The sequence below is a fragment of the Ambystoma mexicanum genome, chromosome 6q (genome assembly GCF_040938575.1).
Source record: "Ambystoma mexicanum isolate Mex_15411 chromosome 6q, UKY_AmexF1_1, whole genome shotgun sequence".
Classification (NCBI taxonomy): Eukaryota; Metazoa; Chordata; class Amphibia; order Caudata; family Ambystomatidae; genus Ambystoma; species Ambystoma mexicanum.
This window is the reverse complement of record NC_090937.1, coordinates 851,358,980-851,430,588: the sequence shown is the minus strand read 5'-3', so window position 1 is coordinate 851,430,588 and position 71,609 is coordinate 851,358,980. Positions and strand designations below refer to the sequence as shown.

Here is a 71,609-nt window from a genome sequence, read left to right as displayed (position 1 = left end):
TCCTCCTCCCACCTGCTACACCATTTAAGTAGCAGCAAGAGAGCGGGAGAATAAAACATGGACCAGTGGAGACCACCCAGCAACGCAGGTAAACCATCCTTCCCTCCCCACACTCTCATCAACTTCCCACCAACACCCTCTGCTCACACCTCACCCGAGCAACATAGCACCCCCCTGACAAACACCAACCCACTCTCCACTTAGCATAGCAAGAGCAGCCCTGTCCAAAACCCCAACCTCCAGAGACCCTCCCACCCCCATGGCCCACCCAAAAGTTAAGGCCCACACCAAGACCATGCCAGGCCCCTCCTTGCATCTCCCGCTTTCCAACCCAGATCCTAAACCCAGGCACCTCACTACAGAGCCCAAACCATCCCGCCAGCACCCAACCAGGTCCTAGCGCCATTTCCCCACCATCCCCCAGGGGCCAACTCCAATTCCCCACAAGTCGTCCCTACAACATCCACTGCCCAGTTTTGAATACATGTGGTAGAAAAGGAGGGTGTGGGGGGTGGAGGGGGATGAGACACAGCCTTGTGGGATCCCACAGGTAGAGTCACAAGGTGGACTGAGGCATTGCGCGTGAAAGCTCTCAATTTTCTATTGACGGGGAAGGAGACCACCCAGAGGCAGCTTCTGGTGAGAAGCGGGTTACTGATGCCAGATGGTGGCATAAGGTTTTGTGAACCACGAGTTCAAACCCTGCTGAGAGGTCAAGAAGCAGGAGAGAGTTCTCCTGCATCGTTTTTGGTATCACTAAAATTCTTTAGGTCAAGGAGTGAAGTTACTGTTCCGTGCCAGAGGCAGAATAGTGGAGACAGAGGACAGAGCAGTCACACCTAGATGTGTGCGTAGGCAACTCCATCTGGGATTCTCAGGAGAAATGGGACAGTGGTAATGGGTCGGTAGTTATGTGGATGGCTGGGTCAAGTGATTTTAGCAAGGGGTTGATCCATGATTCTTAGGGTAGAAGGGATGGCGTTTCCAGCGAAGGAGGCATGGACATGTAGTTCCATGCATAACCGCTCATTCCACTAAGGTTGCAGGACATATCGCCTTTGCATTGTGAGGGTTTGAGGCCCTTCAAATTGTTTGTCAGGTCACGCTCAGAGATGGTGCTTGAAATGAAAGATGCGAGTGGGGAGACACTGGGGGTGCATGGTGGCGGGCTGTAGGCGATTGTGTCAGATTTAGCATTTATGTTGCCTGTAAAGGAGTCCTGGATGCTGCTGCACCAGGTGTCATCTTTGATGACAGTAGATGGGGTGCAGTAGGGGAATCTAACTCATGAAGGATGCTTCCATTATCCTGTTATTGTAGGATGCCGCTTTGGCTGTGTGGATAGCTGCTGGTTTATATTTTGTAGACCGGTCTGAGAATAAGGCCTTATTGGTTGTGGTGAGTTCCTTCTGCCAGAGTGTGAAGCTAGGGGGATGAACCAGGAATTTTTGTGGCTTGTTTTTTTTGTTTGCGTGTTTGAGGGGGGCTAATGACTCAAGTGCGTTCATAAGGAATTGTAGTGCTTCACCAAGAAGTTGATATTGTGGCGAGTTGGGAGATTAGTGATTAGCAGCGGTAGAAGGCAGTCACTAGTGAGATTGCAGCAGCTACGTGCCAATGTGGGCAATAAGAGGGGAGGGGGTTGTGTCTGTGGCATAGGGATAGCGGAAATACACAGTGGTGGTCAATCCATTGGAGACTACAGATATGTTGCAAGTATGGTCTAGTAACCAATCAAGTGTGCAGCCTTGGGCATGTGCGCGGTCAGGAATCCTTTGGGTGCAGCCAAAAGTGTAGGTAGATTTGGCCAGGGATGAGACCCAATGGGTAACACCAAGATGGAAGTCTCCTAGGAACAAAAGCTGCATTTTAGGCTCGTGGTTAGCAGCGAGGACTTGTATCATCATCATCACAGTGGCAGGAGGGGGGCATAGAGCAGGTAGACCGATATGGAGCAGTTGGGTGAGCAACTGAGTTTGGCAACTATTGATCGCAGTGTGGGCTTGGTAATACAGTGATGGGTCAAAATGGGACCAGGTCTTTATTTATGAAGGCAACACAGCCTCCTTTGCATTCTGTCCAGTCTTCTCCGAATATATAGCATAACCAATAGGGATAGTGATGGAAAAGTGCCAGGCCCGCAGATGGCGCGAGTCATGTTTCTGTGATGGCCAGGATGTCGGTGGTTTTGAGCGTGTGGATGTAGAGTGCATGGGCGATGACTGGGCCGGCATTAACCAGGGTGCAACCTTGACGCTCTGTTACCAACGTTACTGTCCATTGCACAATGTAATCAAGATGGTCCAACCATAAAGCATGTGTCAAAATAAAGGATTCTTGAAAGGTACAACAATCAACCTAGCCATTAAGCGAGAAAATGTTACTTTCGTAACGGCAATAGACAACTAAAAGCAGCATACCATTCAGTTAAGAAATTAAGGAAAAAAGTCCTGTCATGCGCCAATGCAAATATTAAAATGTATAGGCATACATCCAGTAGAGGCGTTTCATGTTTACTCCTGCAATCCACAGCTCAAAAGACACAACATACCTAGAAAAAAAGAAAAATGTTATACCAATTTACTCCTCAAATAGAAACATACAACTTTTGAAAGGGAATTTTGCAAAACATAGCCAATCAAATAAGTTAAAAAAGCGGGGAGGCAGGGTGATAGGGATCACCAGTCTTGTGGTGGTCTGCTACCCTTTTGTTGCTACCCCTGCACCTCACTTGTTAACCGTGGGTACCCGCAACAGCAATTGAGCCCAGCGAGGTTTGTGCTTTACAATACCCATACAAACGAGGACTAAAGCATTTCAACCCATGCCAGAACGTAGTTTTCAATCCCTTGTAGCGTCAATGGTTCTCTCCTTTGTAGATGTATCTTCCATGATCAATTTTTCATTGTACCATTTCAAGTACAGGATCTCAGGCAAACACAATCCTTCTACTGAAAACATTGTTTAGCACATAAGTGGACAGAGGCAGACAGATTAAATGATTCACTAGATTTGTGATGCAAGTACATTGGACAAAAATGTTGTGCCCCACAACATGTAACAGAGAAGAGTTTTGGGGGCTCCACTCCAGGAATTTGTTCTCCCCTCCTGTATTGGCAAGTGCAAAGCATGGTGAAGCTTTAAATGGGCAAAGCTTGAAGAGGGTTATGGGAACATTGCTCTTTTTAAAGCTTCCAACACAATTTAAGAAATGCAATTGAAGATCCCCTCAAGCTTTACTGCCCAACTGATGACAGCTGAGGTTGCAAGTAGTTTAGGACGCCCATGGCAACTTGAAAAATTGCAATAAGCAGAGAGTGGTGGTCCATCATGCTTACACAGGCAAGCAGCCGACAGATTAATCATGCCTCAATGTAGCAAATTCACAAGCTACGTCACGGAATACTAGATTTCAAATAAGTGATTGTGAGAGTGGCATTTTGTACAGGACTAGCATGGCCAAGGCATCCAACTGATATCTTAATATGGCAATCCACAATTGTATTGATGGTCAAGGATCCAACGGCCTTTTAAGAAACGGATGGGCCATGGTTTAGTGACTCGGCAAGTTGACATATTGTTAAGAGAAAGGCAACATTACCTTCTAATGAACATGGGCTGCTTTGGAGGAGTTGTCCATTTTTGAAATTCACGCCACACCTACATGGAAAGCCAATACAGGACAAAAACGTGATCAAACACATTCAAAACAATAAATCATGTTTTGCAAGTATAAAACACTGCGGGCGTACCCGCAGCTGAAAAAAATGCTACACAAGGCAATGCAGTAATTGCTGAATACTTAAAGTATGGGTTGTCAAGGTTAGTCCAAGACCTTAGACTTGTCAGAGGAATTAGAAATTGACAGACGATTACTTTAAATTCTAGTTGCCCCAGAGTTCACATCAAAGCACCAAGCAACAACATTTGAATCTCACATGGAGTGAAATGTGTCTCACGACAGGATCCGGTGCAGAGTATCAAAGCTCCACTCCAGGTTTTAGTGAGAAGTGCTTGTAGTGATAAGCTGCTAGGCGCTTGCAGTAACCTGCATTTGCACTAACCCACTGAGCTATCTTGTGTGTATTAGAGCCTATTCGAAGCGTGGAGGAAAATGCTGACATCAACCAGGACTCTCAAACTGGGTGAGCCTGCATGCTTGCAAGGGGTTAATTGCAAAGGCCTTTTTTGAAGACATAAAACATCGTGCTTTAGCAAGAGGCTCCATGCAGTTCGTGGGAGCCAGGCATTGCTTTGCCCGTCTTCGCTCTGCAAGTCAGGTGCACTGATAAGACAAGAATGCAAAGAAACAGTGCCCGAAGCCTGGGAGCCAAGACTGGCTGTTTCCAGTCTTGTAACTTTCCAAGCAAAAAACATGTTTACTGCCAGGAGGGAAGAGCCTAGAAGCTTCTCGAAGAGCTGACACGTCATGATGATTGACGTGCAGCTCCTAATAAGAGAACTATACTTGGACCAGGGAGGGGGGACTCATCCTGGACTGTTGGAAAGACGTGCGTATCAAGGACAGTGCCTGGACGACCAGCTGTGCGCTATCAGGGCCGAGGCTCCTAACATCACATCCCTGCTCTGGTGTAGGACTGTGGGGGCTTGGCCAGTCCTCCCCTCCTCTGCTGAGGAGTGCCGGGCACCAGATAGCGGCGAGGGTCCTGGATGTGATCAGATCGTATCTTCATCTACATTTCATTAGGAGCGTAAGACCAAATAATTGCATATTCATCTGTGATTGATAATTGGCATTATATAGCTTGCACTCTCTATTTCCACATTATTATAAATTGCTGCTTAGTTTTCATTAGTCATTGTAGATAATAAATGCAAGCATCATATTCTGTGTGATTGGCTTTTTTCCAGACTGAGTTCATCGTGCTTCTTAAACCTTATTTGTGTGGGAAGGTAATTAGGAGTGATTTACTTTGCACAAAGGGCTGGATCCCAGGGAGGTGCGGGTACTGTTTATCACTACATTTGGCGCTGTGAGTTTGGGTTTTCGAGCACGATGCCCTTCTGGAAAAGAAATACAAAAGATGAATGCAATGGGGAAGATAGTGCACTCTGTCACATTCCAGGATGGCCGGCATCAAATGCTTGGTCGGGTGTGGCAGATATTTTGCATCGGTACTCGGCACCGATGGCATGGGACATGCTTGAAAATGATGTTTCCCCGGCGGTAATTAGTAAGTGCTTGGAGAGTTTACCGCTTGAGAAATGCAGAAAGGAGCTCAAGGCAGCAGGAAATATAGGCTGGTTATTCCTGCAGGCGCTCAGAAAGGTGCATGAGAATGAATTGCTTAAAGATGCTAAAATTAGTAAATTAACAGACGAGATATCCCTGCTCCAAGAGCAACAAATTATTATGAGAGAGACCCTTGAATCGTCCGTTAAACGGGCTGATCAGATGGAGGACAGGTGTGCCTCTTTAGCTGTGCGTGTAGCCACGCACAAGCGCAGACAGCAGCGGGGCAATCCATCAAAGATAAGGATTCGCGCGCTAATTAGGAAAGATAACTGGGACCCAAATTTATGGTCGGGTGAAGTCAGTGATAGTGAAACTGAGCAAGCACATGACTGGAATGAGTCTGTTGAGATTAGACTTGCTGAATTAAATTGGTCTGATGGAGAAGAGCTGGAATGTGTTCCAGAGAAATGTGTTTATCCAGCACGGCCATTAATCACTAACAAATCAAAGGGCCAAGCTGGCGGTGCAAATATTCAAAATACAAGGATTGTCCGTGATTATACACAGACAGAGCTTTTAGAGATTGCTAAGTTATTTAGACAGAAGCTAGGTGAAGCACTTTTGACTTGGTTCCTTCGCATCTGGGACACGGGTGCCGATAGTATCTTCTTAACCCCAGAGGAACTGTTAAAGATGGGTTCACTCACTACTAATGTGATGTTGGGACAGATAGTGCGCGGTGCGCTCGGACAGCAAGGTTCTCATTCCTTGTTTAATTGGCTTCAGACTGCCCTAATGAATCTGTATGGGAGTCCAATGGATATGGAAGAGAGTTGGGGCTGTTGGCAGTCACTAACTGAAGCAACAAACCAGCTTAGAGAGATGGGTTTGCAGTGTGCACTGTACAGTGCAAATTTTGCAGGGCCTGACATGGAGTTGTTTACAGCTGGCATGCGCGCACGTTTGTTAAGAAATGCACCGAGTCACATGAAGGGCGCATTGCTTTCATTGCTGGGTCCAGCGCAGGGCAAAGCCATTGGTGAAGTGGCACTTCTGTTAGGGCAACTAGAAGGGCTGGATGTACGCAAAGCAGCACGTCTAGTGGCTGCAAACAATGATTCAGAAAAAAAGCGTGGTAAAAATGTAAAGTATAAAGAGAAAGCTGATACTGTTGAGATCACACGCAAACAAATGTGGGTGGACCTGCTAAAGGCAGGAATTCCAAGAGATGAGATAGATGGTAAACCCACATCTGAGCTGCTTGAGAAATGGAAAAAAATTAAAAGACAGGGACGGGAAAAAACTAAGCCCTCTGCACCCTCTGAAGAGGAGGTGTTAAAGCCCAAAGTGCGAGCAAAGGGTTACCCTGATTTGGCAAAGAACAAGTGGGAGGTCCCAGACCCCATTTTTGATTGAAGGGCTGGCTCTGTCTTTGAGGTACGGTTAATAAAGAGAACTAGCCCCAGAGACAGACGCCCTTTTGTGCCACTTACCTTGTACTTGGATGAGAAAGTAAAACATGTTTTGGCTCTATTAGACACAGGAGCTGAGGTAACCATTCTGAATGGCAATCCCAGTAAATTGTCTGGTCCCAAAGTTTTGGTCAATGGTTATGGGGGAGCAGAAACTGTTGCAAAAGCCTTTAATGTAAAAATGTCAATTGGTGAGGGATTGCCTTTCACAGCAAATGTTTTGATTGCAGATATACCAGAGTACATCCTTGGCATGGATGTGTTGTTGGGCAAAAGTGTGACTACAGATTTAGGCGAATTTGTTTTTGGCAATCGGAAAATCCATGTGAGAGTTGTTAACCCTGTTGTGGTTGGGCATGCCAAATGGTCCCCCTTGCATTTACCTCCTCCTGCTGACCCAGTGTGTGTGAAACAGTACCGGTTGCCAGGAGGACATAAAGAGATTGGTGAAACTATTGAGTCATTGGTGAAAGCTGGCATAATGAGGCCGGCAGTCAGTCCATTCAACTCGCCGATCTGGCCTGTCCGCCGCCCGGATGGGGCATGGCGTCTGACAATTGATTACCGCATTTTGAACAAGAAGGTGCCGCCCTTAGCTACGGCGGTGCCAGACATCATTACTCTGATTGAAAACCTTACAAGAGAAGTGGGTGAATGGCATGTGGTCCTTGACCTGGCCAATGCATTTTTCTCCATTGATATTGACACTGAATCACAAGACCAATTTGCTATCACTTGGGGAGACAGACAGTTTACCTTTACTAAATTGCCCCAGGGGTATGTGCATAGTCCCACTCTGTGTCATGGATTGATTGCCAGGGACTTAAAGATGATGCAATTGGATGATGTATTTATTGCTCATTACATTGATGACATCATGCTGACCAGTGTTGAGAAAGAACATGTAGAAAATGCTGCTGAAAAGTTGATCACACACATGCAAAATCGGGGGTGGGCCATAAATCCCAAAAAGGTACAGGGGCCTGCTCAAGAGGTGAAATTTCTAGGTGCAATCTGGTCTGGGTCAGTTAAGAAAATTCCCGACCCGGTAATTGATATGGTTCAGCAGATGGCTCCACCAGCAGATAAAAAAGAGGCACAAAGATTCATTGGGTTAATGGGGTTTTGGAGAAATCACATACCTCATTTAAGCCTGATACCTCATTTAAGCCTGATACTGAAACCCATTTACAAAGTCACCAGAAAGAAACATGACTTTACATGGGGCCTAGAGCAACAGACTTCCTTCCAACAGGCTAAAGATGCATTGCAAAATTACATCACGCTGGGGCCCCTGACAAAAACTGATCCTTTTGAATTGGAAATTCTTGTCTACAATGACGTGGCTGTGTGGAGCTTGTGGCAAAAGCAAGGACATAAAAGAGTGCCACAGGGGTTCTGGTCAAGGAAACTCACAGATCCTATGACAAGATACACTCCTCTTGAGAAACAAGTTGCTGCAGTGTACTGGGCTCTAGTTGAAACTGAAAGAATCACAGGCGAGCAACCAGTGACAATTTGCACAGAAATTCCAATCATGGGCTGGGTGCGTGACACTGCTGCAAATGGGAAAAGTGGCAGAGCACAAGACGCCACTCATGTCAAATGGAAATGGTATTTACAGCAACGTGCAAAAGCTGGCCGCACAGGGGTTTCCAGACTGCAAGAACAAATGCTGGAGGCAGTAGATCTGGATGCGATGCCTGAACCAAACACCCATGTGGCGTTGCCAGAATCTCCCTTCAAAGTCGCACCAGCCTATGATACATTGACAGAAGAAGAACAAAAGTCTGCATGGTTCACGGACGGCACGGCAAAGTATGATAAAGGGCAAAGACACTGGCAAGCTGTCGCATTCCAGCCCCATCGAGAAACACTGCTAATGAGAGAAGGTGTGGGAGGATCAAGTCAGTATGCTGAACTGCAAGCAGTGGCCTCCGTGATTGAACAGGTGAAGGAAACAGAGACTGCATACATATACACAGACAGTTGGGCCACATATCAAGGCCTGACACATTGGGCACCGGCATGGAGAAGAGATGGTTGGCAAATCAAGAACACGCCGATCTGGGGAGGGCCAGACATCTGGGAAGAGATGTGGTGCAAAGGTGAGAGGTGCAAAATCTGCATTGGGCATGTCGATGCACACATGCCCCCTGACACCTCACTGGCTGCCCTGTTCAACAATGAAGTGGATCAAATGGCAAAGATTCGCCCAGTGACAACACCGCAAGAAGCTGAGGTGCTGCAAGGGATGGCGGATTGGGCACACCAAACCTCAGGGCATCTAGGGCAAACAGGAACTTATCAATGGGCAAAAAAGAGACAATTGCCCATTACCATGGATCAAGCCAGACAAGCTGCCTCCCAATGTTCCGTGTGCAGTGAAGTGAAGCACTACCCTCTGGAGAGGAAGCCACAAGGCCCTTTGAGAAGAGGTGAAAGAGCTGCTAGCGTATGGCAAGTTGACTACATTGGCCCTTTACCGCCCGAGAATGGAAAGCATTATGTGTTGACCATGGTAGACACATACTCTGGACTGTTATTAGCTTATCCAGCCGCCCATGCAGATCAAAGGGCTACCTTGCAAGGCATGGAATACCTCATCAGACACTATGGCATCCCGGATGAAATCCAATCAGACCAAGGCAGCCATTTTGCTGGACACAATGTGCAAGACTGGGCACTAGAGCAAGGCATAAAGTGGACACTGCACATCAGCCGATACCCAGAATCCTCTGCTCTGGTGGAACGTAGCAATGGGCTGCTCAAGCAACAAATAAAGAAGCTGACTAAGACTCACACTCTCAAGGGGTGGTCCAAACATCTGGCACATGCACTGTTTGAACTGAACAATCGTCCACTGGGAAATCGCCAGACACCCTTTGTGAGACTGACAAGTGAGAAAGTGGAATCTACAAAGACTCTTGTTGTGTGGAAAACTGACAAAGAAGCTAAGCTGCCTGTACAAGCCACTGCAGGCAGCATTGGACTTGATCTATCTACCTGTGAAGATGGTGTTATACCGGCGGGGCAAACCAAATCCATCTCGCTGGGTATTGGCATCAAATTGCCGGCTGGCACTTATGGACGCATTGCTGCACGATCCAGCCTGGCAAAACAAGGCATTGACATATTAGGAGGTGTGATTGATCCTGATTATAGAGGGACTGTTTCGGTACTTTTACATAATGCTGGTGCATCTGCAGTACCATTAACCAAATATGACCGAATTGCACAATTGATTTGTGAACAAGCAGTTGTCCCCCTAGTAGTAGAAAGCAAGCAATCTCCAGACACTACATTGAGGGGGGAAGGAGGCTTCGGTAGCACAGGAAAAAAGGTGTGGGTGCACCATCCTAACAAAAAGCCTGAGGCTGGGGAAGTGTTAAGTCAAGGTGTTGGAAGTACTTATGTTGTACTTTTGCATAATTCTGATGTGCCTGTTTATATTCCCGCTACTAGGCTCACACCACGAACGTAGAGCAGTATGAAGGGGATGGGACTTGCCTTGCTGTGGGTGCTCCTGGCCTGCCAAACCAACGCTTTCTCTGTAAAGAGTGGGTTATTGCAAGACACTACATGGACTCTGAGAATCGCATGCACTACACCTGATGCTCCAGTCCTGCGTGATAACTACAACCGCACCGTAACCTGTGAGAAAAGTGTTACAAATGAGTATCCACATGGAACTGCAAGAGTTCTAGATTGGCACATTGTTGGACACCTTTTATCACTAACTCATATGACTGGCGCCTACGAGATTTTAGGTCCAAAAGTTTCAGTGAATGGATCAAATAATTTGTTTGATGTTTCATGTTTCTTTTGTCCCAAGAACTGCAACGAGTGTACTCGCCAAGATTTTCTGGACTATAACTTAGCCACATGTTCTTCATATAATTGTACGTTGAAACAGCCTATACCAGATGGTAGTATGGTGTTTGTATCAAAAACCAATATTGTACTTGGTAGGCATCCCACTTGGAGGATGGTGTTTTTCAAATCTCACAAAGAGGAGTTGGTAAAACTGCTAGATTTTCCAATAGTAAGACAACATTTAAATTGCAGACATGTGATGCACGCTTCCATTATTTCAGAGGTACACTTAGACATAGACTTGTCACGGGGCAATGTCTCCTTAGTACTACCAAGCTGCTATAAATGGAGTCAATTTCTATGGCCCATCACCAAATTGCGCGTAGCTAGGGGTTTAGATTCCTTGATTGCGGGTGCAGCGGGAGTGGGAACGGGGGCTTTAAATGCTTTTGACATAGAAACTGTGCGCAACAAGTTAGCCACTATGGGTTCTGATGCCAGCGGCGCTATAAAACTTCTGGCTCAGTGGGGCCCATTGATAAGTCCTACCCTGCGCAACACTGCTACAAGTATTGGCAACCATTGGAAGTGGCAGAATTTCAGCTATGAAGACATTTTCTCTGCCATAGGACAGGTCAACAAAACTGCTAAAGACACACGATGTATTTTATGGCAAACTTTGCTAAATCAGCAGGTGTTAGCTTTCCGCTCCGAATGGGGGCGACTATCTTCAACCCACTGGCACACAGAGCTACAGTTACCAGCAGACATATGGATTAAGCCGCTTGCTTTTGATTGCATGAATAACACCTGCCATGCGTTAATGCAAGTGAGTAGGACCGCTTATGCTCTAGAAATATGGTGCCCTTTTATAGTACTGCCTATGAAAATCAATGGTTCCTGGTGGGTTCCGCAAATACGAGGGGAATGGTTAGACAGCCAAAACTACACCATCCACAGTCACACCTGCATGCCCTGGGATCAGGGGTGGGTGTGTCCCCTAACTGGGAGGGTTCCGGACCCATGTATACATCCCGTAGCAGGGGAGTGCACCTGGATGCAATACCACATAAATGGGACTGACATCTTTCAGATAGATCAGCATACAGCTTGCGTAGTTACTAATCATTCCTTGCTTATTAACAATTATAGGTTATTAGGGAATCCTCAAGTATTTTGTGTAGATCAAGTTGTGACTATCCTAGACATTGTTACTCATACCCTATATTCTCTAACCCAGTGGTCTCACACTACTCTGCATGCTGAGCTCACGCATTTGCTTAACTGGACTCTATCCTATGGAGTGATTACTGCCCGGCTTCAAGCTATTAGACAATTTGCTCAAACTGCTTGGAAAGATTTCCAGACGCTAGCTACCTCAGTTATTTCTGCAGAGTACAAGCTAATAATAGACAGAAACCAATTAATCAAAACTGCTGACCATCTGCAATCTGTTACTACTCACCACTGGTGGGATATATTCACTGGATGGTCTCCCTCCTCCACTAAACTGCTTAATATAATACTGCACCCATTGCTGTGGTTGCTGATTTCCCTAATATTCATACTTATCGTCTTCATTGGACTCTTGCGCAGAATGTCTTTCCTTTATACTAGAATGTCTGCGCTAGAGAAACGCTTAATTGGCCTACAGCACACTGTGCATGCTTCCAGATCATGGAACTGAGTCAGCATTTTCAGGCCTCACTTCGAAAGGGGTGGAATGTAGTGATAAGCTGCTAGGCGCTTGCAGTAACCTGCATTTGCACTAACCCACTGAGCTATCTTGTGTGTATTAGAGCCTATTCGAAGCGTGGAGGAAAATGCTGACATCAACCAGGACTCTCAAACTGGGTGAGCCTGCATGCTTGCAAGGGGTTAATTGCAAAGGCCTTTTTTGAAGACATAAAACATCGTGCTTTAGCAAGAGGCTCCATTCAGTTCGTGGGAGCCAGGCATTGCTTTGCCCGTCTTCGCTCTGCAAGTCAGGTGCACTGATAAGACAAGAATGCAAAGAAACAGTGCCCGAAGCCTGGGAGCCAAGACTGGCTGTTTCCAGTCTTGTAACTTTCCAAGCAAAAAACATGTTTACTGCCAGGAGGGAAGAGCCTAGAAGCTTCTCGAAGAGCTGACACGTCATGATGATTGACGTGCAGCTCCTAATAAGAGAACTATACTTGGACCAGGGAGGGGGGACTCATCCTGGACTGTTGGAAAGACGTGCGTATCAAGGACAGTGCCTGGACGACCAGCTGTGCGCTATCGGGGCCGAGGCTCCTAACATCACATCCCTGCTCTGGTGTAGGACTGTGGGGGCTTGGCCAGTCCTCCCCTCCTCTGCTGAGGAGTGCCGGGCACCAGATAGCGGCGAGGGTCCTGGATGTGATCAGATCGTATCTTCATCTACATTTCATTAGGAGCGTAAGACCAAATAATTGCATATTCATCTGTGATTGATAATTGGCATTATATAGCTTGCACTCTCTATTTCCACATTATTATAAATTGCTGCTTAGTTTTCATTAGTCATTGTAGATAATAAATGCAAGCATCATATTCTGTGTGATTGGCTTTTTTCCAGACTGAGTTCATCGTGCTTCTTAAACCTTATTTGTGTGGGAAGGTAATTAGGAGTGATTTACTTTGCACAAAGGGCTGGATCCCAGGGAGGTGCGGGTACTGTTTATCACTACAGTGCTCTTCCCCTCTGTGTTGGCCATTTCAAAGCACAAGAAGCTTCGAATGGGCAAAGCTTGAAGGGGACAGATGATGGAAAATGGGGAAATTGGACCACAAAAAAGGATCAATTGTGTCAAGCAAATAGCAGGTCTCTAGAGCGGAGTTAAGAACACAAACTGTACTGCAGCAGGTCAGTGATCAACATTTACAGCACACAGATTAATTTGAAAGAGCCAACTGACAGCACAATAAACTGCAGTGGTTCAGGAGCAGACAGAATTATAAACAAGTAGGGTGTGCGATTGCAAGAAGCATTCAGAGGAAATAATGGCTCGGTTTCAGTTAACACGTTACAGACTATTGGGTTCGATTACTTGACATTTAAGGGCAGTTGAACAGTGGCAGGCACATGGATTTAAAAATCCACACCAATGTGAGCGACTCGTCAGGCGAGGCTGCCATTTTCAAATGAAAAAGATTGGAATCCAATAGGTGCGCTTAGTGCATGAATAAAATACCTTGCAACAAAAAACAGCACAAGTCGTCCATTTGGCATCATCTGTAATAGAAAAAAAAGTGTTACTACAATGTTCAAACAGTGCATTGTAACTCAATCCCCCCGTTATCCCCCCAGCCCAAACAATATACTACTTAATGTTTCAGGAAACTATGCATGGTTATAAACATACATAAACTGCCTGTAAAATATGAAAGTCAAATCCTAACAGTATATGCAGAGGAAAGCACTTTTCAGGTGTACGCCCTTCCGAATATACTAGAGATTTGCAACACCATGAGTAGAGTAGCAATGAAAAACACATGCGTCTCAAAGACTGTCAAATGAAAGTGTGTCTCACAACTATCCGGCACAGAGTGGAGAAACTCCGCTCCAGGTTTTAGTGAGAAATATTCTCCCCTCCTGTGTTGGCACTACAAAGCATGGTGGGCTAAGAGTGCACATTCAAAGGGGACTGAAGGCAAAATTACAAAAACCGGGCGTTCCACTTCGTAAAACGGGTAGTCTCCAAAATAACTCTGGATCAGGGCATGAGTTGTCTGCGCATTCTAAAAGGCTGCCACGTGATGGCACAATGCAGTTAAAGCTTTTTGCATTAACAGAACAGAAGACGTACCTGTGGCAGTTACTGCAAAAGCTACCCTTTGGCTAAAATAAATGAGTCAGTGGCACAACCCCCGAGGAACAAACACCCGAGCACGGACCCACGAAACTAAGTGGCTCGGCCTAACCGCTAGAGTAACGTAAGATCCATGAGGCATAGAAATGTTTAATGGCAACAAGGGCGATCAGACACTGCAACTGTGCAGCAGGCTGCACCGACAAGTCAGGTTGTGCAATACAGCACGGGGGTAGGGTACTGACCAACCAATGTATCATATTCCTCGATCAGAAACGTGTGTCAAGATTCACAGGCCACCAAACCCCCCCCCCCCCCATCTTTCTCGCATAAGTTTGCATAACATTGCTCTTGCAAAACTAGCCGCCTCCTCGTGGGGTAAGGTCTGTGCCCCAGTGGATGATTTAAATTGCAAAATCACCTGTTACAGCAAGTCCTTTCCCTATCCCCCCCCCCACAATCCGAGCCCCTTTCTGGTTCCACTCCTCTTGCCTACCCAGTCCCGTTGATTGGCATATTTACTACTTAAATTCAGTACTCTAGGGCAGCCCACCGTCTGTTGCTGCACTTTCCGGCAAGGGGCAGCTCCGGAAGAAGCGGCTCCAGACCAGGTTGGACAGTGTTAGCCTGCAGCCATCAACCAGCAGCGAATGACTTGGTAGGCTGGGTGTGGATGGGGGGGGGGGGTAGGGGAATAGTTGGGGACCAGCAATTAATGCTCCCCATTAGACTGTCCAACCCATCTTATCCCAAAATATTTAAAACGTATAGTCAGTTGTGCATTCATTTTAGCCACATCCAACGCCTAGGCCAAATGAACCATATATAATTTATAGTCAAGTAGCACCATTTGTACTCGCAGCAAAAAGGCACGTACCCATCAGCCCTGCTATCCCAAACCTTATAGCCACTGCCTGTATTGCCATACACCCCCAACCCCTATTCTGGCCTCTATCCAGGTGTCCCAAATCCAGGAGCTACTAACGACAGTAGGCATCTAAAGCCGGATTCACAGAGTGGTTTCCAATGGGATTGCACCATTATGAAACACTTCTAATCAGGCCCCTGGTAACTCAGTTGGACGTGCTGCCTCTACCCAGTCACATAATCTGATGTACCGTGCCCACAGGTTAGACACCAGGCCACATTGCCCAAATCAAGAGCCGCACACCCCAATAGGCCCGAGACCCCTACCACAACCCATCTCAGCCATCCAGAACGCACATGCCATCCTCCCAGCCTCCTACACCGCTCAAACAAGAGCGGCAACACTGAGTGATAGCAGAAAACAGACCGCCGGAATATTCCAGACCGCCCAGTGACCCAGGACCAACCCCACCCCCCCAATATCTGCTCACACCTCGCCCAAGCAACATAGCACCCCCAAACACCAACCCATATTCCCCTTAGGGCAGCCCTGGCCAAAACCCCAACCCCCTCCAACGGGCCACCCAAATGCCAAGGCCCAGACCATACCAGGCCCCTCCTTGCTTCTCCCACTCTCCAACCCAGATCCCAAACCCTGCCACCTCACTACAGGACCAAACCTTCCCGCCAGCACCGAACCCAGTCCTACTGCAATTTCCCCACCATCCCCCAGGGTCCAACTCCAATTCCCCACGAGTCCTCCCTACAACCCCCTCTGCCCAGTTTTGAATAAATGTTGTAGAGGGTGGGGGAAAGACACTTTGCAAGACACCAGAGGTAGAGTCAAGAGGTGGACTGAGGCCTTGCCTGTGAAAGCTCTCCATTTTTTATTGACGAGGAAGCTGGCAGCTTCTGGTGAGAAGCGCGTTACTGATGCCAGATGGCGGCATAAGGTTTTGTGAACCACGAGATTAAACCCTGCTGAGAGATCAAAAAGAAGCCAGAGAGAGTTCTCCTACATCATTGGCATCACTTAAATTCTTTAGGTCAAGGAGTGAAGTTTCGGTTCCTTGACAGCAGCAGAAGCCAGACGGGTGAAGACTGAGGACAGGGTGTCTTCTAAAAATGCTTAGATGTGTGTGTAGGCAACTACTGAATATCTGGGATATTCAGGAGAAATGGGACAGTGCTAACGGGTAGTTATGTGGATGGCTGGGTCAAGTGAGTTTAGCAAGGGGGGTGATCCAGGATTCTTTAAGGGTCGAGGGTGACCATAATTAGTTAAACCATGCATGGAACCGCTCACTCCACTAAGGTTGCGGGACATATCGCCTTTGCATTGGGAGGGTTTGAGGCCCTTCACAAGGCCAGGTCAGGCTCGGAGATGGTGCTTGACATGAAAGATGTGGGTGGGAGAGACATTAGGGGGCATTGTGGCAGGCTGTAGGTGATTAGGTCAGATTTAGCTTTCATTGTACTTCGTAGTTGAGCGATTTTGTCTGTTAAAGGCGTCTTGGATGCTGCTGCGCCAGGTATCATCTTTGTTGACAGATGGGGGCGCAGTAGGGGAATCTAATTCATGAAGGATGCTTCCACTATGCGGTTATTGTAGGATGCTGCTTTGGCTGTGTGGATAGCTGGTTTAGATTTTGTAGACGTCTGAGAATAGGGCCTTATTGGTTGCGGTGGGTTCCTTCTGCCAGAGTGTGAAGCTGGGTGGTGAACCAGGAATTTGTGTGGCTTGTGTTTTTTGTTTGCATGTTTGAGGGGCGCTAGTGACTGAACTGTGTCCGTAAGGAATTGTATTGCTTCACCAAGAGGTTGATATATTGGCGAGTTGGGAGCTTCGTGATTAGCAGCGGTAGAAGGCAGTCACTAGTGACATTGCAGGAGCTACTTGCTAATGTGGCTGATAAAGGAGGGGGGGGGCGGGTTGTGCCTCTGGCATAGGGATAGCGGAAATACACAGTTGTGGTCAGTCCATTGGAGACTACAGATATGTTGCAAGTATGGTCTAGTAACCAGTCAAGTGGGCATCCTTTGGAATGTGTGGGGTCAGGGATCCATTGGGTGCAGCTAATAGTGGAGGTAGCTTTGGCCAGGAATGAGACCCAACAGGCCATTAAAACCAAGACTGAAGTCTCCCAGGACCAAAAGCTGTGTTTTAGGCTTGTGGTTAGCAGCGAGGACTTGGATCATCTTCGAAGTGGTGGGAGGAGGGAAGGGGGAGGGGAACGTAGAGCAGGTAGACCGAGGGAGAATTTGGGTGAGCAACTGATTTTGGCAATTATAGATCAGTGTGGAATGGGTAATGCAGTGATGGATGCAAGTGGGATCAAGTCTTTATATATGAAGGCAACACGGCCTCCTTTACAGCCTGTCCAGTCGCCGCTGAATAGGGATTGCGATGGAAAAGTGCCAGGCCGACAGATGGCGAGAGCCACGTTTCTGGGATGGCCAGGATGTCAAAATGGTGGTGGTGCTTTTGAGCTTGTGGATGTCAAGTACATGGATGATGACAGACCTGGCATTAATGAGGGTGCATACAAGGAGAGGGGATGGTGACCAACATGTAGTTGAAGGCATATTGTCAGGGTTCATACATTTACTACCTTGCTTGGGTTCCCGTGACACAGGAAAGAGTTGCGTGTGAATAGGTCAGGGAAGCAGTATCCAGATGGAGATTCTGGTGTACAGTCCGGACTTAGAAATGGCATGGTAGCACGTGCAAGACCCCCACACCCTTCACCTCACAAGTGACCCAAAGTGGGATAGTACAAACACACGTGTGGAATTTTTAGGCCTCCAGTATAAATGTTGAGGTGGTGCAGGGTTAGGGTCTGTAAACCAGATGCGTTCAAGGAGAACTGTGGTCAATGGTCTAGGGGGCCGTGAACTGGCAGGAGGTGGTTGCAGCAGGGCTTGCTCGGACATTCTCGTACGAGCCCATTTTGTCAGGGCTAGAGACTTGCTCCTTGCACAAAACTGTTTATGTGATTTGCCGTGTGAACAGGAGATAGGCTGAGCTGACAGGTGGTGTGGGCTGGCTGTGGGAGTCGTTGGGAGAGTGCAAAGTTCTCCAGAGCAACAAAGTAAATCACTCAAAATGTTCACACGCCATTGGTGGATGGCAACAAACAATATGTTTTAAAAAATATTTCTAATACCACTAGGGTCTGAAGGGCTATTGGCTCCCATTCTGAGTGAAGGTCAGCGGCTTTGAATTTTTGCTTGCGAGCCGCGCAAACCCACACATTATAAGGTTCAATAGGTTGTCCACCTTGAAAGAAAGGGAGGATGGATTCCGAAAGGAATGAATAAAGGGAGGGAGAGAGGGGTGTAATACCTATAAATATGATAAGGTACACCATTCCAAAACTGGACAGAGGAACATGCAATTTCATTTTATCAAAATTCATTGATCTGAACTGAGTCTCTGCGTTACCCTGAGAGAATGGAAATGCCGAATATTATTGAAGTTTTGCTTTCAGCGATTTTATAGACCAACCAGTCAACATATCATTAGCCAACTGTTATTGCTGGCTTTCATTGTACTGGGTTGTTCTTTGTGGCATATTACAACACGCAAATACAACCTGTGTATGTACGGGTCTTTGTCCCGGGCACATGGGCCATCCAGCATAGAGATGCATGTAGTCCACCACTGGGTTCCCCCAGGTTCCACAAACGCCAAATTCTACACTCATTTTTAGTTACAATGCCCCGCCTGTGTGTTCTTCGAATTATAGTGTCAACTTCCACATCCCATTTCAAGCTGAACATACTCCATAGCACCAACCTCTGAAGCAAATTGCAGACTACTTTCCATGTTTTCGCTGTGTTCCCATTGTTTCACGTCTGTGTTCATCATTAGTTTTAACATGGGCCGAATTAATGTGTAAAATGATAAAATTGTAAAAAAAGATCGGCTACTGAGACACATTTCTGTTATGTTTTTGAAACAGCTACATCCTGCCTTTCTGCGATGGTCATCGATTAAAGATACCAACTGACAGGTTTTTTTAACCGGCAGCTGCACTTTTATGGCTGGATGACATGACACTTTTTTGGCAACGATCATCACGGTCCGATATGCCCTTATGCGGTACCAGCGATGAGCAACCTGACAGTTTATGGTGGCCTAGCGCCAAGCTGATGTCCAAGCCTTGCAATTCAGTGCGTCCAATGCACTTCTTATACCCAAAAGGAACACCCTGACAAACATTTGTGAATCGAGAACAAAGAAAAAAATTACCCATTTGCTTGAATGGCAATCGCCGGATGTTCTCAGAGCGTTGAAATAAAATTGTACAATTTTGCTATTTCCTTTAAAAGTATAGTTTATATTCAAAATTGGGACGCGATGTGTGTTGATATTCCAGGTTCTGTGTCAACTAACATTAACACGTAGGTGATGACTGGGCGCGTTTGGCTACGCTGCCCAGTAACATCACAGAGATAGGCAGAGATTATCACTAGGTTTGGGTGAGGTCAGCCTCAAGGGTGGGGGATATGATTTAGTGCCGCCAGGGCAGTCCACCTTGGGCTATGCGGCAACAGATAAGATCACAAGATGGCCACACCCTGCTGCCCATTTCGCATGTGTAAATTTAAATTAAAAAAAAAAAGGAAAAAGGAAAACTACGGTAAGGTGCATAGGAAATGTTTGTACAAATGATCAACGTATGCTTAAACACATGCCCGAACCCTCGGGACAATATTTTTGAGCACACTATTCCTTTAAACGGTTCACTGCAAGAGAAAAAAAAAAATTTAAAAACACAGGTAACAAAAGGCTATTGAGGTATGGAGGTGGAATTACGACAGAACCTTTGGCATGAAAGAGGGGTGCGTCCACAGCACCACGATTCGTGGAAAGTCAAGTATAGTTGTGCAGGATAGGGCCTGTATTTCACCCACCCTCCTGGCGGAGGTGATAGCCACCAGGAAAGGAGTTGTCCACGAGAGGAACTTGAGTGGGTCATGATGCATCAGCTCAAAGGGTGTCCACGCCCCTCGTCAAAACCACATTGCGTTCCCACACTGGGGCATGAGCCTTCACCAGCGGGAAAGAACAAAAAAGTCCTTTGAGGAATTCTGTGATGAGACCACAGTGAAGTCCTTAATGGAGACCTGCTGTAGCAGGAGATAGCTGCCAGATGTACCTTGATCAAGGCATGACCAGTCTAGCCTTGGCCAAGGATTGCAAACATGTAAGAATCTGCAGGGCCATGAACCACAGAGGGGTAAATCTTCTGCGACTGGCACCACGTAGCAAAAGAGCTTCCACTTGGGACCATAGCACTTCAGTAGACAACGCCCTAGCGAGGACCTCCCAGCAGTATGCAGGTAACTCATATCCTCCAAACTCTAGGGCTGCAGTTGAGCGATCCTGGCGAGAAGATCTGGGACCGCTGGTAGCATGATCGGAGGCAACGCTGGCTGGCTGAGAAGGTCCAAATAGCAAATCTGCCTCGGCCACGCCGGGGTGATGAGTAGCATCCTGCACTGACACTGAATGTATTGATGACTCGTAGTAGGAGAGTAAAATGAAAACACATACAGAAACATTGCCTCCCACGGGAAGGAGAACAAGCGTCCCAGGCTCCTCGGTTGGTGGAATCTGCTGGCCAACTTCAGCCATTTGGAGTTTACCGCCGCAAATTGATCGATCTTGGGCCTGCCCCACTTGGCAAAGAAGTGGTCCACCTGGTCCTGCCGCAGTTCCCGCTCATGGCAGGTGCAAAACTCCCTGCTGAGGGAATCGGAAATGGTGTTAGACTACCGCTCAGTGAAGGGGGACGAGAAACATTTTGTCTGACAGCCCAGCGCCTACCTCGAGAGTGCCAGGGATAGAGTGCCCCCTTGCTTCCCGATGTAGAACATTTTGGTGGTGTTGTCCGTGAAGATCCTCACCACCTTGCCCTTTAGCGACAGAAGGAAAGACTTGAGAGCCCAGAACACTGGCCATAGCTCCAGGATGTTGATATGGATATCCTTTTCTGGTAGCCACAGGCCTCTGGCGCGCGGACGTCCAGTGTGGACTCCCGAGCCTTCCAGGGAAGCGTCGGTCCTGGAACAGAGGTTTCTAGAATACCATGCCCCGGGTGATGTTGGAGTGGACACCCCACCACCTTCTTGCCCAACGGAACTCGTCATCCAGAGTTATCTTGTCTGCAACATTTCTGGACACCTGTACACAGCGAGTGTCCAGGAATTCCTGAAAAGGTTGCATCTGTAACCTGCAGAGCCGGATGATGTAGATGCAGGACAACGACATGCGAAAGCTACGACTTGCACAGTGGCCGTCTTTCCAACAGGCATTGCACCTTCCCCTTGGTTGGCACCCTCTCTTCCAAGGGCGATGCTAGGCAGGACACTAGTCTGGACCCCAGAAACAGCGCGTTCTGCGATGGTGTCAAGCAGGATTTATAACAGATGGAGAATCCCAGATCCGTCAGCAGCTTGACGGCCACCTCAGTGAGTCTGGCCAACTCTCACGAGCGGGCCTGGATGAGCCAGTCATTGAGGTATGGGTATACATGAATGCCTAAGACATAGATGGGCCGCCACCAGTGCCAGGCACTTTGTGAACACTCTGGCCGACATCAAACCAAAGGGTAGGGCCTTGAACTGGTAATGCAGTCCCTGCACTACGAAGCATATTTTGTTTCCTGTGAATGGATACGTGGCAGTAGGCGTCCTCCAGGACCAGCGATGTCAAGAAATCCCCTCTTTCCAGTTGGCCGAGCACGTGCTGCAACAGGGCCATCCAACTTCTGACACTTGCTCAGAAGTCAAAGATCGAGAATGGGCCTCCAGACCACCTCCTACCCCCCCCCCCCCCATCTTCTTTCTTACCAAGAAAGATCTGGAATAGACTCGAGCGCTGGAGTGATAGGGGAACCAGCTAGCTCTGCACCCCTTTTCGCAGCATGGCCCGTACCCCCTCCAAGAGCTGTGGGATGTGCTGCTCCCAACGTGCCACTAAAGGGATCCACGCACACCCATGTTGAAATTTAGGGTATGTCCTTCAGCATCAAGCACCCATCTGTCGGTGGTCATCTTATCACACTCGCAGACAAACCTAGTCAGCTAGCCTCCCACCGGGGTGCACAGGTGGGGGCCCAATGTCCTGGCAGGTTTAAACTTGCTTCAGCGCCAGCGCCAGCGCCCTGCTGGCGATGGTGTCCTCCATGGTAGGTTTGGGAGCACACTATGGGCTTCCTGGGTTGTAGATCTGGAAGGAGGAGAAACCTTTTCAAAGATCTGCATGACTTTCCTCTGGAGGAACAGTGCCCTGGGAACTCTCCAGCAGAACATGTGGTCTCTGTATCCGCCTTGACCTGTAGGGACTCGTCGACAACCTTGCCGAAAAGGTGATTTCTGTCAAAAGGCATGTCCAGCACCTTAGTCTGGACCTCCTGGCAGAAATGTGTGGCCTTCAACCAGCTTTGGTGACAAAGACCATCACCGTCCCCCCCCATCTGCCGGAACCCTGTGTCAGCAACGTACAGCGCCACTTTGCTGGTGTAATCAGACGCTACACCTCTCCCTCTTCGAAGAGGGAGATCACCTCCATCCTCTTGTCATCGGAAGAACTCCAAAAAGGCACTTGGGTGCGGAATCCGGTACTTCTTCTCCAGCCTATCCCACTTGGCTGGAGCCATGCAAAGGTTCTTCAAGATGACCAGAGGTCCCCCCCCCCCCCCCAACACGTCATCCAGGAGTGGCAACGCCACAATGGTCTTCCTCTTTGCCCCACACCTCTGGTACAGGAAACCCTCCTTCCTGGTTTCTTCCAGCTTGGGGGCTTTGGCGATCATGGAATGGAACCACCCCACCTCGTCCGGTGGGGGACGTTCTAGGCTGTGTGGATCCGCTGCCCACTCAGACGAGATCATCGTCCTTTGTCTTGGCCATATCCGTCCCAGTGTCAGCCTGCTGGGGAAACGAATACAGAGGCACTGGATGGCACTTCATCTTTGTCAGCGGTTGGTCATGGGCCTGAGGAACCATTGGAACAGGCCCTTGCGGCATCCTCTTCTGGATCCCAGACACAGGAGGGTAGACAGGATGTCCAGGGATACATCCCTCGGCTGTGCAGGCATAATCAGAACACTAGGCCCCACGCTGACATCCCCATGGACTGTGTGCAAGGACTCCAGGTCCTTGTCGTCCGTAGACTACACTTCCATGGCCTGCGACACGACCTTGGGCTGGTCCGGAGCCTCCTTGCAGCCCCCCCTCCCCTTTTCTCATCCTGAGGGGTTGAGCCGGCATTCTCTTTTCGCTGTGCCAGCAGACTTCACCAGTCACTGCAGCGCCTTGGAGGCAGGGAAACCTTCTGCGCTGTGGGTTATCTTTACGGGGTCAGCTCCTTGAGCCTTTGAGAGAGTTGCCGCCACCAGCTCCAAAGACTCGTGATTTTATTAAACCTCTACCTGCGCTAGATAACCACGAATGTGCCCTCTCCTATAACATCTCGTCTGTTTATCTCATACCTCACAAGATACTTCCCGCTTTGGAATATCTCGTCCTGATGAAGGCCACACCATCAGAGCTTATCCCAGTTCACCTCCTGGCCGAAACACTGTTGTGTTGACTGTTATATTGTCTGTGTTGTCCTTGTTCAACCCTACATTGTTTTGATGTACATGTGCTGATTATTACATGCTATCACCTCACTAAATCCACTGGTCTCCTTCCCAAGGACCCCTCAGTGGATGTGTAAGCATTGGAAAGACGCTACAAATATTTGAAATGTGGAGCCGGTATATTTGCTGATCAAATCATGCAAACACATACATTTTCTAAAAAAGACCTTTTTGCAGCATTTATTAATTTGCTGTTCAAATATTTTAATACATAGACATACAAAAGAATGTCCATAAATGACAAATTCTTCAAAAACAATGTGTATACAAATGCATAAAGCCATCATTTTCATGTTCTTTACATGAAAATGACTGTGCATAAGTCAGTATTGCATTTGTAAACAAACAAGCAAACAGCAGAAACTCCTGTTCTAGTTGTAAAGTTTTTAGTCTCACTGGTAGGTTGTGCTAAATATATATACTTTATCAAGGCCTTATTAGGGTCAGTTGTTAAACAAACAAGTGACCAATCAAGGTAGAAGATTTGTATGGCAACACAGGCAAATGTACAACACAACTGAGATGGAGGATGCACAGAGTCAAAATCACCATCCAAATCTGGTTGGTTGTGCAATACAGCATGGAGGGTACTGACCAACAGTGTACGAGAGAGATTTCTTTCGGACACAAGTTTATATAGCATATGCAGAATTGCAAGAGCAATCTAACAATTGTGAATCATACAAATAAGGCAGCATGGTCTAAAAAGAAAAAAACATTAAAAAGTGTTATCCCGTCCACAGGATTATTTGCTCCTGGGCTACTCTAATGTCCTCTCACCGGTCTGCCTTGCATCAAAGACTCCTGGTGTAACCACGATTGTCCCAACAGGGTTTACCTTTGAAGCACTGGACCACTCCTTATCCCCTCGGGGTATACGGTGTCCTCTTGTGAAGATGGTAGGACTTCAGAGAGGACAAGGATTTCTAGGGAAGGGTCAAAATAGTTTACTTTGGGTTAAACCGTCCCAGACAGCCAATAGAAGACAAAAGGCCCCAACAGTTGAGACTAGAAACAAAGTTCCAAAAGGGGTTTGGTCAGGTGAATGGCAGATTTCCAAAGACCCACCATATGAAACTACGCATGCTTCTCATTACTCATACTACCACCAAGGAACACACAATTAACATAGAATTGGGATTCAGTTGATACTGTTGAAGGCAATGCCTCGCTGTCGGAAAGTGTGTTCCAGCAGGCTAGTTACAGAAAAGCACAGATAACCTCCAACTTGGGGCTGCCCACAAGAATGATGGGCTCCAATGACATGTTCATTTATTATTTGACAGCAGGGCAACTTGCACTGGTACATGCAAAGACTCCTCCGTGAAGGAGGTAATTAAGTGCATTTTGCGGTTTTTCGAATTAGAAAATGCGCTGACAAGCGCGTACCTGCACACTCACTATCCTACGTATGCAGGTACCAACGCATCAACGTCGACTTGTTAGATAAGTCATTGGAAGCAACTGTGCAGATCTTTTGCTCCCATGTGGGGAGGACAGATGGACACAATCACACCTTAAGTGCAAATCATATCTGGCTAACTACTAAATGTCAGGGTGTGCCCCACTACTTTCATAAAAGCATTCAGCTAGATGGTACCAGTTGAGGTGGCAGGGGAGTCCAGAACAGAAGAAATGCTCTAGGTAACCACCAAGCAAGTAATTGCTGCTGGAAATTTCAACCGCCTTCCAAGGCATTCAGACAACTTCCCCAAACAAGTTCAGGAAGTTGGCCAACACACCTCTATGCATATGCATGCTTGATGCTCTGCTACCAATTGCACAATAGAATGAAGACTGCACACAAGGGCATTGTGGCACTGTTACAGCAAGGTTACATGAGAAGGGCAGTTTCACCTCTGTGGCTCTTGGTTACAATGAGACAGATAACAGACAGTTGATGGTTACTTTGACAATGAAGTAGTGGGCAAAGTTACAATGAATATGAAAACAGAGGTCTCGAGGGTTCCGTTGTTAGAGGAACACCGAGAAACCTCCTGTAACCTGCTGTTGCGTGGGGCCTTGTGAGGTGGGGTGAGCTAATTGAAGAGCTTAGTTTTGAGTGCTTTGTGGAATGATCAGTGAGCGGTCTCATTCCTTATGTTTGTTGGGAGGGCATTCCAATGTTTGGGGAGCAGATTGGAAGCTGGAACCTCCGGCTTTGGTCCTCTTGAAAGTGGCGACATTAAGATTATGGAGTGGTGCAAACGTTTGGGTCTGGATGAAGTATTCCTGCTTATTTTTTCTGAAAGGTATGACGGGGCTGTGAGCGAGAGGCATTTATGGGTTATGGAACAGAATACATTCCTTGACTGGGAGCCAGTGGGCATCACACCTAGCGTGGGAGATGTGCTCCCTTTTGGAAATGCTCAGCACTGCCCTGAAAGCATTATTTTGAATGATAGTCCAGTTTTGCCCCAGTTTTGTCCAGTTTTGCCCCAATGGTGGCTCCAAGTTTACATAATCCTACTTAACATCTTAAAAACAGAGGACTTTGTTTAGCACAAGTGGACAGTGGCACACAGATTAAATGATTCACTAGATGTGTGATGCAAGGACATTAGACAAAAAGTGTTGTGCCCCACAACATGTTACAGAGAGGAGTTTTGGGAGCTCCACTCCAAGAATTAGTGGGAACTGTTCTCCCCTCCTGTATTGGCCAGTGCAAAGCATGGTGAAGCTTTAAGTGGGCAAAGCTTGAAGAGGGTTATGGGAACATTGCTCTTTTTAAAGCTTCCAACACAATTTAAGAAATGCAATTGAACATCCCCCTCAAGCTTTACTGCCCAACTGATGACACCTGGGGTTGCAAGTAGTTTAGGACGCTCATGGACACTTGAAAAATTGCAATAAGCAGAGAGTGGTGGTCCATCATGCTTACATAGGCAGGCAGCCTACAGATTAAGCATGCCTCAATGTAGCAAATTCACAAACTGCGTCACGGAATACTAGATTTCAAATAAGTGATTGTGAGAGTGGCATTTTGTACAGGACTAGCATGGCCAAGGCATCCAACTGATCCACAATTGTATTGATGGTCAAGGAGCCGACTGCCTTTTAAGAAAAGGATGGTCCATGGGTTAGTGACTGGGCAAGTTGACATATTGTTAAGAGAAAGGCAACATTACCTTCTAATGAACATGGGCTGCTTTGGAGGAGTTGTGCATTTTTGAAATTCACGCCACACCTACATGGAAATCCAATACAGGACAAAAACGTGATCAAAACACATTCAATACAATAAATCACGTATTGCAAGTATAAAACACTGCTGGCGTACCAGCAGCTGAACAAAAATGCTACACAAGGCAATGCAGTAATTGCTGAATACTTAAAGTATGGGTTGTCAAGGTTAGTCCAAGATCTTAGACTTGTCAGAGGAATTAGAAATTGACAAACAGACGATCACTTTAAATTCTAGTTGCCCCCGAGTTCACATCAAAGCACCAAGCAACAACATTTGAATCTCACATTGAGTGAAATGTGTCTCACGACAGGATCCGGTGCAGAGTATCAAAGCTCCACTCCAGGTTTTAGTGAGAAGTGCTCTTCCCCTCTGTGTTGGCCATTTCAAAGCACAAAAAGCTTCGAATGGGCAAAGCTTGAAGGGGACAGATGATGGAAAATGGGGAAATTGGACCACAAAAAAGGATCAATTGTGTCAAGCAAATAGCAGGTCTCTAGAGCGGAGTTAAGAACACAAACTGTACTGCAGCAGGTCAGTGATCAACATTTACAGCACACAGATTAATTTGAAAGAGCCAACTGACAGCACAATAAACTGCAGTGGTTCAGGAGCAGACAGAATTATAAACAAGTCGGGTGTGCGATTGCAAGAAGCATTCAGAGGAAATAATGGCTCGGTTTCAGTTAACACGTTACAGACTATTGGGTTCGATTACTTGACATTTAAGGGCAGTTGAACAGTGGCAGGCACATGGATTTAAAAATCCACACCAATGTGAGCGACTCGTCGGGCGAGGCTGCCATTTTCAAATGAAAAAGAGAATGGAATCGAATAGGTGCGCTTGGGGCATGAAGAAAATACCTTGTAACAAAAAACGACAGCGCAAGTCGTCCATCTGGCATCATCTGTAATAGAAAAGAAAAGTGTTACTACAATGTTCAAACAGTGCATTGTAACTCAATCACCCCCGTTATCCCCCAGCCCAAACAATATACTACTTAATGTTTCAGGAAACTATGCATGGTTATAAACATACATGAACTGCCTGTAAAATATGAAAGTCAAATCCTGACAGTATATCTAGAGGAAAGCACTTTACATAATTGAACTTGAGCTCACAGGGGGTGTACGCCCTTCCGAATATACTAGAGATTTGCAACACCATGAGTAGAGTAGCAATGAAAAACACATGCGTCTCAAAGACTGTCAAATGAAAGTGTGTCTCACGACAGGATCCGGCACAGAGTGGAGAAACTCCGCTCCAGGTTTTAGTGAGAAATATTCTCCCCTCCTGTGTTGGCACTACAAAGCATGGTGGGCTAAGAGTGCACATTCAAAGGGGACTGAAGGCAAAATTACAAAAACCGGGCGTTCCACTTCGTAAAACGGGTAGTCTCCAAAATAACTCTGGATCAGGGCATGAGTTGTCTGCGCATTCTAAAAGGCTGCCACGTGATGGCACAATGCAGTTAAAGCTTTTTGCATTAACAGAACAGAAGACGTACCTGTGGCAGTTACTGCAAAAGCTACCCTTTGGCTAAAATAAATGAGTCAGTGGCACAACCCCCGAGGAACAAACACCCGAGCACGGACCCACGAAACTAAGTGGCTCGGCCTAACCGCTAGAGTAACGTAAGATCCATGAGGCATAGAAATGTTTAATGGCAACAAGGGCGATCAGACACTGCAACTGTGCAGCAGGCTGCACCGACAAGTCAGGTTGTGCAATACAGCACGGGGGTAGGGTACTGACCAACCAATGTATCATATTCCTCGATCAGAAACGTGTGTCAAGATTCACAGGCCACCAAACCCCCCCCCCCCCCCCCATCTTTCTCGCATAAGTTTGCATAACATTGCTCTTGCAAAACTAGCCGCCTCCTCGTGGGGTAAGGTCTGTGCCCCAGTGGATGATTTAAATTGCAAAATCACCTGTTACAGCAAGTCCTTTCCCCATCCCCCCCCCCCCCACAATCCGAGCCCCTTTCTGGTTCCACTCCTCTTGCCTACCCAGTCCCGTTGATTGGCATATTTACTTCTTAAATTCAGTACTCTAGGGCAGCCCACCGTCTGTTGCTGCACTTTCTGGCAAAGGGCAGCTCCTGAAGAAGCGGCTACAGTGTTAGCCTGCAGCCATCAACCAGCAGCGAATGACTTGGTAGGCTGGGTGGGGGGGGTAGTTGGGGACCAGCAATTACTGCTCCCCGTTAGACTGTCCAACCCATCTTATCCCAAAATATTTTAAAACGTATAGTCAGTTGTGCATTAATTTTAGCCACATCCAACACCTAGGCCAAATGAACCATATATCATTTATAGTCAAGTAGCACCATTTGTACTCGCAGCAAAAAGGCACGTACCCATATGCCCTGCTATCCCAAACCTTATAGCCACTGCCTGTATTGCCATACACCCCCAACCCTTATTTTGGCCTCTATCCAGGTGTCCCAAATCCAGGTGCTACTACGGACAGTAGGCATCTAAAGCTGGATTCACAGAGTGGTTTCCAATGGGATTGCACCATTATGAAACACTTATAATCAGGCCCCTGGTAACTCAGTTGGACGTGCTGCCTCTACCCAGTCACATAATCTGATGTACAATCTGATGTACACTGCCCATAGGTTAGACACCAGGCCACACTGCCCAAATCAAGAGCCGCACACACAAATAGGCCTGAGACCCCTACCACAACCCATCTCAGCACTCCAGAACGCACATGCCATCCTCCCAGCCTCCTACACCGCACTGCTCAAACAAGAGCGGCAACACTGAGTGGTAGCAGAAAACAGACCGCTGGAATATTCCAGACCGCCCAGTGACCCAGGATCCCCAGGACCAACCCCACCCCCAAAATCTGCTCACCTGCACCCTCTGCTCACACCTCGCCCAAGCAACATAGCACCCCCAAACACCAACCCATACTCCCCTTAAGGCAGCAAGAGCAGCCCTGGCCAAAACCCAAGCCCCCTCCCACCCAAATGCCAAGACCCAGACCATAGCAGCCCCCCCCCTTGCTTCGCCCCTCTCCAACCCAGATCCCAAACCCTGCCACCTCACTACAGGACCAAACCTTCCCGCCAGAACCCAACCTGGTCCTACTGCAATTTCCCCACCATCACCAGGGTCCAACTCCAATTCCCCACGAGTCTTATCTACAACCCCCACTGCCCAGTTTTGAATAAATGCTGTAGAGGGTGGGAGAAGACACTTTCCAAGACACCAGAGGTAGAGTCAGGAGGTGGATGAGGCCTTTCCTGTGAAAGCTCTCAATTTTCCATTGACGAGGAAGCTGGCAGCTTCTGGTGAGAAACGTGTTACTGATGCCAGATGGTGGCATAAGGTTTTGTGAACCACGAGATTAAACCCTGCTGAGAGATCAAAAAGAAGCCAGAGAGAGTTCTCCTGCATCATTTAAATTCTTTATGTCAAGGAGTGAAGTTGCGGTTCCATGCCAGCGGCAGAAGCCAGACTGAGGACAGGGTGTCTTCTAAAAATGCTTAGATGCGTGTGTAGGCAACTATCTGGGATATTCAGGAGAAATGGGACAGTGCCAACGTGTCGGTAGTTATGTGGATGGCTGGGTCAAGTGAGTTTAGCAAGGGGGGTGATCCAGAATTATTTAAGGGTCGAGAGTGACCATAATTAGTTAAACCATGCATGGAACCGCTCACTCCACTAAGGTTGCGGGACATATCGCCTTTGCATTGGGAGGGTTTGAGGCCCTTCACAAGGCCAGGTCAGGCTCAGAGATGGTGCTTGACATGAAAGATGTGGGTGGGGGAAGACATTAGGGGGCATTGTGGCAGGCTGTAGGTGATTAGGTCAGATTTAGCTTTAATTTTACTTCGTAGTTTGGCGATTTTGTCTGTTAAAGGCACCTTGGATGCTGCTGCACCAGGTATGGTCTTTGTTGACAGATGGGGGCGCAGTAGGGGAATTTAATTCATGAAGGATGCTTCCACTATGCTGTTATTGTAGGATGCTCCTTTGGCTGTGTGGATAGCTGGTTTATATTTTGTAGACGTTTCAGAATAGGGCCTTATTGGTTGTGGTGGGTTCCTTCTGCCAGGGGTGGTGAACCAGGAGCTTGTGTTTTTTGTTTGTATGTTTGAGGGGCGCTAGTGACTCAACTGTGTCCGTAAGGAATTGTATTGCTTCACCAAGAGGTTGATATTGTGGCGAGTTGGGAGCTTCGTGATTAGCAGCGGTAGAAGGCAGTCACTACATTGCAGGAGTTACTTGCTAATGTGGCCGATAAGGGGGTGGGTGGGGGGGGTTGTGCCTGTGGCATAAGGATAGCGGAAATACACAGTTGTGGTCAGTCCATTGGAGACTACAGATATGTTGCAAGTATGGTCTAGTAACCAGTCGAATGGGCATCCTTTGGAATGTGTGGGGTCAGGGATCCATTGGGTGCAGCTAATAGTGGAGGTAGCTTTGGCCAGGAATGAGACCCAACAGGCCATTAAAACCAAGACTGAAGTCCCCCAGGACCAAAAGCTGTGTTTTAGGCTTGTGGTTAGCAGCGAGGACTTGGATCATCTTCGAAGTGGTGGGAGGAGGGAAGGGGGAGGGGAACGTAGAGCAGGTAGACCGAGGGAGAATTTGGGTGAGCAACTTATTTTGGCAATTATAGATCAGTGTGGAATGGGTAATGCAGTGATGGATGCAAGTGGGATCAAGTCTTTATATATGAAGGCAACACGGCCTCCTTTACAGCCTGTCCAGTCGCCGCTGAATAGGGATTGCGATGGAAAAGTGCCAGGCCGACAGATGGTGAGTGCCACGTTTCTGTGATGGCCATGATGTCAAAATGGTGGTGGTGGTGGTTTTGAGCTTGTGGATGTAAAGTACATGGATGATGACAGACCTGGCATTAATGAGGGTGCATACAAGGAGAGGGGATGGTGACCAACATGTAGTTGAAGGCATATTGGCAGGGTTCATACATTTGTGGAAGACCACCTTGCTTGGGTTCTTGTGACACAGGAAAGAGTTGCATGTGAATAGGTCAGGGAAGCGGTATCCAGATGGAGATTCTGGTGTACAGTCCGGACTTAGAAATGGCATGGTAGTACGTGGACTGCAGGCCAGGTGGTTGTCAGCATGGGCCTTCAGGGCACACATGGAAGCCTTGGACTTGAGAACCCATGGAATAGCAACACTGTTTATAGCACTGGGGTGCATAGAATGGAAGTGTTATTCGCTCACTGCTGCTCCCTTCTCCTGGGGTGCAGACAGGAACGGGGTGGGGGCGTCTGCAAAATAACATAAGGATTGAGGCATACTGGTGCTTTATCCGTATTGAGCACTGGCAGGAACACGGTGGGGTGAGGCAGTGCGACAACCATGGGCTTCTGCAGGGACCATAGCTGCATGTGCTGTGTGTTGGCAATAGTGGAAGTGCAGGGATGTTGGGTGTTTACAGTAGTTTTGTGGAGGTAGGAACGGCATGAGGGGTGGAAGGGTGCTTGGAAAGTTATAGGTACCCATTGCATTAGCCGAGTAACATTCTAGCACTTAATCTGTGGCTCAGCCTCCCCAGCGTTTAACCACACCCCCCCCCCCCCCCCCAAACCTCCTCTTCCTTGCTGCACTTGCACGTTCTGAAAAGGCAAAGTAGGTTCGTCCTCTTCCTTTTCCCCCACTGCTCTTAAATATTATGTGTTTTATGCATTTCCCACATCTACTCCCTCTTGCCCTGTGGGCACTTTCAAACAGTATTTCCTTACTGTACAAGTACCTAACAAGCAAACAAATAAATTACATCTGAGGTCTTGTACAAACTATTTCTTTCACATCTTTTTGGTGTTCCAGAAGCAAATGTTAACCAACGGGTATTGCATGTTTCTCCGTTCTGATTGCCTGAAGTTGTTCTTTTGAATAAACCAATTGCTAACCCAGCAAGTAGCAACGTTTTGAGCCCTGAGGAAAAGCAAAATTCGAAACAAGTAGGCTCACTGATGACAATGGCCAGAAGTGAAGCACAATAAAACAAGGACGAGAACTTGCAATATCTCTCTTGTACCTTTAAATGAATAAAATACAAGAAAGTTCATACGAAATCAGTTTAGGGAAGGCACTGTTAGCAACTGAGTTGTACTTGAGCATTCCCAATATTGGTTTGCTACTTAGAATCTCTGCAGTTATACTTGCCTCCGAGGATTTCCAATATAGGTTGGCCAGTTTGAATCTTGCCATTGGGATAATGTGCTACAATTGCATTTTGCAGCTTCAGTTCCCCCCCCCCCCCCCAATTACAAGTTTGCCACTTGGATTCTTGTCACAGAAGTCAAACCCGCATGACTAAAACTAACACATCAGACCTACTTCACCCCCCTCCTCCCTTGTGCACGACTCGTAAAATACAGCCACGCTGCACACAAACAGTCCAGCTGTTCACACAGCTCTTGCCTAGGAATACAGGTTGTCAGATACCTAGAAAGTCTGCCAACCTTAGATTTGGCAATAAATGAACCACTTTCATAACAGATTTAAGTCTTCCAATGGGCGTTTATCCACCCCAGCGCTTCCAAGGTCACACCGATGGCAGTAGGTGATATTCAAATTCCACCCAATATAACATCTAGAACTGCAACGTCTTCCTAGTCACACAATACTAGATTTCAAATATGCAAATGTGAAAAATTGGGACAAAGGATAACTACAATTGGCATGACAGCAGGCTAGGGCTCTGATGATTCAACCATGCAAAAAAATAGGTTATGGCTACAACCCATTTGAGTGGTATTTTGCACAGGACCAGCATGGCCATGGCATCCTAACTTGGTACAATTGTTTTAATGTGGCAATCAGCCATCTTATTCGTTGCCATGGTGTGGAAGGACTTCTAAAAACAAAGGATGGCCCATGGGCTAGTAACTGGCCAAATAGACTACTCATTAGGATTACAATATTGTTAATAGAAAGTGAACAGTGGCATGCACATTATATTACCTTCTAAGGAACATTGACTACGCTTCAAAATGGAGTGATCCGTTCTTGAAATTCATGCCACACATAAATGGAAAGCCTACAAAAAGGACAAAAAAACGTTTTCACAAGCAATTTAAACAAGAAATCATGTATTCCAAGCACAAAACCCTGCTGGGGTACACAGCTGAAAGTTGGGAGAGCGTTCATAGTGTAATGCATAAAGAGCAGGTTGTCATGGATAAGTATGAGATTTTACACAATAAAAATTGACAAATACAGACGGTAACTTTAACTTCTAGTAGCCCCTTGGTTCACATCACAGCACCAAACACTAATCTCACGTGAGTGGGATGTGCCTCATGACAGGATCCAGTGCAGAGTATCGAAGGTCAACTCCAGGAGGGGGAGAGAAGTGCCATTGCCCTCTGTGTTTGCCATTTCAAAGCATGAGAAGCTTTAATAAATGGGGAAAAGCTTGAACGGGACCAGTGAGGGTGGTTCGGGGGCGGGGCACAAAAAAGGAGAAATTGCTCCAAGCAAATTTTAGAACACCAACGGAAACTGTTCAGCAAGTCAGTGGTCCAGACATTTATTAACCCACTCCCCCACGCACAAAGATTTTTTTTTTATATATACAAAAGGAGCCAACTGACAGCAGTTTGGGAAAAGAACGAACGGACACAAGTAGGATAGTTTGTGTCAAAAAAAAAGTTATATTTAAATTACAAAAGCAACAGACGGAAGTCGAATACAAAGAATCAAACACGGCCGGTTTATGTGTCAAAGGAAAACACTGAACATAAATGAGCTCAATTGGTTTAGACCCTTCCAGTATGCTACAGACCCACAACGTCATGCTTGTGGAATATGCATAGAGTAGCAATGAAAAACAACATTCCGCAGATTTTGAGAATCAGGTCCGACAAGTGAAAGGGTTGTGTCTCATGACAGGATCCGACACAGAGTGGATCAGCTCTGCTCCAGGTTTTAGTGAGAAATGTTCTACCCCCCCCCCCCCCCCCCCTGTTGGCCACTACAAAGCATGGTGGGCTAAGAGTGAACATTTAAAAGGGGACTTAAAGTTTTTAAAAAAAAAAAGTTAGTTCACGCGTCTTAAAAGCAACCACGGTTGAGGAGCGTTTCAAGCATTTTGTATTACCATGACAAAGGTTTGCATGCCAGTTGCCACTAACACGAACCCTTTAAATACGCCAGAGGCGCACAAACAACATGTGAGCACTGATCCAAGAGACCAAGTTACTTAGTCTAACAGCTAGCGCCAAGTCTGCAGAGACCCGCGCGTCATAGAACATGTTTAATGGCAACATGGGCAAATGAACAACACGGCTGAGCAGCAAACTGCAGACAGTCAAAATCACGTTGGTTTCGCAAACAGCATGAGGGTACAGACGAGCAGTGCACCATCTGTATAAGCAGCCTTACATATTCTTTCTCGCACAAGTTTGTATAGCACATGCAGTAACTCAAGAGCAACGCAACAATTATGAAGCATAAAATAAAGCACCATATTCTTTCAAAATCTAAAACACAAAAACAGCGATCTCCCGTCCACATGATTATATTCTTCTGGGCTAATCCACTCCAATGACCTCTCTCCAGTCTGCCCTGCAGCAAGGTCCAGTGATTACCACCCTGGTGCGACCACGATGGTCCGGAACAAAAAAAAGACTGGGCCACTTCTTATCCCCTCAGGGTATATCCTGCCTCTTGGGAAGGTGGTATGACTTCAGAGAGGACAGCGGGATTTCTAGGGATAGGGCAAAATAGTTTACTTTGGGTTAAACAGTCCCAAACGCCAATAGAAGACAAAAGGGCTACAAAGTAGAGAGTAGAAACAAAGTTCCAAAAGGGGTTTGGTCAGTTTAATCGGGTTTTCCACAAAGACCACCTTATCAAACTACATATGCTTCATATTACTCATACTAACACACAATTACATATAATTGGGATTCAGTTGACACTGTTGAAGGCAGAGCCTCGCTGTCGGAAAGTTGTGTTTTAGCAGGCTATTGCAGAAACGCACAGGTAACCTCCAACTTAGGACTGCCCACAAGAATGATGGGCTCGAATCATTATTTGACCATGGCGATTTACAACACTGGTAAATGCAAAGACTCCTCGGGGAAGGAGGTACATTTGCTGTTTTTCGAATTCGAAAATGGGCTTTGACGGGTGTAGCTGCACACTATCCCTATCCTATGTATGCAGGTACCAATGATAGAAACGTCAGATTTTTTTTTTAATGACAACATTGGAAAAGACTGTGCATTTGCTTCTTTTGCTCCCATGTGGGGAGGATAGATCGGCGCAATCACACCTAAAGTGCAAACCATTATATCTGGGTAACTACTAAATGTCAGGGTGCGCCCCATTATTCCGTCATACAATCATTCAGCGTGTTAAGGTAGTACCAGGTGAGGTGGCAGGGAGAACCCCGAACAAAAGATGCTCTAGGTAACCAACAGGCAAACAATTGTTGATGGCAATTTCAAACCTTATTAAAAATCTGCCTTTTAACTAGGCATTGAGACTGTTCTGGAAGAAGGCTGCGTTTGCCTTCACAACTCTACATATATGCCCGCTTGATGCTCTGCTACCATAGAGCAGGTGTCAGGATTCTTGAAAAGGATCAATCAACTTAGCCATTAAGCGAGAAAACATTACTTCAACAGCAATAGACCACTAAAAGCAGCATAACATACAATTAGGGAACAAAAAGGAAATAAATTCCCCTGCATCTCCAATGCAAAGATTAAAATGTATAGTCATACATTCAATAGAGGATCTTCATGTTTACTCCCGCAATCCACTGCTCGAAGCTTACCTACCTGGAAGAAAAAAAAAAATACATTACCAATTTGCACCTCAAATAGAAACATTAAAACTTTTGAAAGCGAAGTATGCAAAGCATAGCCAATACAAGAAGTTAAATAAAGTCACGTGGGAACCTGCCAGCACATGGTGAAAGCGGTAGGCCATCTATAGAGGCAGACTTTAACTGGTTCCAAATTGAGCGTTTTGGGTCAGGCCAACTTGACGCAGGTTTTAAAAAAAAAAAAATCCAGATTCCCCTTCCCCAGTGACTACCCTGCAACTATTTACACTGCCCTAGTCTTTAATTACAGAACCTTATCGAAGAGTGGGGAGGCGGGATAAGAAAGATCACCAGTCTTGTGGTAGTTTGCTACCCCCTGAACCTCACTTGTTAACCCTGGGGGGCCCCCCACAGCACATTGCTCCAGGCTAGGTTTACGCTTTATAAATCCCATACTAACAAGGACTAAAGAATTTGCCAATAACCCATGCCAGAATGTAGCTGGCTTCGATTCCTAGTAGTGTCAATAATTCTCATTTCTAAATGCATCTTCCATGATCAATTGATCACTGTACCAAGTACGGCACCTCAGGCAAACCAAGTTCTCAAGCCTTCTACTGAAGCATCCAAGAAAACCTTGATGAATGTTTAGCACATAAGTGGACAGAGTCAAAGAATAAATGAGTCACAAAATCTGCGATGCAAGGACATTTTCTACAAAAAGCGTTGTGCCCCACAACATGTTACAGAGAGGAGTTTTGGGGGCTCCACTCAAGGAATTAGCAGGAACTGTTCTCCCCTCCTGTATTGGCCACTAGAAAGCATGGTGAACCTTTAAGTGGGCAAAGCTTGAAGAGGGTTATGGGAACATTGCTCTTTTTAAAGCTTCCAACACAATTTAAGAAATGCAATTGAACACCCCCTGCGCTTTACTGCCCAACTGATTGAAACTAGCCATTTAGACGCTCATGACAGCTTTAAAAATTGCAATTAAATTTGCAGCGAGTGGTGGCGGTCCACTATGCTTAGAAGGCAGAAAGCATGCCCCAATGTAGCTAATTTACAAGCTGCTTTGAGAACTAGAACGGCAAAGGCTTCAGAGTCACGTAATACTAGATTTCAAATAAATGAATGTGAAAAATATTAGGACAGAGGTTTACTCTCCAAACTATCTGCAAAACGACTGACCTTAACATGACAGAAGGCTAGACCCAAGAAAGAGTCCCTACATACAAAAAAAACGGGTTATGGCTACCAACCGTTTCAGTGGCGTTAGATGACTAGCAGGGCCGAGGCATTCCAACTTGGTACAATTCTTTAAATATGGCAATCCAAGATTGTATTCAAGGAGCAGACGGCCTTTTAAGCAAAGGATGCGCCATGAGCTGACAGGGCAAATTTACTACTCGATATTGTCAATAGAAAGCAGCAAACACATTACCTTCTAATGAACATGAGTGCTTTACAACGGAGTTGTCCGTTTTGGAAATTCACGCCACACCTACATGGAAAGCCAAAAACAGGACAAAAAGTTTTAACTAGCACACTTAAACAATAAAAATCTTATTGCATGGATAACAGGCTGCTGGCGTACCCACAGCTGAATGTTGGGGAATAATTTCCAAAGAAATGCTAAACAAGGCAAAGCAGTAAATCGCCTACTGCTTGAAGTCTGGGCCGTCAAGGATCGTATGAGACCTTACACTTCAGGGAATTGAAATTGACAAATACGGATGTTACTAAGATCTAGTACCCCCCCTCAACCAGTTCATATCAAAGTACCAAACAACATTTTAATCTCACATGAGTGGGATGTGTCTCACGACAGGATCCAGTGCAGAGTATCAAAGCTCCACTCCAGGTTTTAGTGAGAAGTGCTCTTCCCCTCTGTGTTGGCCATTTCAAAGCACGAGAAGCTTCGAATGGGCAAAGCTTGAAGGGGACAGAAAAAAGGAGCAATTGCTTCAAGCAAATAGCAGGCCTCGAGAGCAGTGCTCAGAACACAAACTGAACTGCAGCAAGTACGTGATCCAGACATTTACAACAGATTAATTTGAGAGATTCAACGGACAAACTGCAGCGGTTTGGGAGCCGAAAGGATTATAAAAGAGTAGGGTTAATGTTAAAGGATATTTGTACCGTGCACTATCACCACCGGAGTGGTCCCCTGGCGGCTCTGAAAAAAGGGAAGGGCGGGGACGAGTTAGTGGGAGTAAGGTGAAAAAGTGCAAGAGAGCAGTTATGTGCTTTTGGCAGTTTCAGCCCGGTGGGTCCGTTGGCTGGGCGTGGGGCGTTTTACGGTCAGTAGTAATCGTGTGCTGTTGTGCAAGTCTATGTGTGGTTTGTCTTGTTGCAGTGTAGAAGTCTGTGCAGGTTGCTGTGCTGTAGGTTTGTGGTTGTGTTTGGCTACAGTTTGAGAGGTGTATGCAGTGAAGTGGTTAATTGGCATTGCTGTCCTTGCAGTTAGGTATGGTGCTAGCTATCATTCGCCATTCCATCTGTGTGGCAATTGTTAATCTTCAATATCTTATCTAGGTGTGACGCAGGCTTAAGTTAAATATTCCATCTAAGTGTGGCACATGCTAACATTCACATTATCTAGGTGTGACGCAGCCTACATATGAGTATTCTATTTAATTCCATCTAGGTGTGGCTCATGCTAATGTTCACATTCTATCTGGGTGCGAGGCGGCTAAAAAAGTATTCCATTTAAGGGTGGTGCATGCTTACATCACAGTCCTATCTAGGAGTGACGCGGGCTAAAGTAGAGCACTCAATCTAATCACATAATAAACCCTTGTGCTATTGCAAGAAGTATACAGAGGAAATAATGGCATGTTTCAGTCAACATGTTAAAGACTATTGGGTTCGGTTACTTGACATTTAAGGGCAGCTGAACCGTGGTAGGCACATGGATTTAAAAAACGACACCAATGTCAGCGATTTGTCAGTCGAGGCTGAAATTCATATTAAAAAGATGGAATCCAATAGATCCGCTTAATACCTTGTAACAAAAAACAACAGCGCAAGTCTTCCTTTTGGCATCATCTGTAATAGAAACAAGTGTTACCACAACGTGCAGTTTTCTGTTTCAAAATGCTTCAGGAAACTATGCATGGTTATAAACATACATGAACTGCCTGCAAAATTACAATAGTAATAGATAAGTCAAATCCAGATAGTTTGAGCTTAGGTGCAAGTGGTAGAGATTTGCAGCCTCATGAGTTGAGTAGCAATGAAAAAGTACACCTGGCTTTTGAGAAACACCCCTGACAAATGAAAGGGTTGTGTCTCACGACAGGATCCGGCACCGAGTGGAGAAGCTCTGCTCCAGGTTTTAGTGAGAAATACTCTCCCCTCCTGTGTTGCCCACTACAAAGCATTGTGGGCTAAGAGTGCACATTTAAAAGGGGAACTGAAAGCAAAGTTATTTTTTTTTTTAAACCAGACGTTCCACTTTGTAACAAACGGGTAGTCTCTAAAATAACTCTGGATTAGGGCATGAGTTTAGTCTGTGCGTCCTAAAAGGCAACCACGTGATGGCACAGCAGATCCCCCGGGTATGAGCACCTCTAGGATGGACTACTTCTTTATTACATAATTTCTCAGTTCAAAGTGTAGCGATTGTCTGTGTATGATTCTGGGATCAGAGGACTTTTCTGTATACATTTTGTGATGAGGGCCATGTCATGTAGACAGGCAGCAGTACATATGATTCCTATTGAACCCAGCAGAAATGGTCTCATGTCGTTGGGACAGGAGCCTATAACAAACTGGTGAGACATTTATCAGTGCCGCTTGTGGAGGGGTGCAAGGATTCATTTGGGGGCCGGATCCCATTGACTTTGTGTGAACAGCCCTTGGATATTTGTATTATGTAGGGTACCAGGATGGGTGCGTCTGAGAGGGTACAGCGGTGATACATCCAACATTTTGAACCACATAAAGACATGAAGTGCAATCAGACGGTTTAGGGGACTGAATCTTACTGATGAGTAATTTCTGAAATCTAAGAATTTTGAGACACAAACACAAAAAAATGTTACGGCTTTAGAGTGCAAACTTTATCTTAGGGAGAACCAGTCCATGATGAGGACCTCTCAAAGGAATTTTGAGCATGCATTAACAAAATTAAAGTTCCAAGCCAAGCTTCTAGTGGTGATGTCATCCAAGAACATGTCTCCTTCACAAACAAATGTGTCATACTTCCCTCTATGGCTTCGTGTTATGCTGATGTCTTGAGAAATCCTATATCAGAGGAGTGTTGTCCTTGGGATACCAAGGACACTATCTTTTTTCAAACGGAAAGGTGGAAGACCATCAGGTCCAGGTGCTCTAGACGGTTTGAGTCTATTAATGACCCAAACAGATTCTTGGGCCATTTTCTTAAACCTTATTTTGATGAAATGTATCGTACCCATACGGTTCCTCTTTCATTGACTGAGTCTACCCTCATTCCGATTTATAAGAAGGGCAATGTAAAGGAGCCTGGGAATTACAGGCCATTGCTCTTAGAGATTCCACCAGCAAAGCGTTTCCATCTTGCTTTTAAGGGTAAGCAAATCCAACATCGCTTTCAACAGGAAATAGGAACTTCGCTCAATGCTATGATGCTTAAACATCTACACAAAGTGAAAACTACACAGGGGTCGGGGGGAGGTTGGAGGTCTATATGACCTCACTTGATCTATCCTCGTCATTCGATTGTGCAGTGAGGGAGTTTGTGGGATAAGCTTCTTGGGCTTGAGGTGCCTAGAAAACTTGTCCCATCTCTTAGTTATGAATCTCACAGCATATTTCGGTGAGGGTTGGACTCTGGTAGGGTTGCACTCTTGTGCCCACACACTAATATATATTTGTGCGACATTGCAGACCTTTGGCAACCTTAGCATCCATTGGTTGGCATTCACGAATACTCTTTTTGATAGGACACCCAAAATGTGGAAAGGGTTTCTGAAGGCTAGAATGATCTATGGTCACATGAAGCGCACCACGAGGAAAGTGTGTGGCTTTCCACAGTAATTAAATACTATCTGGGGAAGGTAGAGCCAGTTTTACTTCATGGGTTGAACTTGGCTGAACTGGGTTCGTGTTGGGATTTGTTACAAGGAGCATTAAGGAAGAAGGTGTTGGTATTGGCATCCTCTGTTCCGAATGCAGTCATACGACAAACTAAATCGTCTCTGCATGCTAGACACCCCAATGTAGCAAATTCACAAACTTTAATTTGATATCATTTGCATAAATAATGCTCTCCTACCACAAAAGAAATGTACACCTAAAACTGCCGAATCTTCTGTAGCCAGATAATACTAGTCAAGCAATAAGCCCCGAGCAAGGGGGCATTACCACGTCAGGTAATTCCCCCAGGGCCCAAGCAAACCGGGGCATTAGTTGCAGTGGTTATGGCCCCCTGCGAGGGGCTCATTAGTACCCCGGCCCGTAATTTTTTGTTATGTTCAGAAATTCAGAAACAATAAAATGGCCACCAGGGAAGGAAAAACAAAGTCAGTTTTCCCTTCCCATGGCTGCCATTGGAAATATTGACAGAAAAAAGTGGGGGTGGGAGGGAAGGAAAGACTACCGACAGCCCGAGGCAGCTCAGGGCGGCGGGATTACCGGCTGGTAACGCCCACGTTCTGAGCCTCCCCATTGGCTGGGAGGCCACCACACCCCCCCTCCCCCCACGTTGGGTACTAAATTACCAATAAATTAACATGTCAAATATTAGGACAACAAAGGTTTACGTCTCCAAAACTATAACCTTAATACAACACAGAAGGATAGAGCTCAGAAAGGGTTCCTCCATGCAAAAGACTGGTTATTGCTACCAACAGTCAGTGGTAATTTGTACAGACTAGGCCGAGGAATTCTATTCACATTATGATATTGCAAATAGAAAGTGAGCCCGGAGTACACATTACCTTCCGATGAACATAAACTGCTTTTCAATGGAGTCCTCAGTCACCTACAAGGAAAGTCAATACATGATAAGGTCTTCACTGGGCACATTTAAACAAATGCATTACTCCAAGAATAAAACACTTGTGGAGTACCCGCGGCTGAATGCTGCGAGCACTTCCTAAAGAAACAATGCAGTAAATAGCTCAATACTCGTGTGGGTAGTTAGAATCATGCCGAGATTATACACTGGTCAGAAGAATTAGAAATTGACCAATACAGACGGCTACCAAACACATTCAAGCACCAAACACTTCAGAGTGGGATGTTTCTCACGACAGGATCCAGTGCAGAGTATCAAAGCTCCACCCCAGGTTTTAGTGAGAATTGCCATTTGGCCATTTCGAAGCACGAGAAGCTTCGAATGGGCAAAGCTTGAAGGGGACAGATGATGAAAAGTGTGGAAGTTGGACCACAAAAAGAGAAGCAATTGCTTCAAGCAAATAGGCCTTTAGAGCATTTCAGAACACAAACTGCTCAACAAGTCAGTGATCCAGAGATTTACAACAGACATTTAGTCACCCCAGTCAAGTTTGAGATTTATACAAAGGAGCCAATAGACTGCACAGTAAACTGCAGTAGTTGGGCGCAGAAAGGATTCACACAAGTATGGTAGCTTGTGTCAAATAAACCATTAACTCAAACTAAACGGTTCTGCCATGCTGTTAAGACCATAAACAGGGAGTAGAGGTAGTTGTGCCATTACAAGAGGCACGCCATTCCTATTCAGAGGACATAATGGCCTGGTCTAACACCTTACATACATGCCAAGTAACCCTACACGGTATTAACAGCGGGAGGCACATTGAACTTTTTTTTTAAACCAAAAATGTGAGCGATTCGCCAGGCGAGGATGCAGTTTTCATGAAAAACATATGTAATCCAAGAAATAACCCTAGGAAATAATGTAAATACCTTGTAACAAAATAGCACCACAGCGGAAGTCTTCCATTTGGCATCATCTGTAATAGAAACACGCGTCACCACACAATTCAAGCAGTGCAGTTAATTCCCCCACTTCCCCGACACCGGAAAAAAATATCACTTAAAAATGCTTCAGGAAACGATACATGGTCAAGCACACATGAACTGCCAGTAAAATAACATAGTAATAGATTCAAGTTAAATGAAGCTACTTCATGAAATACAAACCGTTTGTTTGTCAAGGATAGCACTCAACACGATTGACCCATGTGGTTTACGCCGTTCCCGGTGTAATAGAGACTTGCAGTGTCATGCTCGTGGAATACGTGTAGAGTAGAATACACTCGGCAGATTTTGAGAAGCATGCCTGACAAGTGAAAGGGTTGGGTCTCACGACAGGATCCGGCACAGAATTGAGAAGTCCTGCTCTAGGTTTTAGTGGGACATATTGTTCGCCCCTGTATTGGGCACAGTATGATGGGACAATAAGCCACGGCGAAGTTGACTCCCATTTCAATCATGTCACATCCCATCACGCATCTACCCTTTACCCTCACACCACTGACTGTTCAAAGAGCTCTTAGTCTCCTGTACACGACCCACAAGATTTTGGAGTGCCTTTGGGGGTCAGACTGGGGCAATCAATTGGCACCCATCAAAAAGTAGCCCATAGTTGCAAACGACAATGGATCTCCTTTGTGTCAGACTGTTTAAGTAGTACCCAAGGGTGCGAGGTAATTATAATAAGAGAAGGTGTTGCAGATTGTGCATGGCGGTGAAGTGATTCTGATCCTTGCAAGTTGTGTCCGATTATTGCCCCCATTACGCGCTTACGGGTGGTAATAAGCGGACAAAAACCGACCCGACACAAATGATAAGCTCCTTTAAGTCTCTTATAATAAGCGGATCTGGTAACAATACATAAACCCAGGGCTGACCTTCTTTATTACCTGGGCTCTGTAAAAACGTTCAGGTACAATGTGCATCTTTCGCTGCTTGCACCTCGCTCTTCTGAGTCTTCTTGTCGCCATTGCCACGTGAACAAGGACGTTTGGGATTTTTACCCACAAGGCATCAGGGCTCATCTCTCGTTCCCATTGGTCCAACAAGCGAGCCTTCCTATTGGCTCTTACCATGGGGAGTTGGTGTCTGTAATGTTTTGTATTGACCACTCAATGAGCCTCCAGGAGTTTAAGCACTGCCCCCTTTTCATCGGAGACGTGAACTGTCATAGACCAAAGCAGAAGATTACCGAGTTGCGCTCCGTTGTGTATCTTTTTGTTTTCAGAGAAATTATTATTGAAACGAAAGGCTCGAAGACATGTTCGACAGGGGTCCTATTGAAATAAAAGGCAAAACGCTCCTGGCAGTGGCAGCTCTTCCACCGCTGATAATAAGAGCTTTTAAAATAGGCGCCAGTGACAGCGCCATATTTTAATGAGATGTTTATTAGTGCTCACAAATGTCCATTTATGTTCCAGTGGTCAGAATGCATCCAAATCTTCGCAAAGCAATATATGTACTGAACAAAAGTTAAATAAAAGTTTGACCTTGCGCACAATGTTGCCTTTTTCTTTTCCTGCCTTGAGATGGGTTACTCTCACCATCGGCTGGCATTATCTGTTTCGAGGTATAGTCGATCTGCAAGGCAAGCGAAATTCCCTCTGGAGCACGCTGCTTAAGTTGATTGTTTACAATTATATAAACAATAAATTGGCTTAAAAAGTGAAGTAATTTGCTTCAACTACAAATGATCAGTTGGTTTCTGTAAGCTATTAGCATTTATGAAATAAAGAAGCCTGGATCCACTGTACCAAATTACATCACCCAGATAGGGCACAGCTCTCAACTCACATGCTTTTGGCGGGTGTCACCCGCCTTGTTAACAGCTGACTCACCCGCCAAGCTTCCAGCACGCCCATTCGTTTTGGACCTCTCACCTGCCAAAAATAAAATCGGGTGTTTACACCCCTCTTTACGACACAAATGGTTGAGAGCTATGGATAGGGGTGCAACTAGACCAAAACTTTGAGGGGGCTCATAATTCATTCATTCATTCATTTTTGTCATTTGTATAGTGCCTTTCACCATGATTATGGTCCCAACTCGCTGTTGGTTGAATGCCCTCCGGGGGATCAAATTCCAGAGTATGGGAAAAATGTGGAGGTGCTATTATGCGTGTGTGCATTTCGGCCATTCAAGTTATGAGCAGGTGGCCAAGACCCTGCTAGTTCACCATGTCCGCATGGCATGTGAATAGGCAGAAGAATGTATACTATGAACTAAGCAGAAGGGGTTGTGTTTAAATGGATAGACAATTATGTGCGTAGCTAGAGTACAGGGTGTGTGTCTGAGTGGGGCCATGCTTTCGACTAAGTTACAAAGGCACGGCAATGCAATACATGGTAACATTTTAATGGGGGCTACCTTCAGAGAGTATGGACTGGGTACATTTACTTGTATGAGGCCCCAGATCCATTGTCCCAAAGGAATGTTTGTGGAAACTACTGTCCAATTATCAGCCAGTGGTGCAATTTCATGCGTATTGGGCAGTGACATTGCCAAATGTTAGGCAAGATTGTATGCAGTACCTTTTGGGTGCACTACAACAACCCTGACCTTCTGGCAATAGGAACCCAACCTTTGGTATAAATCTGTACTACACAGGTTGGTAGCATGATTGAACAGCCAGGCTTATCTCAGGAGGGGTCAATGTGAGCTGTAGGGGAGTTACACAGAGATTCACAATGACTAGTATTCAAATAAACTCTTACACACAAGGTTTCTTGATTAAACAATTATTAATTTAGTTAACAGCCAGTTTGAGTAAGCTTTCTTCAGAAGCGGAAATATAATAGTAACACACAAATACACTCCAAAATACACACTCTTAATACTTCTAAATCAGTAAGTACCCTTTTGGGATGGCATACAGACACTTCCTACACCCTCAGGTGATTTTAGTAACTAGGACACTGTGGACATTAATATACTACTGTTGGCATTTAGAATCAGACTTAAGAGTTTGTCAAAGAGAAAGGCTATCAGGACAAAACGAGATCTCACAAATATTCTTAAAGCAGGTAAGCACTTTTGAAAAAAAAACAATACAAAGTTAGTTAACCCCTCAAAGTATGGCCACAAGCTGTTTAGGCTTGTGAACTAAAGAAGCTGTTAGCAACTCTGCAGAAACAACCACAACAAGTCTCAACCGAGGACAAGTGCAGTTATACAACAAGAGGTACGTTCTCTTAGACTGTACAGTACCTTTGGTTAGAAGAAAAGGGCTTTGGCTGGCTTCTGTTCCTGTGCAGCTCTGCAGATCCTGTGTTCCTGGGCCTAAGTCGTGGGGACAGGAGGGAAGACGTCTGGAGGACCCCTGCACTGCAATGGGACGATCAGCGACAGAAAAGGACCAACTTCTATTCAGTGGCACTTTGCGGTTTCAGCTACTCACGTCTAAGCAAAGAGCAACACCGCAGACTCTTGGCTGTCAAGATGGGCTTTCCTTGCATCTGGGGTCCAGCACTCTGTTGAGGTGGCTCAGGCTCGGTCAGTCCTGCTTCCTGGGAGTCCAGAGGATCTTCATTGAGCTCTTGGCCAACTTAAAAGCAACACACACAAACTAGTGTTCCTCCCCCTGGCTATTTGGTTCCAGCAGCAACTGCAGTGGAATTTCAACCAGCTCCGAGAGGATGTCCGAGTGGCTTGCTTTGGAGTTGATTGGTCCCACCAACTCAAGGGGTTGAGGCGAATTTGGAGCTTCAGCACAGCAGCAGAGCTTCACCGGGCAAACCAACGGTCCAGGAGTTGCAGCAGGCGTCTCTTCCAAGTTCTTCTTCGGATTCCTTTGTCCAGTGGTCGCCTCTGCCTCCCAAGCCAAAAAGCCTTTAATTTTATGCAGATTTCTCCCATTTATGCCAGCCTAGCTGTCAGTCACCCAGCAGGGTGGCTGTCCTTGCCAGACAGCCAGCCGGCCAATCACCTAAGAATGCATTCCTGTCTCCTAGGAGACTATGCACAGGGAGTTTTGGGCACCTCCCTCGCTTCCTGCCTCTGGTAGAAACCATGGAGCCAGAGGCAGGCTTACCTCGTGAATCCCACCAAAGGCAAAATTAACAAAGGGACCAAACCTGGTTTGGCGCACAGCGTAAATCTCAAGAACGACCTTTCGACAAAGAAATGGCGAAAAAAGAAGACCGGGGCCATTTTGACAAAAATGGCACCCTTGGGTGCTTTACTGCAGCTGGGAACGAAGCCCGCGGTAAATGCACACAACGGTAGTTAAAAGTAAACTACTGGCACCAGCCATTCATTGAGGAAAGGGTAACATAACATTTTACATGAGAAGCTAGACAAAGGGGATACTAAGTAACCACTCCAGCACCCTATTGTAAGATAGTGTGTGCTGGGTCTAGAAAGTTACATATGTAAGTAAAGTCAATTTCACTTTACTGCTCTTGGAAACAGTAGTTTGTCCAAGAGAAGGTATTTAAACCTTTGAGAAATCTGGAAGACTTCCCTGTGTCACTGCACTAAAGGTGCTGTGTGACAGACACAATGTAAAAAATGATGCTCATAGAGTTTGTCAGACTCCACAACTAAAAGAAACATAGAGGTCAAATCACATTTAAAATACACCAGAGGGTGCGAAAAAAAGGTCTCACTCTCTACAAGTAAAATATTAAAGACCTAAAATCCAGCAAAGTTGCTGGGGGTTTCTAAGGTAGAGAGGAATTAGCACATTTCTGAGAATTCTCCCTAACACCAAAAAGATAAGTTGTGAAAACAAAATTCACATTTTGATGGTACCTGCCAGTCTAGTAATGCTATGTTTGTGTAGTGGTGCATGTTTGTCTTAGTCGGTAGTTCATGGTGTTATAATAGTTAATAAGGGCCCCACGAGTAAATAGGAGTTTGAATTGCACGTGCCATATTGGTGGCTGGGGTGACAGCGATGTTGACGTAATGTGGCAATTTAGCATGAATCCAGTGTAGGCAATGGGAATGAGATATGTGTTATTTCTAGTGTTGTTTGTGTTTTAGTTTATACAATTTCGAATTGCATGTGTGCAGCAGGATGTCAAAACTGCTGATACAATATAAACGCAATATAGGTTTGTCAGGCCATAGCGCTTAACAACCAGGCAGCGAGGAGCTCTACATGTGCATGCGAGGTAGGAGATTTGCAATGGTAAAATCAGTGTGAGGGGATGCAGTAGTCCTGAATATAAATGTATAGGTACACATACCTGGAGCTCTCTAGGGAAATAGGTTTTGGGCAGTATGAATATACAGATCTATTTTGCCGAAGAGTTCTCTGACAAGTTAGGCATTGCAGTGCCTGAAAACCTGGGTTGGGCAAATGAACTCTGTGTGTCTGCGAAACTCGTTTTGCACGGTTGGATAAGGACAGCAGCAGTTGCGATGAATATCAGATGGTCAGTCTCGGGCAGGCCTTTCTTATGACCTAGGTGCATTGTGAAGGAGAGATGTAATCTCTGTAAGTATATAGGAGTCTGTTATTGAATCACAGGAGGATTCCGGCCACCTGGAATGGCTGGATTTTAGAGCCGGACAATTAAACCTGATGTGGGTTGCTTGCGGGGAAAGGAGCACTGATAGATCATGGATTTTTAATAGAGTTGTCAAGGTCTGGGTTGGGGCCATATGGGCTGGAATGGTAATTCGCATAGTTTAGAATTAAATGTGGTCATCCATGTTTGGGCGATAAAACCAGCAAAAGGAAATGTGTTTGTTCTCCTCCTCTTCACATAAATGGTATTTTCATGGAATCACTGGCGTAACAGGGGCCCCTGCAGCCCCCGTGGTGCGGGGAGGCCCACCAGCACATGTCCTGGGAGGGGGCCCCACTTGAAAAAAAATGATTTTTTTTCCCAAAAAAAATATCTTTTTTATTTCACTTTGTATCCATAAAGCAATTATTTCTGTAACAGAAATAATTTCTTTATGATGGCAGAATGACTACAAAAACAAACTTTCTTTTTGAAGTTGGAAGGATCCTAGGCTGGAGGCCTCCATGTCATAGGGTGGTGAAACCCTATGAATTCAAAAAGAAACAGTGGGCCTCATTATGAGCTTAAGAGAGAGGGGCGAGAGTGCACAGCTTCCTTTCTTAATAGTGTATTTCGTTTCCAATGGAATGTTATTTTGTAAATAAATATGTTAATGGGGTGCAGCCCACTATCATGTGCCACCGTGTTGGGCACAGAAAATGAACATGGAGAAAAAGAGACCGAGGCAAAAGTGCCTTCGGTGTGGGCCGCACACCCTTGATTCCCACTAAGGGTTAATCGATTTCTTTTGTGCTCGTTATTCAGTTGATAAAATCCAACTTCAATCGTAGTTCAAAGATGTGTAAATTTTTTAATTTTTCAATTGTTGTGTTTATAAAGCTCATAAAGAATTGTGCTTAATTGGTTAAACTTCACCAAAAAAGCTAATTATCTCAGTTGAGGCAAAACAGAAAACCCATCCGGCTAATGCATTTCGGATTGTATCCTTCGTCAGAGCCAGGTTAGTGCTACACACATTATAATGCATTGTAGGTGGATTGAGAAGGTTTACAATGTTTAAGTTCATAATTGATCCGTACATCATGTGTAACAACCAGATATTCAAAAATTAACAACCAAAACAATCATAATTAACAAACAGGGCGCCCACAAGGACAAACAAATATTTGACATAAAAGTGAAATTGGAGAAAGGAGACAAAAAAACAAACAAGTAGGCATACATCATTACAGATAGTAAAAATACAATATTTACACAGATAATGATTTTACTCTATGGTTCAAACTGTTAATGGGACTGATCAACTACATACTAAAATTGCAGGTTGAACCCTTTTGGTGACTCCGGTGCTTAGAGGTCAAGCTAGGCGGCGTGTGCTTACTATGCCAAAGTGTTAATTGTCGTACTATATTGTGTGAGAATACCTGTGGCTAGTTAAACATTTCACTAACCTGTATGCCAGTATGCAACCCACGCGTGCTGTCCGCGTGTGGTGTTTCTCTATGAAGCACTGCCTGGTGTGGAGAGAACAAACGTGTTATCTCCTCCGTGTAATTAGCTGCTATCAGTCTATACGCGATCTGACTTCGCGTCGCATTGTGCAAAGGTAGGGCTTACCTGGAGCGTTGTGAGCAGCGTCTTGCTCAATCAACTCCGAACAGCGTCTGGGACTCGCGGTTCGTGTCGTTGCCCTGGGCAACGTTATGTAAACAAAATGGCCGTTCGTGTATTACCAAGTCGGCCATATTGAGCTTGCCAGTCTGGAAACAACAGTACCAGTAAGCTTGCCGGTACTGTTGTTTCCGGACCAGCTAACTACGAGTTCTGCAAGCGGGTGCCTTTCAGCCCACCAGGTCTGACCTGGTGGGCGGAATGGCACTGGTGATCAGAACTCAACGGATGCACCGGCACCATTCGTGAATGGTGCCGGTGCACCCAGCCTCCCCATTCCCATTTGAGTCCAAATGGACTGAAATGGAAATGGATAGTAATATTTTCTGGTGCCTGGGAATGGGCAATTACCGGGTCCGCCGGGGCTGTAATGCACTGGTAATTGCCCATTCCCGGGCACCGGAAAATTGATGGCTCCGGTGGCAGTATTTACCGGCACGGCTACCGCCAGTGTCGTAATGATCCCCAGAATCTTTTTGAAGTCACTCTGCATCCATAAAGAAATTATTTCCGTCATAGTTCAGTCCTTAAAGGAAATCATTTCTTTATGAAGTCAACGTGACTTCAAAAAGAAACCATTTCTTTTTGAAGTAATAAGGCTCCCCTTAACCCCATGACAGGTGCATGTGTGAGTGTATGGTGAAAGGGTGAACACTTAAATGTATCGGTGGGTGCCTGGGCGTGTGTGCCTGTATGGTGAAAGGGTGCACACTTAAATGTACGGGTGGCTGCCTGGGTGTGTCTGCATGGTGAAAAGGTGCACATTTACATGTATAGGTGACTGCCTGTGTGTATGGTGAAAGGGTGCACACTTAAATGTATGGGTGGGTGCCTGGGTGTGTGTGCCTGTATGGTGAAAGAGTGCACACTTAAATGTATGGATGGCTGGGAGTAGATGTGTGTATATGGTGAATGGTGTGTGTGCTTGTGTTCAGGGGTGCAACAAAACCTACATTTCGGGGGGGCTAACCCTTCAAATGTTGTGAGAGGCGCTAACTTCATGGATGGTGGCGGAGGGGCAAACTTATTTGTGTGGGGGAATCCAATTTCTTTACTCATTTTAATGACTATTCTAGTGCAGTTTCAATGTTACAAGCAGTTAACTCTCTCCTTTAAGGTTTAAAGCTCCCACTTATGGACTGCTGCGAGAATTGAGCGGTCTCCTGTTCCCTCTCTACCCTTCCAATCACTCCCTGGCATGCAAGTACTAAACCCACATCACAATTTCAATTGGCTAAATAATTTGGCATTTGAATGCAGGTACTAACAGTGAAATGCTTTATGTTAGTAATTGCTGGACTCTTGTTAACAGCAAAACCCAGGTGCCGTTTAACATCTCTGTCCTGTTCTGTTCGGCAACTGCTCTGAAGGTCAGCCAGGTCGAGTCAACATAGCCCAATCCTTCGGGGTGGGGGGAGGAGTGCTGAATCCCAGTCAACTCAATGGTGTTGCACCACTACTTGTGTTGAATGCCTTGATTACTTATTAGTAATCTTCATTACTCCTATCCCTATTCTTGTTCGTCCCACTATTTGTGTATGAGGCACTCTGCCTCATACACAAGTACTAGGATGAGGTAGAGGCACATGGAGGTAATGCCTGACTTCATTACTCCTAGTCTCACTCTTCCTCATCCCAGTACTTACCTATGAGTGCAGGAGCCTCATATGTAAGCTCTGGGACAAGGAAGAGGGACGTGGAGATAATTCTGGGCCAAGGAGATGATCTTGGAGTTTGGGGTAGGGGTGGGAGGGAGAGGGGATGTTTGTGGGGGGGGGGCGGGATTGTGTGACAAATCATAATGTCTGTCCATGTCCAGTCTAAGAAGGCATGATATGTGGTATTAGTGGCTAGAGAGGCATTTTGGTGCAGCCAGTCTAGTCATTCCTCAGTTTGGTATGACTTTTTATAACTGTGCATTTCTGATAAAGCAGTCCTGCTAATTGTAATTTCCTGGTTAGACTGGCATTTCGGTGCTGCTAGACCAGTCATTTCTTACTGGGGCACTGTATATTTTTCTGGGAATCTGTGATAAAATTATATGATTTAAGTCATTTATAATGCACCTGTACACAAATGTGTCTAGGCGCGACAAGATACGGGAGGGAAGATAGAGGGAGGACAAGGCAAACGATCTTATTAGGCCTGATGTCATTCAGATCGTGAAGGTGTGAGAACGAGAAGTGCAAGGGGAAAGGGAGGGGGGAAATGCAAGGGAGAGGGGAGGGGAGGGAAAAATAGGGCAACAATTCTCTGAGTAGGTGCAGCCAGGGCAGTGCAGCTCTGAGTAGTGCAAGGAGAACAAGGGACTGTAGGGTTACAGTTACAGCCCCTAAGTGCATGTTAGGCCCAGAGGCAGTGCAGGGGTGACTGATCAAGAAAGAGTCTGGACATAGTGAGACTCTGAGGGTAGCCCAGCAACCAGTCGGTACAGCAGACAGGTAGGTCAGGTAGGCCAGGAGGGGAGGGAGAGAGAGAAAGCAGAGGAGAAGAGGAACGTTTTGAGCTGCTTCCAGATCTTCAGGTGGTCTGGCTCAAGTTTGAGAGGGGCAGGGAGGCCTTTCCAGAGTGAGGAACCTGTATAGGAGAAAGACCAACCCCACAACCCCACTCTCTGCCAGGGGAAGTGTCTAATCCTTAGAGAGTTGGAGGTAGCTGAGCGAAGGGCTTCAGAAGGAAGGTATTTTGGAAGAGAGCGATAGATGTAGTGTGGGAACGGGCCCAGAAAGCTTTGTGGACAATGCAAAGGGTCTTGAACTTGATCCTTGCAGCAACTGGGAGCCAGTGGAGAGATTTCAGGACTGGAGAGATATGATCCCTGGGCTTGAGGCCAAGGATAAGTCTTGCAGTCCTGTTCTGGATTAGTTGCAGAGGGCAGACAATATAGGAAGGCAGGTTGAGAGAGAGACTATTGCAGTAGTCCAGCCTAGAGAGAACCAGGGCTACAGAGACAGTGAGCTTCTGGGGGAAAGTGAGAAAGGGAAGAGTCCCTTTGAGGAGGAGCAGCTGGTAGTGGGACTTCTTGGCGATGTCTGAGATGTGAGGAGAGAAAGAGAGAGTGGAGTCAAAGATGACAACCCATTTTTTGCCTCGCAGGAAGACGAAAGAAGAGGGCCCAAGGTGGGCAGAGAGATTGCGAGAGGGAAAGCAGGGGTCCCAATCAGAAGAATCTCCATCTTACAGGCATTAAGGGAGAGATCGGTGGATACACACCAAACCTGAATCGCGGATAGACAGGAATGAGAGAGAGAGAGAGAGAGGAGCGGAGTCTGTGGGGAGCCTGAAGGAAAGCAGAGTGTCATCTGCATAAGAGGAGAAGGTAGAGATCAGGTGGGCCAAAGGGGCCAAGAGGAGGTTGAAAAACCAGGGTGAGAGGCTGGAGCCTTGGGGAACACGAAAGGTATAGAGAGAAGTGGCAGAGAGAAAGGGACCAAGGTGCACCTGGGAGGGGCAGTCCAAGAGGAAGGAGGTCAGCCACTCAAGGGCCTGATCCTTGATGCCCAGGTTCTCATGGAGTTGATTAATCAGGATGGCGTGGTTGACCGTGTCGAACACAGAGGAAATATCAAGGAGGATGACGACAGAAGGAATTATGTTATCAAGGTTAGAGAGCAGATCTTCACAGGTGTTCAGGAGAACAGTTTCCATGCCTCTGGCAGCTCTGAAGCCAGACTGGTGGTGATGGAGACAACCAACAGATTCAGTGTGGAGAGTAAACTGGAAGATGGCTAGTTTTCTTCCAACAGTTTGCCCAGGAAAGTGGTGGATATTGGAAAATAGTTTTCCAGGCAGGCAGGAAAGGCAGACGGCTTCTTGAGGATTGGATGCACAAGGGAGTGCTTAAGGGGAGTGGGGAACATTCCAGTGGTGAAAGAGTGATTACAGAAATCAGCCAAGGCTGGAGCTATGGTGTCAGTATGGTCCTTGATGGTTCTAGAGGAGCAGGGGAACACCGGTTTGGACAACATGTTCGAAGATCGGACTTGTCTAGAAACCTCATCAGGTATTGTCAGAGAGAAAGAGGAGAAAGGAGGAAGTGAAGTAGAGCTGGCCAATGGGGGTCAAGAGAAGAAGAGGGAGAGGAGGAGGAGATGGGTGATGGATGTCCTGAGTTTTAGCAGAGAAGTGAGAGAGCAGAGCCATACAGAGGGCATGGAAGGGAACAGGAGAGGTAAAGACCACAACAGGATTGACCAGTTACTTACAGATTTGAAAGAGTTTTGGCCGTGTTGTTAGAGGCCACAGAGACGTGAGCTTGAATGTGTGCTCTCTTCATGATGAGTGTTATTGCTTCGACTGCCATGTTGGTGCAACCAGTCTAGGTATGTCTAAATGTGGCCTGGCATGCTTTACTGTAATGTTATTACACTAGTCTACATTGTGCAGCCAGTTGGACATGTTTTTATTGTGGTATGGCATTTTTAATAGCAAAGCATTAATGTCCTGTGCACTGTTGGTGACTTGCATGTATTGGATTGGTGTTACCCTACAAAACCATTGCAAACACTCTGCCTTTTTAGCCAATTGTTCTCAGAAAGTGTGCTGTATATGCTGTATATATGCAGTGTGTGGCATACCCCTTCAACAGCACATTTGTGCGTATTACGCAAGTGTGATAATCTAGGCCAGCCCAGAATGTGGCGCAACCCGTGATTTGTTGCTGAGTTGGGGGGCCCCCTGAGCATGGCTCGCAGAGGGGCCCCCACATTTTGTGTTACGCCACTGCATGGAATAGCCATGTGCGTCACATCTAGGGGTAAACGTTTCTAGCCAGATGGAGCCTGTGATAATTGAAATTGTTTGTAAATTGTGTAAACTGTGTAAGGAACTCATGGTGGCAACATTAAAGACAGGCACAAGTGATCACATTTCAAGGGGGTTTATTAACTTGTAAATGTAGGGTGGAAAAATGCCTAACCTAAATCTAAGATGGGGAACGAGCGTTGATCATCAAATGAAAAATAAGGCTATCCTTGTGGGGTCTGGTCAAAGTAAAAAGGCCTATACTAAAAAAACCTATTGCCAAATCCTTACAAATAATTATAGAAAGAGTGTGTGATAGGGTTTTCAAAAAAGAAATAAGTGTTCACAAATAATAAGTCAGGATGTGATTGCCAGGAGTCTCCCTTCCCCACATTTTCAGCACAGGACAAGGTGGATCTCCTGAGCATAGCACACACTTGAGCTTTCCCAGCCTGAGCCGACAGTTCAGCTCCAGCTATCGGGTTCTTAGATGGTTAAAATCTCCTTTCAATAAAAAAAGTCTCTTGTCTTCGAGGGCCTGATAGTTTTAACAAACAAACACAAAAGTTCTGTTCCACATATGGTTTTGGGTGACGACTTCACCCCTGTGTCCCCCTATTCTGGGCGCAGACCCCTCACAAGTCTTATTCAACATATTAACCAAACAGTTCCGTTCTTAGTGAACTTTTGGTGGTGACTTTCCGCCCCTGGACCTCCCTCGGCCGGGCTCGGACCCCAATTTACAAGGGGGACACTTCACTCCCCCTTGCCTTGCAGTATTTCTTGTTTCACAAATCTTGATGTCTTTTAACACAGTTCCTCATGATTCACCCTTTTGTCAGCCTGTTACGCTCACCTGGTATCCACGGGGACGCCACCCAGCCAGTTGGTCGTTGGTGCCCTTCCCAATGATTCCCTGATGTGGTCTCAGTGTCGATGGGATTCTGCCTGGTTGTTGGAATCGGTGGGCTTTCTGTCCTGCTCTCTGGGCAGGGGCGCGTTGTCTTTTATGGGTGCGGGCGGTCCAGTTACTTCACTGACTGCTGCCCTTGAAGTGTCTTTCAGTTAGGTCGTATTGCGATTGATGGCGTCGTAATTTTTGCATGCCTTTTCTCTGTTCTAAATGTCTCTTTTTTTATCTCCCTAGGAGCGTGGAGTGTCCGCTTGGAGAACTGGATATGCTGGTTCTCATCGGGAGATGATGGCGCGCTATAGCGCTATGATGTGGTAACGAGGCGCTTTGAGTAGTGCAGCGATGTCTTGTCCTCACTGACCTGTGCTTTTCTCTTTTCGTAGGTCGCATAGAGTTCCCAGCGCAGATGGAGTTCTGGAGCTATGCCGGCTAAAAAAAGCAACCAACCAGGTAAGTCTTTAAGCGCTTTGTGGTTGTAATGTCTCCACTACCTCCTTTAATGATGTCTTCCTCCTTTTCTCAGGTCCTTCGATCCGGGCGGTGAACTCCACCAACAGAGCTGCTCAGGAGCTGTGAGCAGTGAAGGATGTTGAATGCAGGTAAGATTCTGCTGCTAACAATGTTCTTGGTTTTTCTGCAGGTCTGGAATTCACCAGGCTAGTGAGATAGCTGGACACGGTGAGCGTCACGTTGCTAGAAGCAAAGTAACGCGAAGCGTTTTGTCTTGTTCGGGTGTGGTTTAAATAGCCACTGTAAAGTAGTCCAGGTAAAGTAGTCCCTAGGCCACCACACCCAAAACACTAGACCGCATAGCTTGGTTCTAGGAATCAAGCTATGTGGATGCCTCCATGTTGACTGAAAACCTAAAAAAAGTAGTTCCTCAAGCAAATGTCTTTCCTTACTGATGAGCCTGGCGCCAAAGGCGCCAGGACTGGCCCCAAGAGGGCCTGAGAAGTGGATGCCAGGCCTGATTAGTGATCCAAGCCCTGATTCCACCTGGCCAATGGGCTTGCCAGTGGGGATCAGGGCTGAGGGTCGTGACAGCACTCTTCCCCAAGGCCCCTCCCAAGGTGTGTCTCCTGCCTGGTCCAGGTTTAGTTGGGAAGTTCTGATGAAGCTTCTTGATCAGACGTGGTGCATGGATGTTCTCACTGGGTTCCCAGGATCTATCTTGAGGCCCAAACCCCTTCCAGTCGACGAGATAGTACAACTTGGCTATAGAGTACTTAGAGTCCAGGATGCCCTTGACTTCGAATTCTGGTTCTCCATCTATTAGTATAGGTTGAGGTGGTGTCTTGATTCGTGTACCGGGTTGCATTGGTTTTAAGAGGGACACATGGAATACCGGATGGATTTGTAGATTAGGTGGTAAGTCCAATTTGATGGCTGCTGGGTTGATAATTGCCTTGATGGTATAGAGTCCCAAATATTAAGGATGGAAGGTCCAGGTCCCTTGATGGGTACGTATTTGGCGGCTAACAAAACCTGGTCTCCTACTTGATAGTCTGGGGCCTTTTTCCGATGCTGGTCGGCGAAGTGCTTTTGTTTTTCTTTAGCATGAATAAGATGTTCCTTCGCCTTTCTGAACGCCTGAGTGATGGTTGTATGAAGAGTCTTTACTGCAGGCATTTCCAAGCTGGCTGGAAGGTCAAGTCCTGATGTACGTCGATGTCTGCCATACAAGGTGTAAAAAGGTGTTTGGCCCGTGCTAGAATGTACGGCATTGTTATATGCGTACTCGTCTATCCACAGTAAGTCCTTCCAATCTCTCAACTCATGGTGCAGCATGCACCGTAAATACTGCTCGAAGGTCTGGTTGGTCCTCTCAGTTTGGCCGTCTGTCTGAGGGTGGTGACTGGTGGATAGCCGGACGTCAATCTGTGCCATTGCGCAACATTTTCTCCAAAAATTGGAAAAATATTGTCTGCCTCGATCGGAGACCAGAACTGATGGAAAGCCATGCAGCTTGACAATGTTTTCCAGAAATACTTCTGCTAGGGTGGATGCGTCCGGGAGGCCCTTGAGAGGAATAAAATGTGCCATCTTTGAGAACAAATCCACGATTACAAGAATGGTGTTAAAGCCTTGACTCGATGGCAAACCAGTGATAAAGTCGAGGGAAAGAGTGTGCCATGGAGCGGGAGGGATGTCCAGTGGTTGTAGGAGACCTGATGGTTTCTGTTTCTGTGATTTATTTTGTGCAGAGACGCGGCAGGACTGAACATACTGGACAATGTCCTTACGCCAGGTAGGCCACCAAAAGTTCTTTTTTACCTTGGCTAAAGATTTAGCGATTCCAGGGTGTCCTTCAATCAGAGAGTCATGATAACCTGAAATGATATGCTGTTGTAACTCCTTCTCGGGTACATATAACCGGTCCCTAAAATAAGGTAACTGATCCTTGATGCAATATTGTTCTCCTTGAGTTTGCCATGCGAGGAAAGCTTCGGGGTTCATTGACTGTCGAATTTTGTTTCGTAATTCAGCTTGTGATAACTCTGTTGTGATACCGAAGAGTTTGTCTTCAGGTATGATGGGTACCGGGTCTGGAGTTGTTGTAACGCTCACCTGATTCCCGTAGAGGCGCCGGTCTTGACTGGGCGTATACCGTATCTTCAAAGGTGATGTGTAACACACGGCTGGCTCTTTGGGCTGGACCTCTGTGCACTGTATGTTTGACTCGAAGGGTAAGATGTCTGCAGATAGAAAATATGGGATTAATGAACTGGGTTATTGAATGTCTCTCTCTTCTTCCCTTTCTCTTCTCCTGTAGAACCCCGAAGGTTAACACTCTCACCTTAGGTAAGAGAACGCCGTGCTCTCCATCTGCCTCGGGGCAGGGTGCTGTAACCAGTTTCTTCACTGGATAAGGGGAGCAGGCCTCTTGACTTCAGAGGACTGCTGTCCATCGTTTACTGCACGAACGGTAAGTTTCGAGTAATTCTAATGTCTTTAAAGTCTTTAGTAATGATGTCTCTTGTTTTGCAGGGTTCCGGCGATGGTGGATGACGGGCTGAAGTGAGTTGAAGATGGAGCCCGTGTGATGAATAGAAGCGCCTGGAAGCACGTAAGTAAGCGCTTGTTGCCTGCTTCACTATGCGCTCTAACTGTCTTTTTATTTTGCAGGTACAAGTTCGGAGCGGCTGCAGGGTGCCGGAATACCCACTGGGTTAGATGTGGAAAGGAGTAATGGCACGTGAGTATTAAAGTTCCCCAATGTCTTTAAACGCACCTTGTTTTGTCTTTCAGATGCGGGATGCAGCGCCGAAGGCCTCCGGAGCGTGCGAAGAGTTGGTAAGCTTTTGTCTTTCAGATGCCGGAATGCAGTGTGAAGACCTCCGGAGCGCACGAAGAGTAGGTAAGCCTTGGTCTTTCAGAATGCAGCGCGAGGCGTTGGTGACAGCCGATGGCCCAGGTAAGTGAAGAGCTGTCACTGAAGACCGTAATGCTAACCTGTTCTTTCTTGTCTTTATAGGTGTTGCTGAAGACTGGATTCAGGATGGTAAGCCTTTTTCCTTAGGCCCAGGATCAGATGCAGAAGACACGATGAGCGTTCTGCTGCAGAGGATGCAGAATAACGCAAAGCAAGATTCATCCATCGGGTGTGGTTTAAATAGCCTCCTCTAGTGCTTAGGTGTCTCCTTCCACAGCCACGCCTAGGTAAGAAAAGAGTTCCTGCTTTCCAGAAGAGTTCCAGTGTTCTGAACCTAGGGAGTGGCTCCTGCCCCACCCAACAGGAAAAGTAGTTCCAAACAGAAGAGGATCAGAGGCTCAACTGGCAGGCAAGTAAGCAGCATGGTCTGCTGCAGGTAAGTCCACCCAAGCATTATGAGCCCGGCGCTTCCAGCGCTGGGACTGGGCATATTTATGAGCCTGGTGCCACTGGCGCCAGGACTGGGTCCAAAAGGTCCAAAAGGTCCCAATTGGGACTGGTTGGCACTCGGAACCTGGGTTATGAATCTGCTTCCAAGGGAGTTGGGAAAACCCTGACCTTTTGGAAGCAGAGATCATGACAGTACCCCCCCTCGAGGCCCCTCCCGAACCGGGCTTCTCCGGGGGTTTTGGCTTATCAGGAAATGTTCGGTGAAATTAGGCGAGGAGCGTGGACATATTCAGCAGGTTCCCAGGATCTCTCTTGGGGGCCTTAGCCTTTCCAGTCAATTAGGTAAAATAGTTTAGATTTGGAGATCTTGGAGTCCAGAATGCTTTTGACTTCAAACTCGAGTTCCCCATCAACTAGGATAGGTTTTGGAGATTTAGTTAGTCGGGTTTGAGGTTGCACGGGTTTTAATAGAGAGACGTGGAAGACCGGATGTATCTTCATGTGCGGGGGCAAGTCCAACTTGACCGCTACTGGGTTTACTATGGTAGTGATGGAATAGGGACCAAGGTATCTTGGGTTGAATGTGCGTTCCCCTTTTAGAGGTAGATATTTGGTGGATAACCAGACTTGATCCCCTACTCGATATTGAGGGGCTTCCTTCCGATGTTGATCTGCTCCTTTCTTGTATTGTTCTTTAGCCCTTTGAAGGTGAGAAACAGCTTCCTTAAAGGCTTGGGTGATTGTAGAATGCAGGTAGTCTACTGCTGGTGTTTCAAGATCTTGGAGGGGATCCAACTCCGAGGTTCGAGGGTGACTGCCGTACAAAAGAAAAAACGGGGTTTTCCCAGTTCCCGAATGGACAGAGTTATTGTAGGCATATTCGGCTATCCAAAGGATGTCTTTCCAAGTTTTTTCAGTTTTTTGCAGCATGCAGCGTAAATACTGTTCCAGAGTTTGATTGGTCCTCTCGGTTTGTCCGTCGGTCTGAGGGTGGTGACTGGTCGATAGTCTCACATCAATTTGAGCCGACCGACAGCAACTTCGCCAAAAATGAGAAATAAATTGACTACCTCGATCCGAAATTAGAACCGAAGGAAAACCGTGCAGTTGGACGATGTTTTCGAGAAATTCTCGGGCCAGAGTTGCTGCTGTTGGCAAGCCTTTGAGCGGAATGAAATGCGCCATCTTGGAGAATAAGTCCACGATTACTAGAATCGTATTGTATCCGGAGCATGGAGGTAGATCGGTGATGAAGTCCATAGAAAGCGTATGCCAAGGGCGAGGTGGGATGTCAATAGGGCGTAAGAGGCCTGCTGGTCTTTCCTTTTGACTCTTGTTTTGGGCGCATACTCCACAGGACATTATAAAGTCTCTGACATCTTTTTTCCAAGACGGCCACCAGAAGTAGCGCTTGATCTTTTCTGAGGTCTTGGCTATACCGGGATGTCCTTCCATTAAAGAATCGTGATAACAAGAGATTACTTCTTTCTGTAAATCTGTGCTGGGTAGGTATAATCGTTCTTGGAAATACAATAAGTTGTCCTTTACTGCAAAGTCCTTTCCTTGCAGATGCCAATTCTGTATGTCTGCTGGAGTTACAAGTTGCCTGGCTTTATCCTTAACTTCCTCTATGGATTGTGTGGCGATTACACCCAGAATTCTTTGTTCGGGAATGATTGGTACAGGTTTAGGGTTGATCAAGTGTTCTTCCACTCCCATCCGATAAAGGGCATCAGCTTTACCGTTTTTTGTACCAGGTCGATAGGTAATTATGAAGTCAAACTCGGCAAAGAATAATGCCCAACGGAGTTGTCTAGAGGATTGGGCTTTTGCGGTTTTCAAATATTGCAGGTTTCGGTGATCCGTAATCACAGTAACGGTGTGTCGGGCCCCCAGCAGATAATGCCGCCAAGCCTTAAAGGCAGACTTGATAGCCAGAAGTTCCTTGTCAGTAATCGTGTAATTGATTTCAGGAGGCGAGAATTTGCGGGACCAAAATGCCACGGGATGCAACTGATTGGTGACCGGGTCCTTTTGTGATAGAACTGCCCCCATGGCAAGGCTTGAAGCATCAGTTTCCACGATGTAGGGGAGTTCGGGGCGAGGGTGTTTTAAGATTGGTGCAGAGATAAATTTAGTCTTCAAATCCTGGAAAGCTTGTTCCGCCTCGGTAGACCATTCAAAACGTTTGTTTTTCTTTAACCAGGCAGTGATGGGCTGGACTATTCGAGAGAATTCGGGGATAAACCTGCGGTAAAAGTTAGCGAAGCCTAACATGCTTTGCACACCTTTTACGGAGGATGGTGATGGCCATTTGAGAACTGCATCGACCCTCTTTGAATCCATACGCACTCCGCCAGGTGATAATATGAATCCCAAGAATTCAACGTCAGTCACGTTGAAAACACATTTTTCCAACTTAGCGAAAAGTTTGTGTTGACGCAATCTTTCGAGGACCATTTTCACGTGTTTCCGATGTTCAGATTCCGATGAAGAATAAACGAGGATGTCGTCAATGTAAACAACAACACACACATCTATGAGCTCTCTGAGGACATCGTTCATAAAATATTGAAAGGCGGCCGGGGCATTGCAAAGTCCGAAGGGCATAACCTGATATTCAAATAGCCCATACTTGGTGCGGAAGGCCGTCTTCCATTCATCGCCCTCTTTTACTCGTACCAAGTGGTAAGCTCCTCTAAGATCCAGCTTTGTATATATGCATGCTTTTCTGACTTGGTCCAGGAGTTCAGGGATCAAAGGTAACGGATATCTATTCTTAACGGTGATCTGGTTCAGGGAGCGATAATCTATACAAGTTCTAAGGTCTCCTTCCTTTTTTGGAATGAAGAACAAAGCTGAAGAAGCAGGGGACTTGGAAGGACGAATAAACCCATTTGCCAGGTATTGATCCAGGTATTGTCGAAGGTGAAGGTTCTCAGGCTCGGTGAGGGCAGAAATTCTACTACAAGGAGGAGTAGATCCAGGTATCAGGTCTATCTGGCAGTCATAAGACCTATGAGGAGGTAGACAGTTAGCCTGATCCTTCCGGAAAACATCTTGGTATTCTAGGTATTCGGGAGGTAACTGGGGAGTCTCTGAAGAAATTGCTGCCAGTGCAACACCAGGTGGAGGGTGACAAGTAGAGACACATTCTGGAAACTGGACCGTTCTTGCTCGCCAATCGATCAGAGGATTGTGTTTCTCTAACCAAGGTATTCCTAGAATAATCTGAAACTGAGGGGCCTTGATCACATCGAACACGATCTTCTCATGGTGTCCATCTTGACTTATTAGCGTCACTTCTTGAGTGGTATGCGTTACTGGCCCGGAGGCTATCTCCGTACCATCCACCGTAGTAATGACGTCCTTTACAGCCTTGGGACAAAGAGTTAGATTCATCCTCAAAACCATTTCATGATCCACATAATTGCCGATGGCACCGCTGTCGACATAAGCTTCAATTGCATGTAATCGATCTGGATTATCAGGGATAATGAGGACCATAGGTATCACGAAATGCGAGGTCACGGAACTGGTTTTCACGCTCGGCAAGAGGACCTCTATTCTTGTCGGGCGAGGTCGTTTCCCTGCTCAGAGTTTGTAACTTTGGTAACTGCAGCTCCTACTGCCTTCTTAGCAGGTTTCACCGGACAGTCTCGAAGAAAGTGCCCTGAGTTTCCGCAATAGAGGCATAATTGCAACTGTTTTCTCCTTTCCCGCTCCTTTTGTGTTAGAGGATATGATATGATATGATATGATATGATATTTGTAACGCGCCTATACACAAGTGTTTCAAGGCGCGACGAGGCAGGGAGGGAGGGAAACAAGGGGAAGACAGACAAACGATCCTACTAGGCCAGGTGTCATTCAGATCGCGCAAGTGCAGAGGTAAGGGGAAAAGGAGAAAGTGCAGGGGGAGGAGGTGGGGGGGAAGTGCGGTACAAGGTAAGTAGCGTAAAATAAATAAATAATAAATAATAAATAAAAGGGCCAGCTGGTGGCAAGTGCGAGGTAAGTGCAGAGCAAGTGCTGGGAAGGGGGCTGTAGGGATGCAGTGACAGTCCCACAGTGCAGGGGGAGCCAGGGAGGCAGTGCAAGTGGAGAGTGGCTGGGGCCTGGACCGAGGTCGCTGAGAGTGGCTCAGATGCAGGTTTAGTGCAGAATTCAGTGGGGAGTTAAGCAGGTTTAGCAGGGGAGAGGGAGAGAGAAGGCAGAAGCGAAGAGGAAGGTTTTGAGGTGCTTCCGGAACCGGAGATGGTTCTCCTCAAGTTTCAGGGAGGCAGGAAGGCTGTTCCAGAGGGAGGCCCCTGCTGCGGAGAGAGATCTACCCCCAGCTCGTTGCTTCGAGAAGCGGCTGACCATGAGGGAGTTGGAGAAGGATGAGCGAAGGGCTCGTGAAGGAAGATATTTAGGAAGAGAGAGTTGAAGGTATTTAGGCCCCAGGCCCCAGAAGGCCTTGTGGACAATGCAGAGGGTTTTGAACTTAATCCTCGCAGCCACTGGGAGCCAGTGAAGAGATTTCAGTCCTGGAGAGATACGGTCCCTGGGCTTGAGGCCAAGGACAAGTCTCGCAGTTCTGTTCTGGATAAGTTGCAGAGGGCGGAGAGTGGAGGCAGGCAGATTAAGATAGAGGCTGTTACAGTAGTCCAGCCTTGAGAGAACCAGGGCTCGGGAGACAGTGAGCTTCTGGGGGAAGGAGAGGAAGGGAAGAATACCTCTGAGGAGGTGCAGCTGGTAGTGTGACTTCTTAGAGACGTCAGATATATGAGGAGAGAAGGAGAGTGTGGAGTCGAAGATGACCCCAAGGTTTTTAGCCTTGCAGGTAGGGGCAGGAAGGGGGCCAAGGGAGGCCGGCCAGAGAGCTGCAGGGAAGGAGGGAGTGGGTGTGCCGATGAGTAGAATCTCAGTCTTACTGGCGTTAAGGCAGAGGTCATTGGCGGCACACCATTCCTGGATAGCAGACAGACAGTCGGAGATGAGGGAAGGAGAGGAGGAGGCCGAGGGTAGCCTGAAAATGAGCTGGGTATCGTCCGCATAGCACTGGAAGTAGGGGCAGAGAGCGGCGATGCGGTGGGCAAGGAGTGCCAGATACTGGTTGAAAAGCCAGGGAGAGAGGTTGGATCCCTGGGGGACACCACAGGTGGAGAAAAAGATGTCAGAGAGGAAGGAGCCCATTTGGACCTGGGAGGGTCGACCGGAAAGGAAAGAGGTCAGCCATGCCAGAGCCTGACCAGTGATACCCAGGTTATCACGGAGACGGTTGAGCAGGATGGCATGGTTGACAGTGTCAAAGGCAGAGGAGAGATCGAGCAGAATGAGAACACAGGGAGTGTTGGAATCGAGGTTCAGGAGCAGGTCCTCACGGATGTTCAGGAGAGCAGTTTCCGTGCTTCGGGCCGCTCTGAAGCCGGATTGATGGTCATGAAGATTACCAACAGACCCCCTATTTGCATGGGTTCCCCGGAGTCTACTCCTTTGGAAGGAGTTGGCGGTTTGGAAAATACTCGAGCATCAAACTTGGAACGATCGGCCTTCCTGTTCTGCAGTCTGTGATCTATTTGAACGACTAAGTCTATATAGTCTGAACAATCTTGTGGGGGATTCACTACTTGGGCTAACACATCTTTGAGCTCTCCACGTAGACCTCTATAAAACAGCGTAATCCTTTTGTCCTCAGGCCATTGAGTTTCCACTATCAGTCTGTTGAAAGACGCAATATAAGCCAAAAGGTCTTGATTACCTTGTTGCAACGAAAGAAGCTCATTGTCCAAGGCCTGCCCCTGTGAATGTCTTGCGAACAGTTTTTCCATACTGAGCTGAAAAGCTTGAAAATCATGGAGGACCGGATCATCTTGATTTACTAGAGGGATCGACCAGTCTGCCGCATTGCCACTAAGGTACGAAAGCACGAAAGCTACTTTAGCTTGATCAGTTGGAAAGGCTGCTGGCCGGCATAAGAAATGCAACCAGCACTGATTGATAAATACTGCAAACCTCTTTAGGTCACCAGAAAATCGTTCGGGCGGAGCCAGAGGTACATTCCAGGGAGATTGATCTGCACTGGATTCATATAGGATGTAGAAGGAAGATTTCCCCCAGATGCGGGTAACGGGGTCTGTCCGGCTTGTGACTGTAGCAATTGTCTAGCGAGATCATCTGTTCGCTTCTTGGAAATAATCAGTTCCCTTCTTAGAGCGTTCGTTTCCTGACGGGCTGCATGCACTTCTGCCCTTAGTTCCCCAAGTAACTGGGCTAGTTGGTCGGTATCCGAGGTTTCCATAGCGCCTGGACGGGAGTTTTGTGGTAGGCTTTGCGTTCTGTAACGCTCACCTGATTCCCGTAGAGGCGCCGGTCTTGACTGGGCGTATACCGTATCTTCAAAGGTGATGTGTAACACACGGCTGGCTCTTTGGGCTGGACCTCTGTGCACTGTATGTTTGACTCGAAGGGTAAGATGTCTGCAGATAGAAAATATGGGATTAATGAACTGGGTTATTGAATGTCTCTCTCTTCTTCCCTTTCTCTTCTCCTGTAGAACCCTGAAGGTTAACGCTCTCACCTTAGGTAAGAGAACGCCGTGCTCTCCATCTGCCTCGGGGCAGGGTGCTGTAACCAGTTTCTTCACTGGATAAGGGGAGCAGGCCTCTTGACTTCAGAGGACTGCTGTCCGTCGTTTACTGCACGAACGGTAAGTTTCGAGTAATTCTAATGTCTTTAAAGTCTTTAGTAATGATGTCTCTTGTTTTGCAGGGTTCCGGCGATGGTGGATGACGGGCTGAAGTGAGTTGAAGATGGAGCCCGTGTGATGAATAGAAGCGCCTGGAAGCACGTAAGTAAGCGCTTGTTGCCTGCTTCACGATGTGCTCTAACTGTCTTTTTATTTTGCAGGTACAAGTTCGGAGCGGCTGCAGGGTGCCGGAATACCCACTGGGTTAGATGTGGAAAGGAGTAATGGCACGTGAGTATTAAAGTTCCCCAATGTCTTTAAACGCACCTTGTTTTGTCTTTCAGATGCGGGATGCAGCGCCGAAGGCCTCCGGAGCGTGCGAAGAGTTGGTAAGCTTTTGTCTTTCAGATGCCGGAATGCAGTGTGAAGACCTCCGGAGCGCACGAAGAGTAGGTAAGCCTTGGTCTTTCAGAATGCAGCGCGAGGCGTTGGTGACAGCCGATGGCCCAGGTAAGTGAAGAGCTGTCACTGAAGACCGTAATGCTAACCTGTTCTTTCTTGTCTTTATAGGTGTTGCTGAAGACTGGATTCAGGATGGTAAGCCTTTTTCCTTAGGCCCAGGATCAGATGCAGAAGACACGATGAGCGTTCTGCTGCAGAGGATGCAGAATAACGCAAAGCAAGATTCATCCATCGGGTGTGGTTTAAATAGCCTCCTCTAGTGCTTAGGTGTCTCCTTCCACAGCCACGCCTAGGTAAGAAAAGAGTTCCTGCTTTCCAGAAGAGTTCCAGTGTTCTGAACCTAGGGAGTGGCTCCTGCCCCACCCAACAGGAAAAGTAGTTCCAAACAGAAGAGGATCAGAGGCTCAACTGGCAGGCAAGTAAGCAGCATGGTCTGCTGCAGGTAAGTCCACCCAAGCATTATGAGCCCAGAGCTTCCAGCGCTGGGACTGGGCATATTTATGAACCTGGTGCCACTGGCGCCAGGACTGGGTCCAAAAGGTCCGAATTGGGACTGGTTGGCACTCGGAACCTGGGTTATGAATCTGCTTCCAAGGGAGTTGGGAAAACCTTGACCTTTTGGAAGCAGAGATCATGACAGTTGTATACATCGTTTCATCGATGCCCATTCGAGATAAGGTGTCAGCTTTCCCATTCTTGACCCCTGGTCGAAAGGTGATCACGTAGTCATATTCGGCGAAGAAGGGGGCCCACCGTAACTGGCATGAAGAATGGGCTTTGGCTGTTTTGAGATATTGCAGGTTCCGGTGGTCTGTGATCACTGTAATGGTGTGTCTAGCTCCCAGAAGATAGTGTCGCCACGCCTTGAAAGCGGACTTGATGCCTAGGAGTTCTTTGTGAGTGATAGCGTAATTAATTTCCGGGGGTGACAATTATTTTGACCAGAAGGCCACAGGATGCAGCTGGCCAGTTTCTGGGTCCCTTTGTGAAAAGACTGCACCCATTGCCATACTGGAAGCATCAGTTTCTATGACATAAGGGAGGTCTGGACGCGGGTGCCGCAGGATTGGAGTGGAGGTGAACCTTTGTTTCAATTCCTGAAAGGCTCTTTCTGCTTCCTCAGTCCAAGCAAACTTTTTATTGCTTTTTCATAGCAGTACTGTGATCGGGTGCACAACCTGAGAGAAGTCTCGGATAAACCGGCGGTAAATGTTTGCAAAGCCTAGCATGCTCTGTATCCCCTTCAGAGATGTTGGTGATGGCCATTTTAGAATAGCAGCAACCTTATGTATGTCCATTCTGATGCCTTTCGGCGAAAGGATGAAACCAAGGAATTCTACTTCGGTGAAGTGAAAAAAACATTTCTCCAGCTTTGCATACAAACGATGCTGGCGGAGCTTGGTGAGGACTGAATGAACATGCCTGATATGATCTTGTTTTGAGGCTGAGTAGACCAAGATGTCATCAATGTACACTAAGGCGCAAACGTCAATCAGTTCTCTCAAGACATCATTCATGAAATATTGAAACGCTGCAGGAGCATTCCATAAGCCAAAAGGCATGACTTGATATTCAAACAAGCCACATTTGGTACGGAAAGCGGTTTTCCACTCATCTCCGCTTCTGACCCGGACCATGTGGTATGCTCCCCGAAGTTCTAATTTGGTATAGATCTGGGCATCTTTGACTTCGTCTAGCATTTCCGGAATAAGAGGCAAGGGATAGCGGTTCTTCACAGTTATCTGGTTTATTGCGCGGTAATCAATACAGATCCTCAAGTCCCCTTTCTTTTTCAGTACGAAGAACAAAGGACTGGCTGCTGGGGACTTAGATGGGCGGATAAATCCGTTTGCAAGGTACTGGTCCAAATAGGATTTCAGGTGAAGGTTTTCTGGTTCGGTAAGAGCGTAGATCCTGCCACAAGGGATTTGTGCCCCAGGAATAAAGTCAATTTGACAACCATGAGGCCTATGCGGCGGCAATGTGTTAGCCTGGTCTTTTTGAAATACGTCCGGAAAATCACGATATTCATCTGGCAAAGTATTAGTTACTCCCAGAGTAGAGGCTCTAGTATTGGAAGTCTTGGAGACACAGGAGTCGGGTTCCGGGTCAGGAGAGTAGCAAGTTAGGGAGCAGTTGCTGGAGAAGGTTAATTTCCATGCCCGTCAGTCTATCAAAGGGTTGTGAGCAACCAACCATGGCATCCCTAGTCTCAACCGGAACTGAGGTGCCTTTATAAGAGCGAACAAAATACACTCCCGATGTCCATCCTGGCACAGCAAGGTTACTACTGCTGTGCACTGCCATATCATATCACTGGGTTACTGGTCCAGAGGCGATTTCTGTCCCATCCACGGTAGTCACCTTGTCCCTGGTAGACTTAGAACACAAAGGGATCCCCATCTCTGCTGCCAACTCTTGATCTAGGCTCTCCATTTTCTATTGACGAGGAAGCTGGCAGCTTCTGGTGAGAAGCGTGTTACTGATGCCAGATGGTGGCATAAGGTTTTGTGAACCACGAGATTAAACCCTGCTGAGAGATCAAAGAGAAGCCAGAGAGAGTTCTCCTGCATCATTGGCATCATTTAAATTATTTAGGTCAAGGCGTGAAGTTTCGGTTCCGTGCCAGCGGCAGAAGCCAGACGGGTGAAGACTGAGGACAGGGTGTCTTCTAAAAATGCTTAGATGCGTGTGTAGGCAACTATCTGGGATATTCAGGAGAAATGGGACAATGCTAACGTGTCGGTAGTTATGTGGATGGCTGGGTCAAGTGAGTTTAGCAAGGGGGTGATCCAGGATTCTTTAAGGGTCGAGGGTGACCATAATTAGTTAAACCATGCATGGAACCGCTCACTCCACTAAGGTTGCGGGACATATTGCCTTTGCATTGGAAGGGTTTGAGGCCCTTCACAAGGCCAGGGCAGGCTCGGAGATGGTGCTTGACATGAAAGATGTGGGTGGGGGAAGACATTAGGGGGAATTGTGGCAGGCTGTAGGTGATTGGGTCAGATTTAGCTTTAATTTTACTTCGTAGTTTGGCGATTTTGTCTGTTAAAGGCACCTTGGATGCTGCTGCACCAGGTATCATCTTTGTTGACAGATGGGGGCGCAGTAGGGGAATTTAATTCATGAAGGATGCTTCCACTATGCTGTTATTGTAGGATGCTACTTTGGCTGTGTGGATAGCTGGTTTATATTTTGTAGACGTTTGAGAATAGGGCCTTATTGGTTGTGGTGGGTTCCTTCTGCCAGTGTGAAGCTGGGTGGTGAACCAGGAATTTGTGTGGCTTGTGTTTTTTGTTTGCGTGTTTGAGGGGCGCTAGTGACTCAACTGTGTCCATAAGGAATTGTATTGCTTCACCAAGAGGTTGATATTGTGGCGAGTTGGGAGCTTCGTGATTAGCAGCGGCAGAAGGCAGTCACTAGTGACATTGCAGGAGCTACTTACTAATGTGGCCGATAAGGGGGTGGGTGGGGGTTGTGCCTGTGGCATAGGGATAGCGGAAATACACAGTTGTGGTCAGTCCATTGGAGACTACAGATATGTTTCAAGTATGGTCTAGTAACCAGTCGAATGGGCATCCTTTGGAATGTGTGGGGTCAGGGATCCATTGGGTGCAGCCAATAGTGGAAGTAGCTTTGGCCAGGAATGAGACCCAACAGGCCATTAAAACCAAGACTGAAGTCTCCCAGGACCAAAAGCTGCGTTTTAGGCTTGTGGTTAGCAGCGAGGACTTGGATCATCTTCAACGTGGTGGGAGGAGGGAAGGGGGAGGGGAACGTAGAGCAGGTAGACCGATGGAGAATTTGGGTGAGCGACTGATTTTGGCAACTATAGATCAGAGTGTGGAATGGGTAATGCAGTGATGGATGCAAGTGGGATCAAGTCTTTATATATGAAGGCAACACGGCCTCCTTTACAGCCTGTCCAGTCGCCGCTGAATAGGGATTGCGATGGAAAAGTGCCAGGCCGACAGATGGCGAGAGCCACGTTTCTGTGATGGCCAGGATGTCAAAATGGTGGTGGTGGTTTTGAGCTTGTGGATGTCAAGTACATGGATGATGACAGACCTGGCATTAATGAGGGTGCATACAAGGAGAGGGGATGGTGACCAACAT

The 71,609-nt window shown here is 46.6% G+C and overlaps 5 non-coding genes and 5 pseudogenes across 5 annotated transcripts; all 10 read right to left on the bottom strand.

Moving 5' to 3' along the window:
- Positions 1–3,946: 3,946 nt before the first annotated feature.
- On the bottom strand, positions 3,947–4,065 carry LOC138517145 (small nucleolar RNA SNORA26). The gene has a single exon (XR_011282396.1). It is a non-coding gene; the product is annotated as a small nucleolar RNA SNORA26 (small nucleolar RNA).
- A 9,943-nt stretch (positions 4,066–14,008) lies between these two features.
- On the bottom strand, positions 14,009–14,136 carry LOC138517144 (small nucleolar RNA SNORA26; annotated as a pseudogene).
- A 12,260-nt stretch (positions 14,137–26,396) lies between these two features.
- On the bottom strand, positions 26,397–26,518 carry LOC138517142 (small nucleolar RNA SNORA26). The gene has a single exon (XR_011282395.1). It is a non-coding gene; the product is annotated as a small nucleolar RNA SNORA26 (small nucleolar RNA).
- A 785-nt stretch (positions 26,519–27,303) lies between these two features.
- On the bottom strand, positions 27,304–27,423 carry LOC138517132 (small nucleolar RNA SNORA26). Its single transcript, XR_011282392.1, has one exon. It is a non-coding gene; the product is annotated as a small nucleolar RNA SNORA26 (small nucleolar RNA).
- An 802-nt stretch (positions 27,424–28,225) lies between these two features.
- On the bottom strand, positions 28,226–28,355 carry LOC138517137 (small nucleolar RNA SNORA26; annotated as a pseudogene).
- A 6,528-nt stretch (positions 28,356–34,883) lies between these two features.
- On the bottom strand, positions 34,884–35,026 carry LOC138517143 (small nucleolar RNA SNORA26; annotated as a pseudogene).
- A 2,484-nt stretch (positions 35,027–37,510) lies between these two features.
- On the bottom strand, positions 37,511–37,632 carry LOC138517147 (small nucleolar RNA SNORA26). The gene has a single exon (XR_011282397.1). It is a non-coding gene; the product is annotated as a small nucleolar RNA SNORA26 (small nucleolar RNA).
- Positions 37,633–38,596: 964 nt separating this feature from the next.
- LOC138517135 (small nucleolar RNA SNORA26) lies at positions 38,597–38,716 on the bottom strand. Its single transcript, XR_011282394.1, has one exon. It is a non-coding gene; the product is annotated as a small nucleolar RNA SNORA26 (small nucleolar RNA).
- A 1,353-nt stretch (positions 38,717–40,069) lies between these two features.
- Positions 40,070–40,201, bottom strand: LOC138517136 (small nucleolar RNA SNORA26; annotated as a pseudogene).
- A 2,809-nt stretch (positions 40,202–43,010) lies between these two features.
- On the bottom strand, positions 43,011–43,119 carry LOC138517139 (small nucleolar RNA SNORA26; annotated as a pseudogene).
- Positions 43,120–71,609: the final 28,490 nt, after the last annotated feature.